The 69,954-nt window shown below is 37.1% G+C and overlaps 4 protein-coding genes across 6 annotated transcripts; all 4 read left to right on the top strand.

Annotated features, from left to right (window-relative positions):
* The first annotated feature begins 19,739 nt into the window (after window positions 1-19,739).
* Window positions 19,740-63,903, top strand: LOC126718858 (expansin-A1-like). 2 transcript variants are annotated; one of them, XR_007653118.1, is made up of 5 exons: window positions 19,740-19,906; window positions 20,064-20,197; window positions 20,295-20,607; window positions 21,170-21,788; window positions 63,677-63,903. XR_007653118.1 is itself a non-coding variant. In XM_050421218.1 (4 exons), coding segments are annotated over exons 1-4 (753 nt in total). In that variant the 5' UTR covers window positions 19,740-19,904; the 3' UTR covers window positions 21,474-22,004. The 2 variants fall into 2 exon arrangements, 1 of the variants encoding a protein (XP_050277175.1); XM_050421218.1 differs by lacking the exon at window positions 63,677-63,903 and having other exon boundaries at window positions 21,170-22,004.
* LOC126719928 (uncharacterized) lies at window positions 30,542-31,462 on the top strand. The gene has a single exon (XM_050422427.1). The coding sequence runs from the start codon at window positions 30,542-30,544 to the stop codon at window positions 31,460-31,462; it is 921 nt and encodes a 306-aa protein (XP_050278384.1).
* On the top strand, window positions 34,340-35,230 carry LOC126719927 (uncharacterized). Its single transcript, XM_050422426.1, has 2 exons — window positions 34,340-34,773; window positions 35,023-35,230. The coding sequence occupies exons 1-2, from the start codon at window positions 34,340-34,342 to the stop codon at window positions 35,228-35,230; spliced, it is 642 nt and encodes a 213-aa protein (XP_050278383.1).
* On the top strand, window positions 42,017-46,353 carry LOC126718857 (zinc finger BED domain-containing protein RICESLEEPER 2-like). Of its 2 annotated transcripts, XM_050421216.1 has the most exons (4): window positions 42,017-42,778; window positions 43,523-45,659; window positions 45,762-45,858; window positions 45,972-46,353. In XM_050421216.1, exons 2-3 carry the CDS (start codon window positions 43,526-43,528, stop codon window positions 45,845-45,847), a joined length of 2,220 nt encoding a protein of 739 aa, XP_050277173.1. In that variant the 5' UTR covers window positions 42,017-42,778; window positions 43,523-43,525; the 3' UTR covers window positions 45,848-45,858; window positions 45,972-46,353. The 2 variants fall into 2 exon arrangements, with proteins under 2 accessions (XP_050277173.1, XP_050277174.1); XM_050421217.1 differs by lacking the exon at window positions 42,017-42,778 and having other exon boundaries at window positions 42,799-45,659.
* Window positions 63,904-69,954: the final 6,051 nt, after the last annotated feature.

The following is a 69,954-nucleotide window of genomic DNA, read 5'->3' as shown; positions in this document are numbered from 1 at the left end:
TGGAGTAAAATTTTAGATTTATATATGTAGGGCTACTTTTTAGTTTCATAGAAAATATTTGGTCAAAAAGTATGTCTCTATGCTCACTTTAATTTTGATTTGAACTTACATTCCAAATGCACTCAGGCCTAAAATGAGAACTCACTTTGGCTTTGGTTTACTTGTTATGCACTCACTACTAATACTATGATGGTTATTTGTGGTCATGCCACAAAAGAAAGCATGTGACCTCCATGTGCAGATGGTCCAACAATTGCTTTTTCTCTCTCTCTCTCTCTCAAGGAAAGTCCCATTCAATTCCAAGGAATTCTTCAAACATGTTGGCTCCAACATGTGGGACTGTTTCCCAGTGACTAATAATAGTTATTTTCAAACAACCAGACTTCTCTAATAAATTGCCCTTGTGGAGGACCCTTTGGTGTGAGATGTCTCAACAATTAAGGAGGGTGAACCCTTATGAGATTGAAAAGTGTGCTGATTAGGTTGTCTAAAGAGAAGTGGGTTTGCTTTTATTTATTGTTTCATACCCTTATGACCTTGTCATTAAGGCATGGATATACAGGTTTTTTATATATATTTGAGGGCATTAGTGGAGTACCTTTTAGCTTGTGCTGCAAAGCTGTATTCAATTGCCCCCATGAAAGAGAGGTCTTTCTTTCTCTTTCTTTACTCTTAAGCCTCATCCTCTCTGTCTCTCTCACATACACACATAAAATGTCATGCTTACGCATCTTATTAACCCCTAAATTCTCTTATCAAGTTTGAGAACTTATTGTTCATTTTGATAACTATAAATCCTCCCTTTTATTTACTTATTTCACATACGATACTTATTTTACATACGAGTTTGAATGTGAGTTAAAGAGGTTTAAAATCTATACTATATCCAAGAGTTAGGTCATTTTAAATATACACCGGTTTCTTTAAGACCTCCTTCCCTCTCTGTATATGTATGTTAAAAATACTTAATATTTTCAAAAAAAGAGTTTGAGAGCAATAGCAATTGCCTTTCACCAAAGAATGATACTAACTGTTAACAAAAATGAATTGGTGTGCGATTGAATTATTTTATTTTATTTTTTGTGATTTATCATAATTAAAGCAGTCAAAAAAAATAGTACCATAAAAAGTTGTAAAAAAGGTAAATCAAATATGCACGCTTATAGAAGTGGTGTCGTTAGCAAGACACATTCCTTTTAACAAAATCAAGCCCTTTTGTGTCACTATACATGCATGCCTACTCAATATATTTCTTACATTTTTTTCTTTTGGTACATGTCACTCTTGCAATCTTTTTTTTTAATCTTTCGGTGAAAATATCATGCTATACATAATAAGGCTGGTTTTAACTTTACGTGTAACATGCACCCAAATAGCCGACCTAGCAATCCCTAGTTACTACGGAATGGGCCTTAAAGATAAGGGCTATAGCCAATGCAGTACAACATGCACATGGAGTTATATTCACCTTATGTATATCAGGGAATATTTTTGTTACTCCTAGTACAATTAAAAAACCAAAAGAACAACCAAACAAAATCCCTTCTAGAATCTAGATTCGAATATTCCTTGGCCTTTCTTTTTCTTTTTAAAATTAATTTTTTGGTAGACATGTGGATATGTTGCCCTCACCATCAAATATATCATATATGCCCCAATAAATCTTCTGAAATTTCTACAAGGTTTTTTAGAATAAATAAATAAATAAATAAAAGGAAATTTCTACAATGTTTATAGTAAAGGAAATTTGCAGTCAAATATTGCTGCATAGAAAAGGTGAATAGACTTGAAGTTGTAAAAATAGAAATGTCTTAACCCTAATTATGGACTTCTCCACCTTCCTTCAAAGAAGAAAACAAATTGATAAGGTTTAATTAACATGGGAAACCTATTGGCCCTACACCATTAGAAAAGTTTGACATTGAGATATATGGCTTGTTATATTGTTTTTAGTGTCGTGATCTTTTTTTCTTTTTTAATCAGAGTTTAGAAATTTTCCTTCTACGTGAAATGGTGCAATGTGACAACTTTCACAGGATAAAAATTAAAAATCGATTCATTTGGATGAAAATGTTTGAAGAGAAGAGTTAGTATTTCAATTTTTAGTTAATAAAAAGCATAAATATTTTTGTATGGTGGAATTCATTGATGAATTTGAACCTTATTACAAAGTGGGTTTCAAATAATTAGGCATCAAATATATAACACAATGATTTTATTAGAGTAAATTTCTCAATAATTTCAAATTTTCAACCGTTATACATTGTTTATATATATATATATATATAAAAGATAAAATATAAAAGATAAATTCAATTTAAATCTATTGCAATTCTTATTAATATTTAATAATTTTTTATTGAATAGGACTTTTGACAAATCTATCATTAGATTATATTGTCCTCTTATATGTGCATATTAAGAATGTATATAAGTATGATTTATTGGTGAAAATTTCAAAATATACTCAAATAAAAATTTTTAGATGGTTAACATTAACAAAGATTAATATCATTATATATATATATATATATATGTAAGTAAATTACAAGAACAATAATTTTCAAATCCCTTATTTTTAAACTCTCAAATCCAAATGAAGTCAAGGGAAAATTATAATATTATTGGTCAAAATAGGGATTCAAGCAAATCAAAATGATTGGTTACTTTTATCATGCTAAAAAGTCATGAACTTTTTTACATTAATATCACTGTCCAAAGAAAATTTAAATATTTAATTAACTTGGGTTATTACTTATTAGCATGTACCTTAGGGGAGAATTATTTTATATATTGGTTGCACGTTTCATATATAGGGAGGACTACTCATCCGTGAACCCTACGTGAGTATAAACAACCATTACATGATATGCTACCCCGTATTAATTAGGAAGCTTGAGAAAACAAAGTCACTATGAAGCTATTACATTTGGCATTTGGATTATTTTAATTTATGGTTTAGTAGAGGACTGACTTTCTACCCCTTCCTCTCTCTCACAAACAACAAAAAGAAGAATCATTACAAAATAATCAAAATTGGGAATTTTTAAATAAGTGAGAACAAATTGAGATTTATGTAGTTGAGACAAAGACAATTTTCACTAATTTAAACCCCATATTTTGTTTACACAGTTTAAATATTTATTCAAAATAGTAAATTTTTTTTTTTACTAAATACATTCTGATAATGTGGCGTGGTTTTAATCTTTAAAATGATAGAGTGTCAAAATTATTGTAGTGGAGAAATCTCGTAAGCCCAAAATGGATAGGCATAGGGATGGGCCCAAAGGGCCTAAGCCAAGCCCAACTAGGTCTAGCCCAAGACTGATGCTCTAGAGTGACCCTATGACATCTTACCGAACTCAAGACCAAGAGGCCGAATAGGATCCCAAACATGGTCATTTGGTCAAAACGAAAAGGCATGACCGAGCAAAGCCTCGGAGCAATCGAACCACAAGCTTAGAGTAGTCTACATTGGACCATTTCAGATGAAAGGTTACTAAGAGGTCAATAACCAACCATTGTTGCATGACGATCATCGTTTTTCACATCCAAATTTATTACACGCATAAGCTACCATTTTGCGTTTAATGCAACACAACAATGGCCTTCCCTCTGAAACATTAGGGAAAAATTGGAGAAGGTACTCTAGGATTACATTCCCTTAGTCAACCTAAGAGGATAGCGTATGTAGGGTGTTTCCCTAACTTCATCGGGAAACTTTCATCAACCCTAATCAACAAAACCCTATAACTAATCCCTTTAAATGATTATGAAGATATGCATTATGAAGAGGTTGTATTGTTGCATGACCATCATCATTTTTCACATCCAAATTATTTACACGCATAAGCTACCATTTTGCATTTAATGCAACACAACAATGGCCTTCCCTCTGAAACACTAGGGAAAATTTGAAGAAGACACTTTAATTAGGATTAAGTTTGTTAAATATTAGCAACGCGATGTGTTATACCATGTTGTGTATGTTAGAGTGGATGCGGAAGAGGAAGCATAGAAGAGGAACATTGAGAACACGAGGGTTACGTGGTTCAGCCTTACGGCCTACATCCACGGAGGAATCCCTTAAGGGCTACATCTTTATTGTATGAGAGTGTAGTAAAATAATGTCCTGTGTTACAATGAACCCTAACATGAGTATATATAGGTGACTAAACCCTAGACTAATAGACTTCTAGTACAAGTAGGAGACTTGACTTGCACACAAAGTAGAATTAGGGTTGGGCCTATTACATTGGGCTAATATGTCTAATATATATCTCTAACACCCTCCCTCAAACTCAAGGTGGAAGCTCGATGAAGGCTTGAGGTTGGATAAGCATGAGAAGATCACTTGGAGATGCCTTGAAGAATGCCTTCGAAGAAACCACAATGAAGAATGTGCCAAATGTCCAATTTCGGAGCCTCAAATGCAGAAATGGAGCCCAAAATCGGAATCTACGCGAAAAACTGAGCAAGATAGGCCCTTTTGGAAATTTTGACTTTTGGTCAAAGGTCAACGCAAAAGTCAAAGTCAACTTGTCCAGGTCAAAGTCAACAGTCAAAGTGCTCACGGGTCAGATCCGGGTGGTCCGGGTCGGGTCGGTCCGGGTCAACGACGTGGTGCTGACGAGACGACACTGCTGACGTGGCTGATGACGTGTCGCTGACGTGTACTAGGGCTGACGTGGCCGTGCTTGCGTGGCTGCTGACGTGGATCGATGACGTCAGATGACGTCAGCAAGAGTTTTCCGGCGCGTGGAATGCGCGTGACAGCGTCACCGGCGCGTGGAGGAGAAGCTAGAAATCCTGGAAGCGTGTGAGAGCGCGTGTAATCTCAGATGAGGGCCGGAATCGCAGGTTTCGTAGATCGGCGGACGGGGAGGCTGATTGGGTGGCGCGTGCACCCAGAATACGATCTAGAAGTCAGGATTCTATGGCGGCGCGTGGGAGATTTTCCAGAGGCTACGGAGGCGCGTGGAGGCGCGTGGAAAGGCTTCGGGTGACCGGATTTCTGGGTTTTGGTCGCGGGAGATCTTGGAGCATGTCTGTGGTGTTGGTTTCATCAAGCGAAGCTTGAAGTTGCATAGATCTGAGATTGATGTCACGGGTTTGCTTGAGTTTGTGGATCTTGGACACAGCACTGCGCCACGGTGGCTGCGAGATGCCGTGGAGTCTAGATCCAGGAGAGAAGCATGCGTGACTTCTGATGGTGGTATGCACGTGAGAATCTTCTTTGCTGTGTAGAGATGTTTGTTTGATGCCAAGAACGAAATTTGGCTCTGATACCATGTTAAATATTAGCAACGCGATGTGTTATACCATGTTGTGTATGCTAGAGTGGATGCGGAAGAGGAAGCATAGAAGAGGAACATTGAGAACACGAGGGTTACGTGGTTCAGCCTTACGGCCTACATCCACGGAGGAATCCCTTAAGGGCTACATCTTTATTGTATGAGAGTGTAGTACAATAATGTCCTGTGTTACAATGAACCCTAACATGAGTATATATAGGTGACTAAACCCTAGACTAATAGACTTCTAGTACAAGTAGGAGACTTGACTTGCACACAAAGTAGAATTAGGGTTGGGCCTATTACATTGGGCTAATATGTCTAATATATATCTCTAACAAAGTTCCCTAAGTCAACCTAAGAGGATGGCGCACATAGGGTATTTTTCTAACTTCATCGGGAAACTTTCATCAACCCTAATCAACAAAGCCCTATTAATAATCCCTTTAAATGAGTATGAAGATATGCACTATGAAGAGGTTGAATTGTTATCTAATTATTTATTTTACTAACTTGGTAATTGGTATTCGCAGTGCCTTGACCAACCCCATTGGTTAGTCTTTGGGCTAGTAAGAGGCTACCACTCACCCATCTATAATTGTCAATTGAATTGTAGATCAAACCACCTATTGTCAGTATTCTGAGAATGATTTAGTTTCTAAGCATGGAGTATGGTGCACGTGGATAATGGATTCATGGTATTAATGTGTGTATGTTATGGTGCTGCAAGGTTGTGGTTGTTTCTTGGGATGTACGAGTTCTTAGCACATGTAAATCATGCCATGAATGAAAGAAGCACGCACATGTAGTTGAATCTAGTTTTAGACAACCTCTTGTGCTATATAATACTGCACGTAATGGCACCTTCGTTGTTGCTTCTTGTGGATGAAACTTTGAGATACTTCCAATGGAACTCAATCATGAGTCATGATAGAGGAAAAAATTGGCTTTTACCCCTTTTAAAAAAACAATCCAACATTTTGCCCTTTTTTTCAAATTAATTAGGGAAATGCCCCTTTTTTGAAACTCGATTTTCTCAAAATCAAGTTAAGCCCTATAGTGATGTTTTTAAGGATCTTATAGTGATGTTTTAAAGACCTATAGTGGCGTTTTGTAATCCAATTTCCATGAAGTCGAGTTATAGGTAAAAAAAGGAAAAAATATTGCATGTAACTCGACTTCATGGAGATCGGATTACAAAACGCCACTATAGGGCTCTAGAATTTTTTTATTTTTTTATTTTTTTATCTCAATTTTGAGAAAATCAAGTTTCAAAAGAAGAGCATTTCCCTAATTAGTTTGGAAAATGGGGTAAAATGCTAGATTTTTTTTTTTGAAAGGGGCATTTGCCCATTTTCTCCCATGATATATATTAGTTTATTATAGTGTACATATAGTGAAATATTTCATGCCCGACTGAGAGTGTTAGATTTTTACGCAAATAGAGCAAAGGGGCAATCACAATATTACATTTGGGGTATGTTTGATTGCCCATAAGATGGAGGGATAAGAAGAACACCCTTAAGTCGCTCTCAAAATTGAAACAATTTCATGGCTTATATATGTCATGAACTGTTTGACCTAATAGTTTATGATCATGAAGCTAGATTAAGAATCATTTTGGATTGAATTACTTTTCAGAGCACATTTTCATTACTCAAAAAGTGATCAAAGAAATTCAAACTCTGAAATTCGGTTTTTGGTTATAACTAATGTGGGTAAAGAATTAAGAATAATTTTAGATCCTTTCAGAATTCATTTTAATTTTTCATTACTCAAAGAAATTTAAACTCTTGAAAATTGGTTTTGGTAATAGCTAATGTGGTTAAGGAATTAAGTAAACATTTGGATTGAATTGCTTTTCAGAACTGATTTCCTTACTTGGAAAGTGATTGAAAAGCGATCAAACTCTGAAAACTGAATATTGCTTATAACTAATGTGGTTGAAGGTCACATCGATTAGGTCCTGTTATAAAATATGAACAAGTTCTTTTCTTTTGTAGCAAACGCTTTCATGAAAATGATGGCTAATGCTACAAGATCAACGTTTCCAACTCAATGTCTATGCAAAGTACTCCAATTTTGTGATATATTTATTATGATATATGATAAAAGGAGTTGAAAAAAATCCAAATTGAACACAATACTTTATCACATTCTTTACGATATATAGAAGTACAATTGCAACATCCAAAAAATGTAGCCAGCTTCGGCAATTTCCTCTCATGTGAGCCCTAGGAGAGTGAATTGCTCAAGCAAAATTATGGGGAGAAAATGACATTTACCAATATTTATTGGTTAAAGTCTTAAGATCAATAGGGAGCCTTTAGCTAGTAGTAAATGGATAGTGAGAAATTAAATGTTACCCTAACTAAAAGCTACTCCTATTTCCTCTTCTATGCAAGTGACCCCAAAGGGAAGACACCAAAAGAAATCAATGAAACAAAATCATAATTAACCTAAAGGTTGTGTGTCATTGATGGATTCCAAAACTTTTAGTTGAATCCAATTTGAAAATTAAAAAACAAGATCCAATGCAAACTTTACACAATGGGTTCCAATTTAAAATCAAACTACCGATGATTATAGGAAATAATGAAAGAAGTAAGAATCCATGAAAATCATGTAGTAGAGCATGAGTGTCGGCAACATTACTTCTTAATTAGTACTAGTTCTTACTAACCTCCACATTCCCCTAAAGAATATGAATAATCATGACCCAAATCAAGGGTCCTCATAAAACAATCATTTTTAATCCTCAATTATGCTTTATTCTTTACCCTCTTGATGAATTAATGACAATTTATGTTCCTTTGGAAGATCCTTCACCAAATCAAAACCAAACCCTACAGGTTTTTTAAAAGCTCCTCACCAAATCCAAATAGGTAGTTGGAAGTGCTTTTAGAACATTACTTTTACTGTTTTAGTATTATTCAATTCTAGTGTAAGAAAAAGCATCCAAGAGGTAGTTGCTAGTTAGGTTAGCCACCTAAGGCAGTTAAGGCACAACAAAATCTATCTAAAGATAGAGCTTCACTCCCTTTACTAGGCAACTGTCCTTTGATCACGGGCTTGGATTATATGTTACAGCCACACTCTTTCATGGCGAGTGATACAATCTTTTTATGTATCCTAGAAACAAAAAAAACTGTCAAAATTACTTTGAATAACTTATAAATAAATTGATATGACTTAGGTGTTGAGTTAATTGGTCTAAAATGTAATATAAATTTGAAAGTCTAAGATTCAATTCACCATATTATCAGTCTATGGAATTTTAAAAGTGTCTCACTTTTTTTTTGTAAAATAGAAAGATTGAGATTTTTTTTTGGTTCTCCACAATATTTCTTTAAAACTTTCAACTAGAAACTAATTATTGTTTGTAACTGGTAGGCTCATAGTGGAGTAAATCGTTGGCTCAGAGAATTTTTTTCAAAGTATTGATGCCTGAATTTGAAATGGGGAGCACCCAATTAAACTTAAGATAGCCACTTTGATACTAAGTACCCAACCACTCAACCAACTCCACTAAGATAAAAATTTCATATTCAATTCACCGTATTATCAATCTACCAAATTTTCAAAGCGTCTTACTTTTTCTATTCTTTTTTGGGTAAAATAAGGAGATTGAGTTTCACGCATGGGGGGAAAGACTGGTGGGGGTTCAGGATTGGATTTTGAGTTAGTTCTGATACAGGAGGAGGCCAGCTTTGCCTACGCCAAAGAATTCTATGACTTTAATTCTGTGTGTAAAACTAAAAAACTCAGTTTCTGATGGGCTGAAAGGACAGCATCAAAAATCACAACTAATAATATTGTCCTGTGGGTTATTCTTTATGTTGAAAAATGTTGCATGGTGTGGTCAACTTTGTGCCATCCAATTAGGAAGATTTCATGTGTGCTTAAAAGTCATTAGAAGATATAAGCAGGCAATGATGACCACTTTTAACAAAAAAATGGCAATTCACATGGAGGAACAGAGAGAAAAGGAGATAGCTAGAGTGATGGGAAATGTGGGTATGTGACTTATTGATGTTCTAGTAGCTCGTGGGGGTCACAGTAAATTTTCCCTATAATTTCAAGGAGGCAAGGGTTGGACCACAAAATAAAGCTCATAAAACTATGTTGATAATATTGTCATTTCAGTGAGAGTGAAATATTCTTAAATCAAAGGTTAAGATGGTTAATTGAGGACAGCAAATTTTGTCATTTCTAATGTCTTTTTCTTGTCAAATAGGGTTGCAAATCTCCCACAACTCTTTTTAAAATTTCCATTATCAACTTTAAGTGCTTGATTATACCCTGCTTTTTAGAGTCATTCTTTTCTTTCTCACCTTGAATTGACATCATGATTTCTCTCCATGTTATTTTGCCAAGGGATTCAAGCCCCTGAGCCCCCCATTAATTTGGAGACTTTGTCACATAAACAAATTAGTAATAATGTTTGTTTGGGATGAATTATTTTCTTTAGTAGGTTAAAATGTTATTTGGAAAATGTAAAGTTAAAAAAAATTATATAAACTAAATAAACTAGAAATAAGCTATAATTAAGCATTTGTGTAAAAATGATTTGTTGTTTACACTAACTAAATTTGAAGAACAAAAGGAGTACCATTACCCATTAAATATGCTAAAATTAATAGTAAAATCCTATCTTTTAGATTTAGCCTTTACATTTTCAAAAAAAACTATCTAAAAGTTTAGTAAACATATAGTAAAAAAAGACCCAATTATTTGCTTAAAATCACTTTTTAATAGTTTTATCTCACTTTTACACAAATAAGTTAGACAAACAATATTTTAAGACAGATTTGATTTTGAGAGGGAAAGAGAGTCCAATGTTTTAAGAGGGAGCTAAAATAAACATGATTAACAACTAATCAAATATAGGACAAGGAGTACTGTCCAAATGAAAGTAGTAATTATTATCAATCTGATTACTACACTAATATATATATATATATATATATATTTATCAAATGTTCCAAGGGGTACAGTGTTCTTTATTCAAAAAGTTACAGTTACCCTAGTGCCTTTCCAATGAAAATTTACCACCAGGCTAAACTTGTATAGGGAGTAGGGACTAGCATTTTCAACCTTCAACTCAAGTACCCAAGAATCCGATTCTCAAAAAAAGTATATTTTTTTTTAATATTTACCCAAAGAATCCGAAGAATATATAAATAGAAATAAATTTTTTTTTAAAGAAAAGAAAAAGTTGATAATGCAGTCAACAATGGATGTGATTTATCAAAGAGAGAAAATCGACTTTTAGTTACAGAGAATCAAAATCCTGAACATGGGCAGGCCAGTGAATCCCTTGAAACAGTGAAAGGAGGAGACAGAAAAGCTAGGAAAATCAAAAACAGCAATAGCAAAAATTTGGAGAAAAAATTGGCGGTGTAGATTGAATCTTTAAAAAAGTAGGGTACTGACAAAAAAAAAAACACTAGCAAAGAGGAAAGGAACAGTCAACAAAAGCAGTTATGAACTTGGGATGTTTCAAACGACTTGATGGTTATTGGCCGTTAAAGTTGTCACTTGTCAAAGAGGATATATTTGCTAACTAAAAACCATTTCTTTTTAACGTAGAGTCGTAGACTTCATCCCGGTTCTATATTGGAGAATAATATAAAGGTTTAACAGTTAAGTAGAAAATTTTGAATCCACACGCACTTGTTAAGGATAAGGTTGATAAGATTATACATATAAAAAAGGATAAGGTTGATTAAAAAAAAAGATAAGGTCGAAATAAAATGATCTATTATAAAGATAAAGATCTCAAAAAAAAAAAAAAAAAAAAAAAAATCAATATCACGCTATACAATTTGAAAAAAAAAAAAAAATAGGACCTAGAACAACACGATTACAGATCTCAACTTTAAATGAAAAGGTTAAGACTTTGTAATTCAATAGTTACTTTTTAGTTTTTTCAATAGAACGACACGATTATAAATCTCAACTTTAACCTAGAGAGCTAGGAGTTTGGAGTTTTTTTTTTCTGCTTTTATCTGGGTTAGGAGTGCTTGTAATAGTGCTGCTCACCATGTCGCTAGATTTGTTTTAAGTTCTATGTCTTCTGTTTTCTTCAATAAGGATAATCTTTGCCCTGCTGTTTTCTTCAATAAGGATAATCTTTCCCCTGCCTTGTCGGCTCTTTGTAAGGAAGATTATCCCCTTTGCTCCACGTTTTTTTCTTAAATGACTATTTACGTATTCTTGATAAATTATTAATTCAATAGTTATAATGATAAAGAGAGATGATTCAAATTTTAATTCTTCTCATGTAAGAGCTAAAACAATATCATTAAAAAACAATACTTTTTTTGGGATACAATATAGAAATTTTACTATATGTGTGTGTGTGAAACTTTCTCCTAAAAACTTGAACTCTGGCTCTTAACGTCTCACCACACAAACACTTATACTTGTAGAGTAGTTAAGGGTCTTCTAGTTGAATTGACACCTCCTCATACATAAAGTATTTCAGGGTTTTAGGAAAAAAATTGTTCAAGCTACGAGATTAGTAGTATATTGTAATTATCTTTAAAAAAAATAAATAAATAGTCTTTGACGGCAAAGACTTCTATTATAATATAGTTAATTCATGATTTGTTTTGTACACGTTCATATTTCTTTGTTTAATGATTACACCACCTTACACGGCCCTAATTTCAGGGTTCAATCTTCATTTTAAACAAAGCCAAAAATAATATAGTAGAAATTCTACTATATATGTCTGTGTGTGTGAAACTTTCTCCTAAATACTTGAACTCCGACTCTTACCGCCACACCACACAAACACTTATATTTGTAGAATAGTCAAGAGTATTGTAGCTGAATTGACATCTCCTTATACACAAAGTGCTTCAGGATCTTGGGGGGAAAATGGTTTAAGCTGCGAAATTAGTAACATATTTAAATCATCTCTAAAAAAAAAAAAAAATAGTCTTTGACGGCAAAGACTTCTACTATAATATAGTTAATTCATGATTTGTTTTGTATACGTGCATATTTCTTTGTTTAATGATTATACCACATTACCACCTTACGCGGCCGTAATTTCAGGGTTCAATCTTCATTTTAAAATTTAAACAAAGCCAAAAAAAAATAATAATAATAAAATTGTTCGTATCCCTTATGCTAGTCAAGTCACCCCTCGTGTACTATATCAACAAACTAAGAACGACCTGTAAAATGATAATCATTCATTCATTTGGATGATAAACTCAAATCATATATGCTCATTTTCAAAGTCTTAATCAAACGCTTGAAATTCCGATTTGAGTGAGAATTTTTTTACAATATTTTTATGTGAGAATTCGCTGGCGAATTGAACTGTAATTTCTAGATGGTCAATTTTTGGAGGTCACTCTCGAGTATCAAGAACTGAATTGACCAATCAGAGAATAAATCAAACCCCGACTTGGAATGAAAGAAATAGCAAAGTATTATCCTCAATCTGATTTGCTTTTTGAAATTTTTGTTGTCTTCTTTGGCTCTGTTTCTATCTTCAGAGTTTAGCTGATGGGTATATATGTTACGAAAGAATCTGTCGCCAAAGAAAAATTCCAAAAGCAAAATCTTATGAGAAGCCAAATGGGTTTTGATTTTTTGAAGTAAAAAGAGAGAAATGCCAAATGGGTTGCATGTGCAGCTTGCTACTATAGCCGTCTCTGCCGCTGGTAAAGGGCTTTAAAATCGTTTTTAATTGGCGCACATACATTCAAATTGCTTTTCTTTTCCTTTTTTTTAATTTTTTGGTTCAAAAATATATTTGTTTTCAATAAAGTTGACATCTTTACCATAATAAGACAGACATATAGCCTTCAATTCCTGTCATTACCATTCAATTCTGCCAAGCCATTCCTTATTTGTCGACGTAGCACCAAAAATAATCCCATGTCAATTGATCAAGCAATAACCAAACGTTTGGGAGGTTGATTCATCATTCAATAGGAGTATTTATTAAGGAGAAAATATCTGCAAAAAAGAAGAAGAAGAAGATTTAAGTCTTCAATTTGCCCACGTCATTTTTTCCTTTATTTTTTTTCTTTTTTTGAGACAAAACTTAAGTATAGTTATTGGTTAATTATAATAGGATAAATTAGTTACAAAATTAGTTATAAATATTACCGTATATTTTGAAAATCTAACCGTTGAATTGAATGTTCTTTACACTCTTAATACATACGTCAAATTTCGTGTCCATCGGATATTATTTACTATATGATTTATAAACTTATATTTTATTTATAATTTTAAACTATAAAAACTTGTAATTTAAACAATTTATTAATGACATAACTATTAATCTTTAATTTTCTAAAAACTTTATAAGCATGAAAGATATAAGAAAAAAAATGTAATCCAATGTGAATTTGACAAAATTCACTTCCAATAAAAAATATGTTGTTGTAGCCTTAGTCTATAAACTAAGTTTGTTTTCAAATGTTGTTCTTATATATTTGAAAATATTGACTTGCTAATAGCATGACAATTGGCAAGTGGCAATCATAAGGAGAGAAGTAATTGCCAAGGTTTCGAACAAAGCCTATATCGAAGCAAGACAATCCATTGAAGCAAATATTAACATTTTCAACAACAATTGGAAGCAAGACAATTGGCATCAAAGTATAAGAAAAAGAATGCCACGTGAAAGTTAATTACCAAGGATCTGCGATAACCGTTAGAGGCCTTAAGTATAAATAGAATACTCAAGAAAAAAATAGGACTCTACTATCTCGAATTGCTTAGACAGAAATAGTATTGAAACACGACTCTACTGTTTGCAAATTGCTTAAATAGAAATAGTATTAAGTAGATTGTATTTCCTTTTAGTTTTTAGGATCAATATTGTAAGGCATTCATGCAAGTAGATTGTTTTTACTTTATACTTTATGATGTTTATGAATTTCCATTAGATTCATAGCAAGTTATTAGTTATGCTTTATTTGTTTTGATATAAAATATTTTTTCGGAATATATTTTTCCATTTTCAGATGTTTATTTGTAGGTAAAATATAGTAAAACTAGTAAAATATTTTCCATTGATTGAAAATTCTTTATAAAAAGTTGTAAAATATTTTATCTTTAAAAAATTGGTAAAACATTTTCCAAAAACACATAGTGGCCTACTCTCCCCATCTGCTCACTAGGTCACCGATCCAATGGCTAGAGATACCTCTATTGTGACCAATGCCTCCATTCCGCGACCGATGTCGATGGTTTGGTGTTTGGTGACTCCACTCCACAACTAGTACTGACGATCTGATGTTCGGTGACTCTGCTCTATGACTAGTGTTGATGGTTTGGTGGTCGGTGACTGCTCCGCAATTGGTGCTAGTGGTCGGAGACTCTACCCTAGCAACAAGTTCTGGAGGTTCGGTGGTAGGAGACACTGCACTGGCAATTGTTGCCAACGATTCGATGGTCGGAGATATCGCATCAGCAACCAGTGCTAGAGGTTTAGTAATTGAAGATGTCTTTTTGTCAAATAGTGTTGGCAGTCTGGTCACTGGAAAATACCGCTTTGACAATAATCATCAACAGTTTGGTTGCTAGAGCCACTGCTCTGATTGCTGGTTCTAGCAGTCTGATCAACGAATCTCTGACGCTAATAACTTCAGTGTTACGCCATCAGTTTTGGTGGTTTATTTGAAAAATTTTACTTATCATACCAAACATTTGAAAATATTTTACTAGAAATGTTTTACATGTAAAATATTTTATTTCAAAACAAATGGAGTGTTAGTAACATAATATTTTACTTTCATAGTTCCATTTACTGCTTGCATCGATCTGCTTTATTAACATCGTCTTTTTGATCTGCTCTATTAACATTGTCTTTTAATGTGGCTTTGAATCCTTTCCTACAACTTAATAATCCAGTAGTTCACTAATTAGACAATGGTCATCCATATGCTTTCCATCAATAACTATTGCTTGCATTATCTTTTCAATAATCAATGTACTACAATCTTCATTAATAGGTGAGAGTCCTCCTAACTAAGCATCACTAAACCACATCCCTCTAAAAATTGAAATCAAGTAACTAAAAGCAAGGTCTTGACACTCAGAGCATTTACATTGGGAATCACATATGTCATATGTAGGAAAAATTTAGCAAAAAAGCCCAAACCCCCCCCCCCCCCCCCCCACACATCCGAACTTGTAAAAACCAACTATTGCAAAAAAATTTGAAATAGTGCTACAGTGCAATTCTACTAAAGGTAGAATTGCACTGTAGTTCAATTCTTAAAAAAATATATATATATATATATATATTTTTTTATTTACTTACTTTATCAATTCCTCTTTCTTTGAGTTTTTGGGTTTTTGTTTTTATTTGGATTTTGAGACATATTATTTTATTGTGTAGAAATATTATTTTAATATGTTGTATTGTAAAATAAAAGTTGAGATGCTGATAATATTGTAAAATGGTATGGTATAACTGATAAAGTAGTTTTTTGGGATGGTAAAATAGAATGAAATAGAATTTTGGGATGTGAATGCTCTTATAACTTGATAACTTCATCAAATCAAACAGAGACACCTAGAACAATGGTATCAACCTTACAAAACATCTAGGATGACTTTTGGGGTTTGGTAGCAGTATAAGGGTCTGTTTGGATACTGCTTATTTTGCTTAAAATTGAAAATTTATTACTAAAAACATTATATCAAAATAATTTTTAAGTTATGAATAGTATCGTGGAACCCAGAATTTACCTAGAAATCTACGTTTTCACAAGTTTGGCTGGGTTGTTAATAATGCCCTGGGACCCCACTAAAAACTCAAAACGCAATATAATTCCTATGCAAACGCACGCTAAGCCGCATAATTTAGCTTTCTCCTAACTCAACTAAAATTAAAACTAGATAATGACTTTCTAAGTTCAAGTGAATTACAAATAATAGTGATAATGGACTAGTCAACTCGCTCTTCTTTTCCATTCAGACCGTCAATCTGCATCCAGTTCTCTGCAGCAGCAACTTGTAAGGCTTATAGAAAGGCAGAAGCCCCTTTCTAGAGATAGACGCATCGACATTAAGCTTGACCATGCATGTAGGTGGGGTTTGCCGATTTTTAGGTTCATGAACTCTATTCAGTACTTTAGAATCCTCACTAGCAAAAACCAACACATATTCCTTGCCCCTTGAAATTTAGAATGGAGATCGACACTTGAGATAGGTCATCCATATGTCTGCAGCATCCACATTGATATTTTGAAAATGAAAATCATATCAAACAACAATTCTTTTGGTCAATATATATTACTTCTTCAATTAAATTCAATGGTGTTAGTTGCATTAGTCCTTTATCAAAGTTTTGTATTGTTTGTTTGTTTTTTAAATGTTCAACTTGCCTTGTTTGATATGTGTGCTTATTTATTTATTATAGTTATTGCAAATATACTTTGCTTTTGACCTATGCTTGTTAAATTGGGTAAGCACAAGACTATTTTATTTATTTATTTGAGAAGTTAAGACTACTTTTACTAGAATTGTAAGGTTAATTCAAAGTTTTGAATTGAATTGAGTTAGACACACCGACTATTTATCAGGCAATGCTTTAGAAGCAATATTTTTTCCACTTACATAATACTTAATTTCATTAATTGAATTCGTACATCATTTATTTGAAAGGAATAAACATTACTCTTAAAATATTGAATAATTTTGCATCAAATCTCAGTCTTGTTCATCCTAATAAGCAAAAGCACAAGACAGAATAAATTACATGCTGTCAATTCAGATATATATTACTCGATATGGCCGTAAAAGTATTCTGTCTCACATATATCTCAACAAAACCTGATTAAAAGTTAAAAGTATGCTTCTAGTTTCCACCAAAATGTTACTTCCAAGTTTTCCAAGAACTTGGAAACCTTATTCAGAGGGAGAGAAAAGTACCTGCATGGAGTGTTTAAGACTGTCTTAAGCCAGAGTAGATTCCCTAAAAGTATGAGTATAGTCCAAAGTTTACAAAACCAAAAAAAATTCAACTATTGTGTTCTTAATTTTTGTGTTTTGTTCTTAAGTATTTGGCTGTTAATTAATACGATTGGAACACTAATGCCGAGAATCGCGGTAGTCTCATCTCGTCAGTCAATTTTTAGAATCCAGGGTTGTCGTTTTCCATGCAGATCTTATCTTTATTCATTATTAATTCTGATTATCCATCAGTGTTTGTCACTATAATGTGCTTAACCATTAATCACCCATTAAACAACTTACGTAATTAAAGATGTCGTCAGACACAAAATCCAGCTAAGGTACTAGTACAAATTATTGCTTGATGAATCACACGTAGAACCCACACATGGCTTTGGTTCTTTTTTTCATTTTTTATTTGGCCGATCTTAACGCGTAAGAAGTACTTGAAGCTATGAGATTGCTGTGCAAACGCTTCACATGATGTTTAGCAAGAGTTGAACGGTTTGAATGATAACTCTGTAACGAATGTATTTTGCTCGCGATAATAGCTCCACTATTTAGTGACTTGAGGTTAACGAGTCCACCGAAACTCTTTTTTTATTCAACAAAAAAAAAGGTACTTGAAGCTTGGGGGGAAATTTCCGAATAAATAAAGGGTTTCATTTCAATGAGATTAAAATTTTAATAGAAATAAGAACATAGATAAAAATGTCATCACCCACGTGAAGCAACCTCAACTTTCTCTGTGATTCACTTTCATAGTGTCATTTCCCTAATAAGTGAACGTGTTCAGTTGCATTTGGACCGTTCATGATAAGAAAATGGACCCACAGAAACAGAGAAGGTTGAGGCTGCCTTGTAGGGTAGGCTGAGAGTTTAAGTTTTGGAACCACGCACATATGGCATTTAATGGGAGATTTTGAAGAAAGAACAACGAAAATTCTTTCTTTTTATGCAAGTCAGAAAATACTACTACCTATTTAATTTGTTTACCAGAAAAGATTCGGATATTAACTATGACCTCTATACCCACCGTCCTTCCCCAAAGTCCTATCAGACGGCTGTATCATTTTCTCATTTATCACACAAGGTACTATAATGTGAAAATATTGTGCCTCTATAGTCAAATATTTATAGCTTATTCAAATGCTAAACAATTATGCAGAAAATAATTATGTTTCAGAAGCTCAATTATATAAAAGGATTGATAGAGAAATAAAAAATAAAAAAAAATCTCAAACTCATTTCAAAATTTCGAAGAATAACACTAGAAACTAAAAAGAGTTTCATTCAGCATTTTTGTACACTGGATATGATAATAGATTGATGCATTTTATGTACTTATTTTATTATATTAGACACTATGCTCGACCGACACGTAGTCAATTTAAGAACCGTCAATGTCTAACATTCGATTCGAGCCATGCTAAGCCCGTTAAAAAGTCTTCAAAATTCTTTAAATAAAATAATGAAAAAGAAAAAAAAGTTAAAGGGGAGATAGAACAAAACTACAAGAGAGGGAAAAGGGTATTTGCGGCAAATGGGGGATGCTTGCATGTGCGTATGGAAGTATATTAGCCATCAGAGCCAAAAACCACTATACCCCACTTGGATTTTTTGGATTAAAAAAAAAAAAAAATTCCCACAGTGAAAGCTACAAATCCACGCGTTTTCGAGCCAGAAAAACTGCCTTTCAAGTGCAACCCCCCAACAAAACCCAAAAGTCACTTGAAAATTTCACTATTACAAAACGGATAATAGCTTAAGACTTAAGAGTATTCACAACATCTCTTTGTTTGTTTGTGTATAATAGGAAAAAAAGAAAAAAAAGAAGAAGAATGGTCGATTGGAATTGATTCAGTTGGTATGGCTCGAACGTTTCGTCCAAAATGTTTAGATTCGAGTCTAATTGTCAATAGTCCTTCTTACCAAGCGATCTATAAGTCCAATGTAAATTCTCTTTGAAGCCTATGGTAACTGTATAAATTTACATTGAACTTATTCATTTTACAATTAGTTATTTATGAAGATGATAATTATTTTTTGACTGAATGAAGATGATAATTATTATTTGTGAAGAAAAAAACAATTAAAAAAATTTAAGAAAATTAGGTGGTGTTTGGTAAAGGAGTTTGAGTAATATTGTTTGAGTGTTTTTTATATACGTGTGGATGAAAAAAATGTATGAAAAATTGGAAATATGTATAAGTGTGTTTAAAATGCTCAAAAAGTTACTCAAAATAGGCTACCAAATAAGCCCTTAATATCTTAATAAAATAATGTAAAATAAACAAAATATATATAAATGTGTTTGAAATATTTAAAAAGTTGCTCAAAATAAACTAGTAAATAGGCCCTTAATATCTTTATAAAATAATACTATAAAATAAATAATCGCATTTTGAAAAAAAAAATGGAAAAAGATTATTATGTTAAAAGTGACAAATTTCTTAAATTTTTTTTTTATGCAAATGCTTTAATATCAAGCGGTTTTTGGTCCCAACACTCTTAAAAGTTGGAGTTAGTTGTGATAGGGGCAAAAATGGCCCCTAGCTAGCTCCATCCCAAAGTTCTATAAATTGGCTGCTACCCATATCTAATTTCCTTCACTCAACTGTCTAGCATTTCCTCTCTCGCTTGTCTTTCCTCTCAAAGATTCAATTTTTAATGTAATCATCTTGACTCTCTTTAGTCCATTTCATTTCTAGCTAAAAGGCTCACTTGAGCTAAAACAACAAACAAAAGCAATGTTGCAGTTTTTTTATAATATGTTGTTACAAAGAAAGTTAGTACTAAATGGTTCACTTATTATTACTTTGTTTGTAGGAAAATGGCTTTCACTGGGTTTTTCTTGGTGGGTTTTCTAGCAATGGTCTCATCTGTTCATGGGTATAGTGGTGGAGGTTGGACTAATGCTCATGCTACCTTCTATGGGGGTGGTGATGCTTCTGGGACAATGGGTATGCACTATGTAACCAATAAAGTTCATTTTTTTTAGTACTTAAAAATTTGTGAGGCCAAGTTTTGCTGATGCATTTGTTGGTGAAATTTGTGCAGGTGGAGCTTGTGGCTATGGGAACTTGTATAGCCAAGGGTATGGGACAAACACTGCAGCTTTGAGCACAGCTCTGTTCAACAATGGGTTGAGCTGTGGGTCTTGCTATGAGATCAAGTGTGTGAGTGACCCCAGGTGGTGTTTGCCTGGCTCCATTATGGTTACAGCCACCAATTTCTGCCCACCAAACAATGCTCTTCCTAACAACAATGGGGGTTGGTGCAACCCTCCCCAGCACCACTTTGATCTCTCTCAGCCTGTCTTCCAGCACATTGCCCAATACAAAGCTGGAATAGTGCCTGTGGCTTACAAAAGGTAAGGCTTTTGTGATGATTTTAAGCTTAAAAACTTTACCTTTTTCTAAGGAAATGGCAGATCTCTGTCTCTCTGTGGTTTTCAATTGAAAATGACTTTCACACCTCATAGTTATTCCTAGTTTTATGGTCAAGGTTCTGCCTTTGTTTGATTTTGAAAGGGTTTTGCGCCCTTCATAATTTAAACTCAGAAAATACTGTAGTGTTTTTTGTTTTGCTTTGGTTTTTGGAATAAGACTCAGAAAAGAAAGAGTGTAGCAGTATTTTCCTTGATTTTTTAAGGCAGTAAAAGTTATTTTTACCCCCCTTGACACAAGTAAAAGTTCAATTTTGGGCACCTCGATGGCCCTAGGGGTTTTGGTAATTTTGTATTTCCAAAGCAACAAACTATTTTTTTTAATTGAAGATATAAGTATAGAACTCAAAGCAACAAGATTTATTTATTTTTTTTACTTTTTGAGTTTTGGCCTTTTGTGCTTTCATTTTATCATTTATGTAGGTACTGTAATTCTGTAAAATGTTACCTAACAACATTTTTTCTGGTTGGGTTTTTATTTTTGTAGGGTACCCTGTAGTAGAAAGGGAGGCATAAGGTTCACCATCAATGGCCACTCTTACTTCAACCTTGTCCTGGTCACAAACGTTGGTGGTGCTGGTGATGTCCATGCTGTTTCCATCAAAGGGTCCAGAACTGGTTGGCAAGCAATGTCAAGGAACTGGGGTCAGAACTGGCAGAGCAACACTTACCTCAATGGCCAAGCCCTCTCATTCAAGGTCACCACCAGTGATGGCCGTACTGTGGTCTCTAACAATGTTGCTCCAGGTGGTTGGTCCTTTGGGCAGACCTACAGTGGTGCACAATTCTAGACACAACAAACCCATTTGTGTCTTTCCCCTTAAGTTTTAGCCTAATAGTTTGCTAAGGATTATATTTATGATTATATAATATTTTACTAAGTACTACCAAATTAGTATACTAGGATATTAGATTTAGTATACTAAATTTGTGGGGTCAGTATATATTGGCCTCTCTTTGAGTCAGAAATGTGAAGGGCTAATTTTAAATGGCTTTTCATCATTTTAATTGGACCAAATTGTTCTTAAGGGTACCCATGGGGGACCCTTTTTGTTCTTGGGGTCTTTGTTTTTTGCTTCTGTTATATGTATCAGAAGATGGCAGAGGTGGTCTTTACCACCCGCCAGTACCAGTAGTATTTGAAATAGTTCTATATCTTTAGGATCAATTTTTGCTTTTTTTTTTTCGAAGGTCATTGTAACAGCTTCTGCTGACTAAAAATGTTGTCCTGTGGTTGTTATGTTTGAACCGTATTGGAGATTATTATAAGTGTAAATTTCCATTTTCTACTAGTAATGAGAAGGGTTGCTAGTTTATTTTAATTGATATCTACCATTCTACTCTTTCTTCTTTGCTTTATTACTTTGAGAAAAATAATTATCTGAAAGTGAATTCAATTTTATAATGCTCTCTCAAGCCACCTAACTAATAATAATAATAAATGATTATTGGTAGAAGTTCACTTTAATTTTGGGGTACTGTGTCTTCTCAAAAAAAAAAAAAAAGGTACTGTACCCCAAGGTAGAAAATCACTTTAAAATTGGGGTATTTGTAAACTTAACCCATTCTACTAAAAAATTCACAATTGTGACCCCAATTGTAACAAACTTTGTAATTTAACTCATGCAAGTAACATGAGCATAAAATTTTAGTTTATTAATTTTAATAGTTAATTGGGTTATGGAATGTAATTTACAAACCTTGTTACACGTATGATGCCAAGTCCAAGTAGAAAAGAGAGAGAATAGTATTAGGCTAATATTGTGGAAGGCAAGGAGTTTCTGCAAGTTTTCTATTGGGCCAGCCAAAGCCCACAGGCCGAATTTTTCATTTTCTGAGATCCAAATTTAGTGAAGCCTCCCTTCAAAAAATGTATTGAGGCCTACTTCAATTTGATTTATACTCTACATAATAACTCATGAACAGATTAAGCAAAGTGAAAATGTCCTTCTTTCATGTTTCTGCTTAAGCATATAACCCAATTATGAGTCCTTAATTCAAATAAAAACAAATTATAGCTTCTTAATTAGTGGGAAAAATTAGTGGATTAGGAAATGTTGGGCTGGCATATAAAACCAATTTTTTTGTCTATTGGGCCAGCCAAGAAAAGCTTGAGGAAAAGCTCATGGGTTGGAGAAGCAAATGTCTATCCTAGGCTAGTAGAAGCACCCTTATTAAATCAGGAGCTCAAGCTATTCCAAATTATATCATGTATTCTTTTAGCATGTTAAACAAAGTTTTTGTGACAAGCTTGATGCTCTGTCTAGAAGATTCTGGTTGAAGTCTAAGGAACCAGATGGCAAAATTCTTGCCTAGAGAATAGAGATCATGGGAAAAACTAAAGTCTGTGACAAGCTTGATTTTCTGTTTAGAACTAAAAGATTCTGGTGGAAGTCTAAGGAACCAGAAGGCAAAATTCTTGCCTAGAGAATAGAGATCATGGGAAAAACTAAAGTCTGACAAGCTTGATTTTCTGTTTAGAACTAAAAGATTCTGGTGGAAGAATAAGGAAACAAAAGGCAGATTTCTTGCCTAGAGAATAGAGATTATGGGAAAAATTGTGTCATCCCAAATGCACTGGAGGTATAGGCTCTAGAAAAGCTGAAGGTTTCAATAACACTCTGTTAGCCAAGCTTGCTTGGATGATTGCTTCCAAGAGAGATAGCTTATGCTTTAAGTTGCTGAGGGCCAAAATACAAAATTATGCATGAATGGTTTCACAAAGATCCACCCAAGTCATTGGGTTGGGTTGCATGTTTGAAAAAACCAATCTTGATAGTGAATTGGGCTTTGCTGGGTTGGTCTTGGGCTCATATTTTAAACAAAATGACTTGAGATTTGAGAGTTTTTGGGCCTTCCTTTTGTTTCAGCTATGGGCCCTATTTGGGAGCTTTTTAAGTTTCTTTTTGGATTAGTAATGTTTTCATTTTTTTAAAGCACATCAGAAAAATATGAAAATACAAATAAAAACAATAAAACAAACCTTATAAAACCAAAATCTAAATCCTTGATCATCAAACATTGCAATCAACCATCTATGGTAAAAAAAAAAAACCATCAATCGTCTCAAACATACACAAATTGAAAAGGACAAAAGCCATCGGATAAAGTGGAATAAGGTAATTTCAGTGGTCAATAGAAAGTACTTAGGTGTAAAAAAGTGTCACGTGTAATAAACAAGAGTTAGATTAGGTATTTTTTTCCAGGTGAGATTTTCTCACATCTAACACTTCACCAACCTGAATTTTTTAATTTAGAACGTCAAAATTGATCAACCTCGACTTGGGGTGGTTTTTTTTACTCATTTTGAATAGCCCTTGAACCTGCATGGTTCATAATTGATTCAAGTTTGGATGGTGTTCAAAATTATGTTCCATTGAAATGCACTATTTAGGTGGTTTTTTTACCACAAAATTACTTAAGGGTTTTTTGTTTTTATATTTTTCATAATAGTTAAGTTGGAAAGTTTTTATTAATTTTTATTTGGACTTACTGTTGACGTAATTTTTTTACTTATCTATTAACAATTTGCTATGTTAACAAGTGCGAAAAGTTTAGTAAATTTTTTTGTAATAAACTTAAATTTTTTGTATTTATAAACTTTCTATTAGGTTGGGTGGTCTCAAGAGGTGCGGGTGATTATCTGAAGAGGAGAGCATCTAAGATAATTTCTCCAAGAAAACAAGAGAAAGTCTAAGTACACAAAGAATTTGACAAAAAAATTTACATTTGCCGAGGTAGCCATCTGTAATTGGTGTACCATAAAGTGAAAATGATGTTGACACCGATTATATTTTGCTAACTCAACAAATTGTGAAAAAAAATTCTAGATTTGCTGTGTTTGTGGCAATGATGGGAAAACAAAAGAGAGAGCCAAAGTATCATCTCGTTGGTAGTATTTGAATAGTTCTGTAGCAGAAGATGGTAGAGGTGGATTTTTACCCGTAGTTTTTGAATTGTTCTTCATTTTTAGGATCATTTTTACTTTTTTTTCAGGCCATTGATTCATTGTAACAGCTTCTGCTGTCAAGGAAAGCCTTTTTTTTCCCCCAAATCTTGTGCTTTCTGCCTTTCTTCTTACACTGATTTTATTTGTTTCTAATTTTCTATGCAACACAAACACACGAATATATTCTGTTGTCTGTATATATTCTTTCTGATGTACAATGAATTCATAATCGGAGAGTACATAAATCTCCTCTCTAAGATTACTGGAATTAATGAACAGTGTCACTGGCAACCTGCCATCAATCGCATCTCTATAAATTTTAACCTTCTGTGATTCATGTTTGTTCTCTTTGTTGTCCAATTCTATCAGCTGGAATTGTTTCTAATCACTTAGTGCCCCTTAAATACTCATTAAGAACATATGATGCAAAATAAGGCAGCCTTTTCTTTATATGCTCCCAAACTCACATAATTAAAACAGTGCACTAATCTTGAGTAATCCAATTTGTTTATATGACACATAATGAGTCTCAATTTAGTTTGTTCTAAGTTCTCTTTCTTCTTTGCTGATCTTTGACCAGTGCCAGCTCAGCTTTTTATTGAATTGTCTTTGCATGTTTTCAGATTTTTGTTTCCAACAAGTGGTTTGGTGCTATTATTTTCAGTGTAGTAATATTAGTGACATATAAAATGACACAATTTTTAGGTAGGATCTTATTTAGAAATCATCATAGTGGTATGGTTACCTTTTCTATAAAAGACGATGCCTGATATAAAGGTCAAATCTAAAGTACTCTTTGCTCATATCACCTTGATTACATTCTGATTGATGAATATCCCATTTGGGCATTATTTGTATACGCATCTTTGTTTTTTTGCCTCATCCAAGACACGTGTGTGCACACACCACACACACATGAATATCAAGGTTGTCAAAATCGGGATCCTATGTAGAATTGTGGGAGGTAGGTGGGATCATGGATCGTAGAATCGGATCGTGGGTCGTAAGATCCTATATTATTTGAGAAAAAAACAAAAAATACACATTGATATGTTAAATAATCACATAAATTATACATTTATTGATATAATTACCATACATTACTACATCCATTTGTAAACATCATTTAAAGAGGCCAAAAACCTCAAAACATGACACTCTATTGGGATATTTTTTATTTGGGTCCAACTGACACTCTCTCTACATTAGATTGGAAAAACTTGGTCTATTAGGATTTTATTTTTCATTTGGGTCCAACTGAGCCTTCTGTCAAGTTAAAGAAGATTACAAGAAACCAAGGTTGTTTGGGATTGTTAGAATCGTACAATCCTACTAATCTTGAACGATCGCAAAGATTTTTGAAATATCCAGATCATTTTAGGCATGTGGGATCGTAAAATCGTAGGATCGTAGGATCTAGATCGGGATTTTGACAACTATAATGAATATACATTGAATTGATAGTTTTGAGTGAGTGTACATGGGTGAATTTAAGGGGATCTCATATTAACTTGCGGGTTTGGCTTACCTTTAATACTTTTTTAATTGAAATCTCTTCCATATCACTTACTAACTAATTAAAATGGGAGATTAAAACCCATTACTACTTGTCATTATATACTTAAAACAAAAAGAGATATCTAGTTAAAAAAAAATACTCAGTTATCAAAAAAAAAAAAAAATTACTTGAGATAAGACGAACTCTTAACCTGCCATTGAACCTGGAATTGACCGACGGTATAGTGAAACCTCCCACCTAATGGGATATTGGGTTGGGTTGCAGGTTTAGAAAAAACTAATCTTATAGTGAATTGGGTTTGCTGGGTTGGTTTGGGCCCATTATTTTAAAACAAAATTACTGGCATTTGAGAGTTTTTGGGCCTTTTGTTGACTATGGGCACTGATTTGAGAGCCTTTTAAGTTTCCTGGGCTTAGTAATGTTTTCATTTTTTAAATCACAAGATAGAATATGAAAATACAAATTATTCTATTAACCAGTATCTTTAGACAACTGTTGTTAGACTATCTTAGAAAATTTTTAGTACTATATTTATGGGAAATATAATAAATTTTCAAAAAAGTTAGTTTCTATTTTTGAGTAGTTAGTTGCTTTTTAATTTTTTCCAAATTAAAAAAAAAAAAAAATTCCAGCCTTGGAAATCAGGGGAGATTATGAAGTGGTGGGCTTTTAAAACTTCCAGCCTTGGAAATTTTGTGGTCGTAGACTTGTAGGTTGAGAGACAGCATTTGATTCACAGGCTTAAGTATAGGATCAATCTTTGTAATATCCTCTATTTTAAATTATTTTTTAGAGAGTTGGATGGATACTGTTGTAAGATTTATTTCTTCTCTTTTTCTCCTTTTATTTATTTATTATTTTTAATTTTTGGGAGAGAGAGAGAGAGAGAGAGAGAGAGAGCTGTATGGACTATGGAAACTGTTGTAAGATTCATTTTATGGAGAAATATAGATGGGATGAAAATGATATACGTACCTTTAACATTATTTTTTCTAATATATGGTATGTGACTTGCCTTTAAACAAGCTGAAATTGTGCATATGTTTAGACTTTAGACTGTGTCACAAATGTAGTAGCAGTTTTTAAGGACAAAAATTATGTGAGGCCGGGTTTGGTAGTCATCTTTTTCTTCAAAATTCCCATAAGCATTGAAAAATTGAGGAAATTTTATCACCGGATTGAAGATGTGGACTTCCAATACTAAGATCTGGCTCTATTTCTCTCGTGCTAGAAATAAATGTGGACATGCAATTGCCGGTATTTGAGTTTACATTTTCATAATAATTGTGTCCTATTTGTAAAAAATTAGGGTTCATTGGATGGTAATTAGATTTTGGAGGGATTTTTGTGCCACATTGTCCTGGTTGGCGTCTCAACAATGGGAGTTGAGCCACATAGGTAGAGGGAAAATGACTACAATCTAATACAGTATTGTTTTTAGTTTTGATGCAGCTCAAATAGTCCCAGAGATGATTCAAGCCAGCAACTTTTCTCTTCCTTCATGTGATAGAACAAGGGTTGCGAGTCCTCAAAGAACATCCTGAAGTCTCCCAACTCTTGGTTGAAACTAAGTGTTGATGCAACACGGCAAGATGGTAGAACTTGTGTATTTGTTATCGCGAGGATGAGAGAGATGAAGTCTTGACAGCTTGGGTCCAACATACGGCTGCCAATTCCGTAGAAGTTGCTGAGACTTTTTGTTAGTTTTGTTAGACCACACACTTCACTATAACTTTTGTCACAATTTGATGAGTTGATTGACTGTGAATAGTGAATTATTACTTTCGCATAAATCTATAACTTTTTCTCTAGCATTCACAATTGACTATATCAAAGTTATAGCACAAAAATCAGTTGTTCTAGTACAAAAATCAGTTATTCTAGTATCACAAACTTATCACAACTTTTGCTACAAATTTCATACGTGGCTGATTGTGATTAGTTGTATATCATTTTTGCATGGGCTTACCACTCTTTTTTCATCACTCATGGTCAACCAAGTAGAAGAGTTGTGGCTAAGTTTGTGGTACTAGATTTTTTTGTACAAGAATTGCGTGTCCACTTTCTTGGTTTTTACAATTCGTCTTGCGATAGAATGGTCCATTGAAGGGAAATGGAGATCAGAACCTTAATTCAAGAGTTACAAGGGGCAGTGGGATTTGGACCTTTGATGCCTTTGTTAAAAATGCTAAGAGATGCCAACTAGTTGAATTACATGCCATGTGTTTTTCTTAGCGGTAGAGATTCCTACTTCCAGAGATTGGGGATGATGTTCAATAGTTATTAAAAGCCAACCCAAATGTTTCCTGTGAGTTCAATTGGATCCCAAGGTTGTCTTTTAGAGTAAATTATTTATTGGCCTAATGGGGTTTTTTATTTTGCTGGGAGTCTCACCGTTTTGCCCCGGGCTCTTGAGCGTAATTTGCTCAATCTTCAATAGTGCTTTTGTGCCCTGTGTGGACTCTTAGATGTGATCTTTTATGTTCCTACTATTTAATTGAGATATACATTTTTTTTTTTTTGATAGGAAGATATTCATATTCTTTGAGCGAAGAAAAGAGAGGTAAGTATGGAGTTACTTTAAGGGTTGTTTTTTTTTTGTTTCTTTGGTAAAATGTAATTGATTGAAGAGAAGCTCAAAGAGTGATCGAAGAAAACGTATGAGAAAAATCAAAAGTTGCAAACTAGAAACTACATCAGGAGTATCTACAAACATCGAAAAAACAATTTTTTTTTTAGTATAATTAATTTTTTTTCCAAATCATCTAAACAACGATCGTGACGTTTTTGTTCAATAATGCATTTTTTTTCTTCAAATTATTTGACCAATAGCACTATATCAAACTTAAATCTACAAAAAGCCTGCAGCATATGTCTGCTGCATCCACATTGATATTTTGAAAATGAAAATCATATCAAACAACAATTCTTTGGTCAATATATATTACTTCTTCAATTAAATTCAATGGTGTTAGTTGCTTTAGTCCTTTGTCAAAGTTTTGTATTGTTTGTTTGTTTTTTAAATGTTCAACTTGCCTTGTTTGATGTATGTGCTTATTTATTTACTATAGTTATTGCAAATATACTTTGCTTTTGACCTATGTTTGTTAAATTGGGTAAGCACAAGACTATTTTATTTATTTATTTGAGAAGTTAAGACTACTTTTACTAGAATTGTAAGGTTAATTCAAAGTTTTGAATTGAATTGAGTTAGACACCGACTATTTATCAGGCAATGCTTTAGAAGCAATATTTTTTCCACTTACATAATACTTAATTTCATTAATTGAATTCGTACATCATTTATTTGAAAGGAATAAACATTACTCTTAAAATATTGAATATTTTTGCATCAAATCTCAGTCTTGTTCATCCTAATAAGCAAAAGCACAAGACAGAATAAATTACATTCTGTCAATTCAGATATATATTACTCGATATGGCTGTAAAAGTATTCTGTCTCACATTTATCTAAACAAAACCTGATTAAAAGTTAAAAGTATGCTTCTAGTTTCTACCAAAATGTTACTTCCAAGTTTTCCAACAACTTGGAAACCTTATTCAGTGGGAAACCTTATTCAGAGGGAGAGAAAAGTACCTGCATGGAGTGTTTAAGACTGTCTTAAGCCAGAGTAGATTCCCTAAAAGTATAAGTATAGTCCAAAGTTTACAAAACCAAAAAAAATTCAACTTGAGTGTTCTTAATTTGTGTGTTTTGTTCTTAGGTATTTGGCTGTTAATTAATACCATTGGAACACTAATGCCGAGAATCGCGGTAGTATCATATCGTCAGTCAATTTTTAGAATCCAGGGTTGTCGTTTTCCATGCAGATCTTATCTTTATTCATTATTGATGGGAATGACGAGAGCACATTACCTTGACGAAGTCAACACTAGTGACGAGGTCACCCTTGACGACAAACGAGCAATCACCGACGAGGAAAAGAAAGTCATTCAATGGCGCCAGCAAATAACCTGGGCAGTTACGAAGCCAGCAAAACAGTCCGTTGGAGCCTAATAAAAGCCCCATAATTGGGCTGAAGGCGTTACAAAAGAGAGGCATTAACACCCCAACGGCTAGCAGTCAAGCTCACATATATAAAGTCCCCACATTGGCAGCATAAGGTACATAGGTACTGAGACTCTAAGAAAATGCCTATTACTTTCTAGTTCTGTGAATTGCTTTATTGTTCTAACTTTGGCATCGAAGGTGTTGTGGCAGGCACCACACCGGTTACCCCTTTTTTGAAGATAACCAAGTGTTGACGGGGAGTTCCATCTGCCTACTGCGACTAACGAGTTTGCACCTCATCAGTTTGGCGCCGTCTGTGGGGACGACATTTTCAAATTCATATTTGAAAACGTAGTTTCCGTCAACCCTCTACGTTCAGATGGAATCCAACCCAGATTCAGCAGCCTTGGCCCAGCAAGTCCAGGCCCTTGCAGCCACCATTAAAGAACTCACCAAACAGAACCAGGAAATGAAGCTACGGCTCCAGCAGGTTCAACAGGCTCAACAGGAAGAGAATCGGTCCAAGGGTAACCTGGAGGAAGAAGGAGATAGTCAACGGAGAGGAACCCCTCAGAGACCAACTACTCTGGACGAGCAGAACTCGGACATCCTTCAAGAAATGAGGAAGGAAATGGACGAGCTGAGGAGCGCCATTAAGGAGAAGACGGACCGAAGCGTAGACAAAATGGTAAGGGCTACGGATTCACCTTTCACCGCCGCAGTACTTGAATGCCCTGTGCCGTCAAAGTTTCGCTTACCTCAGCTTGAGCCATTTGACGGACTAAAAGACCCCCAGGATCACCTTAATACCTTCAAGACGACTTTGGGACTTCAACAACCACCTGACGAAATACTGTACCATTCCTTCCCAACGACTCTCAAAGGAGCTGCAAGAGACTGGTTTACTAAGTTGCCAAACTCGTCCATAGACAACTTCGATCAGCTGAGTAGTGCCTTCTTGCGCCACTTCATAGGGGGGCAACGCCCAAGGAGGCCAGTAGACTACTTACTCACCATAAGACAGGGAGAGAAGGAAACTCTAAGATCATATGTCAAACGATTCACCCGGGAAACTCTGGAGGTAGACGAAGCTGATGACAAGGTGCAACTGACAACCTTCAAAGCAGGGTTGAGGTCCAAAGACCTCGTGGCCTCTCTCGCAAAGAACCCCCCAAAGACGGTGGCGGAGATGCTTCTGAAGGCACAAAAGTACATGAATGCGGAAGATGCTCTAGCTGCCATAAATGATACCGAGAAGCCAAGAGACAAGGCCAAGAGGGAAGACGACCGTAGGGGGTAAAAGAAAGATCAACCAGACTGTCGGAACAATGACGGGAACAGGAGGAAGGATGATAAAAATCCTCGGACGGTAAGATTTACTCCCCTGGTTATGCCTGTTGACAAAATTTTCACGCAGATCAAGGACGAGCATTATCTCAAATGGCCCAGGCCATTACACTCATCCCCCAATATTCGTGACAAGAACAAGTATTGCCGGTTCCACAGAGACCACGGCCACCACATAGAGGATTGCAGAGATCTAAAGGAGCAAATAGAGGAGTTAATACGGAAAGGGAAATTACAGAAGTATGTAAAGAAAGGAGAATATAGCAAGTTCAAGGACGACAATAAAATCCAGCATGAAGCCTTCTCCTGGGATGACGACCGTCCGTCCCAGCCTCCACACAAGGTGATCGGGGAGATAAACACGATCACATGAGGACCATTCTCAGGAGGATCGTTCAGATCACTCAAAAAGGCATACCAAAGACAGGTGAACGGCGTCCACGCTGTACCTCCGTCCAAGCACTGACGAACATACCAGGACATGTCTTTCAGCGAAGGAGACGCCATGGGAGTGAAGCAGCCCCACAATGATCCCCTGGTCATAATGCTGAATATAGAAGGGTTCAATACCAAAAGAATCCTCGTTGATTACGGACGCTCCGCGGACATCATTTACATCCCAGCCTTCCAGCCACTGAGATTAGATCCAAAAAGACTTCGCTCTTTTGACTCTCCACTCGTCGGTTTTAGTGGAGATAGGGTCTACCCTAGAGGCATAGTGACGTTAACGGTGACGGCAGGGACCTATCCAGTACAGTTGACCAAACAAGTAGACTTCCTGGTGGTAGATTGTCCCTCATCCTACAATGTCATAATTGGGAGGCCCACCCTCAACAAGTGGAAGGCGACGACGTCAACCTACTGTTTGAAGGTGAAATTCCCAACAGATAATGGCATTGGTGAAGTGAAGGGTGATCAAGTCCTGGTAAGAGAATGCTATCAAGCTGTCCTAGATGGAAAAGAGAACCACACGTGGATGATTGAAGAAAAAGAGGAAGACGGGATAGAGGCCCTGGAAACAGTGGAATTGGTAGAAGGAAATGCGAACAAGACGACCAAGATAGGGACGACGTTGAGCCCAGAGATGAGAACAAGACTCATAAGGTTCCTAAAAGAGAATCTAGATATCTTTGCATGGAGTCACGAGGACATGCCGGGCATATCTCCAGAAGTCATCTAGCACAGGCTGAATGTGGACCCAGAATGGAAGCCCGTTCAGCAACGACGAAGAACCTTCGCTCCAGAACGAGATCAGGCAGTTGCAGAGGAAGTTACCAAACTCTTGACGGCTAGATTCATCCAGGAAGTGTATTATCTTGAATGGCTCACCAACGTCGTCCTGGTCAAGAAAGCAAACGGGAAATGGAGGATGTGCGTAGACTTCACCGACCTAAACAAGGCATGCCCAAAGGACAGCTTCCCTCTACCAAGAATAGACCAGCTCATGGACTCCACAGCCGGGCACAAGTTACTGACGTTCATGGATGCCTTCTCAGGGTACAACCAGATAAAAATGGCTGAAGAAGACCAGGAGAAGACCGCCTTCATCACAAGTCAAGGACTCTACTGTTACAAGGTAATGCCTTTTGGGTTGAAAAATGCTGGAACTACGTATCAGAGGCTTGTGAACAAAATGTTCAGTCAACAGATTGGCAAGAACATAGAGGTGTACGTGGACGATATGCTCGTCAAGATCAAGGAAGAGCTTGCACATCTGGACGACTTGAAGGAAACTTTTGCAACCCTCAAAAAACACCAGATGAGGTTGAATCCAAGTAAGTGTGTTTTTGGGATAGCCTCGGGGAAGTTCCTGGGATTCATGGTGTCCCAGAGAGGAATAGAAGCAAACCTAGAGAAAGTACGAGCTATCATCGACATGGCCTCACCCAAAACCGTCAAGGATGTTCAAAAACTCATAGAAAGGATAGCGGCTTTACGTCTCTAGGGCTACAGACAAATGCCTGCCCTTTTTCAAAACCTTGAAGCAGGCTTTTGCCTGGACCGACGAGTGCGAAGTGGCGTTCTAAGAGCTAAAGCACTACCTGAGCAGTCCACCTCTCCTAAGCCCGTCCAAAGAAGGAGAAAACCTATACTTATACCTGGCAGTGTCAGCCTCGGCAGTAAGTGCAGCTTTGATTAGAGAAGAAGGCAAAAAGCAGCTCCCGGTTTACTACGTCAGCCAAGCTTTCCAAGGAGCTGAGTCCAGATACCCAATGATCGAAAAGATTGCGTTTGCACTAATAGTAGCCTCGCGCAAGCTCAAGCAATATTTCCAATCCAATCCCATTCTTGTAATGACGGACCAACCAATCAATAAATCAATGAACAAGCCAGAAGCAGCAGGGAGAATGGTCCAGTGGGCAATTGAACTTAGTCAATTTGACATCGAGTACCATCCAAGAACAGTGATCAAGGCACAAGCTCTGGCGGACTTCATCGCAGAATTCACTCTCCTAGACGAAGATAGGATTACTGACGAAGTAGATAAATGGACAATACAGACTGATGGTTCGTCAGCCCAAAAGAAGGGGGGAGTAGGGGTCGTCGTAACCACCCCTGACGGAGAAGTGCTGAAATATGGGGCTAACTAAAGTTCCTAGCCACCAACAACGAAGTTGAATACGAAGGAATACTAACGGGACTGAGGCTTGAGAAAGCTCTTGGTGCCAAAATTTTTTTGATCCAGAGTGATTCAAAGCTAGTGATCGGACAGATCAAGGGAGAGTACGAGGCAAAGGAAGAAAGGATGCAGAAATATCTCAAGCTGACGAGACAACTAACTTAGGAATTCGATACAGTGGAGTTCGTGCAAATCCCAAGAAGTCAGAATATGGGGGCTGACGAAGTATCAAAGCTAGCGTCATCAGAAGAAGGGGGGATTAGCACGGACCTGGCGATGGAGGTCCAGAAACACCCTAGTATCGAAGAGGTTGCTACGTTCACCATCCAGAGCATAGATACTTGGATGACGCCCATAATATCCTTTCTCCAGGACGGGCGCCTCCCTCAAAACACAGAAGAAGCTAAAAAGATCAAGAAGAGAGCAGCCAGGTTCACGATCCTAAATGACGCCTTGTACAGGAGAAGCTTCTCTATGCCTTACTTGAAGTGCGTCGACGAGGAAGAGGCCAGATACATCCTGGAGGAAGTACACGGAGGAATTTGTGGCGATCACGTCGGCTCCAGATCCCTGGTGAACAAGGTGGTAAGAGCAGGGTATTTTTGGCCAACCATGCAGGTGGATGCTGCTGAGATCGTCAAGAGGTGCGACAAATGCCAGCGATACGGGAATGTGCAATAGCTACCAGCAGAGAAAATGACGACTATAGCTTCCCCATGGCCATTCGCACAGTGGGGAATCGATATCGTCGGTCCTCTGCCCCAAGGTAAAGGTTAGGTAAAATTCCTACTTGTTGCTATTGACTATTTCACAAAATGGGTTGAAGCAGAGGCCCTAGCAACGATCACTGTGGCTTGGATCCAGAGCTTTGTGTGGAAGAATATAATCTGCAGGTTTGGGATTCCCTTAACGATCATATCAGATAATGGGAGGCAGTTCGACAACCAAGGCTTCAAGGAATTCTGCTCAAACCTTGGGATCAAGAATCAGTTCTCATCCCCAGGGCATCCTCAGGCAAACGGGCAGACGGAAGTGACGAACCGGACGCTGCTCAAGATTATCAAGACCAGACTGGACGATGTGAAAGGTGCTTGGCCATAAGAACAACCAAATGTCCTATGGGCCTACAGAAGCACCGCCAGAACGCCAACAGGAGAAACCCCCATTAGGCTTACCTATGGCACAGAAGCAGTAATCCCAGTCGAAGTAGGGGTCACGAGCATCAGGCGAGAAACTTTCAACGAAGGGATCAACGACGACGAACTGCGACTCACCCTGGATTGTCTGGATGAAGTAAGAGACAACGCATCCAGCAAGATGACGAAGTATCAAAAAAAGATGGCCGAATACTACGATAAGAGGGTCAAACTCAGACGACTGGACATAGGAGACCTTGTCCTATGCAGGACCACCACGGCAACTAGAGACCCTACACAGGGAAAGCTGGGCCCTAAGTGGGAAGGTCCCTACCGAGTCATTCACTACTCAAGACAAGGAAGTTATTACCTGGAAACCATGGACGGACAGAGGCTCCCTCGACCATGGAACATTGAGCATTTAAAAAAGTACCACCAGTAGATGTAATAGACAAATGCAGTTACTCTTGAATTCAATAAAAATTTTATCCTTTGATGCCTTTATGCAGACAGGTCCAGTCAATTGTAAGTCAAACTAACGTAACAAGAGTCCGCCTTGACGGATGTAAGTTACCGACGACAACGCCAACGAGTATGAGATAAATTAAAGTAACAAGATTCCACCTTGACGGATGTAAGTTACTAACGACCTCATAACGAGTGCAAAATAAAAATAGCTAAGTGATAAGATTCCGCCAAGACGGATGTAAATCACTGACGAAGCCCTAAGTGATTAGATTCCTTAACCGGATATAAGTCACCAAAATAAAAATAACTAAGTGATAAGATTCCGCCAAGACGGATGTAAATCACTGACGAAGCCCGAAGTGACGAGATTCCTTAATCGGATGTAAGTAACCAAAATAAAAATGGCTAAGTGATAAGATTCCGCCGAGACGGATGTAAATCACTGACGAAGCCCTAAGTGACGAGATTCCTTAACCGGATGTAAGTCACCAAAAAAAAAAAAAAAAAAAGGCCAAGTGATAAGATTCCGCCAAGACGGATGTAAATCATTGACGAAGGCACACAAAACGTGGTGGTGATATAGACGTAATCCTAAAGTCTACACGAATGGCAAAGTCCCACTCAACGAACTAAGGATACTGACGAACCCGAAAGGAAAAGAAAAAGGAGAAAAAGAAGAAGGACAGAAACTCACATCAAGGATAAAGAATGACGAGCAAATCACAGGTAAAGAAATTTGCGCTAAGTACCAGCTAAGTACAAGGTACGATAAGAAGTTTATGCTAAATCACAAACATGTGCATAGTCATAGATAGTAGCATAGCCACAAAAGCATTAAATCATAGAAAAGCCCAAAAACATAGGGCAATTATCCTTGTTCTTCCTACAGACCCATAAAACGGAGGGCCAAAAGATATTATTCTGAAAATAGAAATAAAAACAAAAAATATATGTACATCTCCAAAAAGGCCCAAAACACAACGGGCAAATATAAATGATAAAATTTCCTAAGTATCAGGTTCGGGAGTCTGGAGCGTCAGTAACGGGATCATCAACAGCAGGAACATTCTCAGCAATAGGGGCATCATCAGCAGCAGGGGCGTCACCTTCAAGAATAGAAGACTGTGCAGCCTCGTCAGCAGCCATCTCTTGATCTACCACTTCTAAATCCAGATTTGGCAAATCAACCCCTGTAGGGTGCTTGACGAGGTACCTGCGAAGGAGTTCGAAGCCTTTGAAGTACCAACTGAAGAGTACTGTGGAATACTCCTCAATTTGCTAAAAGGCCTCGATGGACCTAGCAGCGATCGTCTTCAACTTCTCCCTTGCCGCCTGAAGCTGGTCGTCCTTCTCCAGATTCAGCTGACGCTCGACCCTTAGGTCAGAATTCAGAGCCTTGACTTTCTCCTTCAAGGTGGCAGCCTTGTCCATCGACTGTATGAGGTCCTTTTTCAGAGTCGAGTTCTCCTTTTCCAGAGCCTCCATCCTAGACGTCAAAGAAGCCACCTTAGCCTCTTGAGTGAGACACTCAGAAGCAAGGTGAAGGCTCTCCCCCAACACCTGACGAAGCAAGATAAGTGCATCAGTAAATATAAAAAAAAAATTTGATGAAAGAAGAAACCAAGGAAAAATGCATGAACAGCCTTACCTGCACAATCTTATGGACGTGTTGACTCGCAACCACATTGATAGGCACTCCAGAAAAGACCTTAAGGTCCTCAGCCCTCATCACATTATGTGCCCGCTCCACAACCACACCTTCCTCATCAAAGACGGACGAGCCAGCTCTCTCATTCTCTTTGTCTTTGGCTGACAATCTCGGCCTCTTTGATGACGGGGTAGGGATCTCCTCAACGGAAGTAGCCGGTAAAGCCACCCGGGTACCCTCTACTCCCGAGATGATGGGAGTAGCATCCACGGAGGGGACGACGGAAGGACCCTTCCCCGTCACACGAACCACTTTCTTGCCAATACTAGCCAAGGGTTCGTCTTTCTTGGCCCTCATCTTGGCGTACATATCCTTATTGAACTTGGTCGTCATCTCTTAAAAAAAAAAAAAAAGACTAAGAAATCCAAAGTACGCAAGTGAAGGTCAGTACTAACGAGGTAGACACTTACTCTTCTTCTCCTCGATGCTAATGCTGCGCAAAACGTAGGGAGATGGATCCGGGCCTAAGCAGTAGAAAGCAAGTGTTCGTGGGTCAAGGAGATCGTCCCAACTCTTAATCGACTTAGCGTATTCGATTGCCTTCTGAACACGACCCTGGTATTTGCTCTTCAACTTGGGGCATTTTTTAACTGCAAAAGAAAGTGAACAAGTGGTTAGTGACGACCAAACATGCAAGACAAAAATAAAACAGACGAGAAGAAACATAGACGCACCTAAATTTGGGGTTCCCCACCGACGAAGTAACCTTGGGATATCACCCCAAGCCTCGCTAGAAGGGGTCTCAAAGTCATCCCTGGACACGAAAATGAAACGTGACTTCCAGTACCTGAATGACGAGGCTAGACCCTTAATGATTCTAGTCCTCCTCGTCCAAGGGACTAGTTCATAGTACCCATACTCTTTTGATTCCTTTAAACGGTAGATATGGACGAGCTCACTCACTTTGATCATATCCTCGTTGGCAGCCAGCCAAATCTCCATACAATTAATGACTATCCTCCAGGAGTTAGGCATGAGTTGCTCGGGGGCAATGCCAAAATGATCCAAGAGCTCCATCACCAAAGGATGGACAGGTAGCCTAAGTCCAGAAGTGAAAGCAGCCTCGTAGAAGCACACTTCACTTGGAAAGAAGTAGCAGGCCCGATCCTCAGGACTAGGCCGACGAACACGGACCCGCGCAGGAAACTGGAACCTGTCCTTAAACCTAGCCACTGTGTCAACGTCCAGCCCACACTCCTCGTTGAGAGCGTAAAAAGCCCTAACCTGACGAGGGGTGGAAACAGTTGTATCACCCTCGACCGGGCCGCCGCTAGACGACAACCCAGTGTCTAATTCACTAGATCTCACCTCAGACATCCTCCTCGTCTCTCTCTCAAACCAAGCCAATGACCGACCTAAAATTGGAGATAGCTCCCCTAAAACCACACTCAACCTACTACCTTCAAAAAGATAGTCCCCAATCAAAGGAAAAAAGTCCCCGGAAACACCTGTTAAGCCTGTTGAACCTGCTGGAGTCGTAGCTTCATTTCCTGGTTTTGTTTGGTGAGTTCTTCAATGGTGGCTGCAAGGGCTTGAACTTGTTGGGCCAAGGCTACTGAATCTGGGTTGGATTCCATCTGGATGTAGAGAGTTAATGGAAACTGCGTTTTCAAATATGAGTCTGAAAATTTCGTTCCCCACAGACGGCGCCAAACTGATGAAGCACAAGCTCATCAGTAAGAGTGGTCAGATGGAATCCCTTGTGATGTGTGAGGGTATGCTCGATGAGGGTCACCGGTGTGGTGCCTGCCACAACGACTCCGATGCCAAAGTTAGAATAATGATTAAACAAGATAAAGAATCAGAATGTGCTCTCAAAGTGTCAGTGTATGTGTGTACCTTCTGTTGACTGTATGAGGGCTTTATACCTGCGGCCTTAGGGGCTAGCCGTTGTGGTTGTTAATGCTTTCTCAAGTAACGCCTCAGGTCCAATAATGGGACTTTTAAGAGGTTCCCAACGGTCTGCCTGGTTGATTTCGTAACTGTCCAGGTCATTGATTGACTGCATTGAATGACTCTCCTACCTTCGTCAGTGATGACTGCTTTCCTCGTTGTTTCGGATGACTTCGTCAAGGATGCTTCATTCGTCATTAATGTTATCTTCGTTTGTGGGATGTAATCTCGTCATTCCCATCAGTTGCCCTCCAGGTTCTGGGGTTGTCTGTGACGTGTCATGACGATCATGGAAGATGAAAAGTTTTCTTGTGACTCTTGGGGTTTTGTTCTGCATTTAATGCTTAGTGGCGGCGCTACACGCGACGTGGCCACGTGGCGCGTGCTGATCCGTGGAATTAATGGTATGACCCTTGGGTTTCCCGCTGGTTTTTCAATCGTTTTTTGGCCTAAGTTTAAAACTTCTCCTCTTTTAATTTTCTTTTACTTTTCAGAGAGCAAAACAGAAAAAGTACCCCAGTGATACTCTGAGCGTTTTTTCTTGAGACTTCCTTCTTCTTCAAATCATCTGTGTTGTGCTTTTGGTGTTCCGCCATTGGAGGTATGTTTCTCCTTACTGGTCTTTCCTTTATTTTTCCTTTTTTCTTTACTGCAGTGTAGTTTTTGATTCTCTGTTTCCTTTTCTTTCTCTTCTTTTGTTGGTCTTTGATTTTCTGGGGATTTAGCTTGTATCGTTTTTCTCTACCCTCCGATTTCTAGATTTCCATGGTTGATAGTTTGGAGGTTAGGATAGCTTGCCTGTCGATCTCATTTCTTTTTGCGCGTCTAGGAGGGTCTTTGGGTACTTACCCGTTTTTAGAAAATTTTGTGTTCGAGGGCAATTGTCTGAGCGTGGTTTTGGGCGACTTGTTGCCTTTGCTCCGTCAATCGCTTAATTGGTTCGAGAGTTTAGCAAGGAGAGAGTTGATGTTTGAGGTTAGGTCTAGTGATCTCGAGACTGGGTTGTCGTCTAGTGGCGACCCAGCGGAAGGGGATACAGCCGTCTCTGGTCCTCGGGAGGTTAGGGCTTTTTACGCCCTCAGGGAGGTGTGTGGTTTGGACGCCGAAACTGTAAATAGGTTCAAGGATAGGTTCCAATTTCCGGCTAGGGTTCGTGTCCGTCTACCTAGGGACGAAGATAGAGCCTGCCACTTTTTTCCAAGTGAAGTATGCTTTTACGAGTCAACCTTCTCCTGCGAGCTTAGATTCCCCGTCCACCCGTTCCGGATGGAATTTTTGGCTCACTTTGGTATTGCTCCCGGGCAGCTCATGCCTAACTCGTGGAGGATTGTGATCAACTGTATGCAAATATGGTTGGCCTCCAATGGGGATATGATCAGGATGGGTGAGCTCACCTATCTATACCGTTTGAAAGAGTCCAAGGAGTGGGGGTATTATGAGTTAGTCCCTTGGGAGAGAAAGACAAGGATTGTCAAGGGCTTACCCTCGTCCTTCAGGTATTGGAAGTCGCGCTTTTTCTTTGTGTCTGGGGACGACTTCGAGACTCAATCCAGCAGTGATTGGGGTGATATCCCGAGGTTGCTCCGTCGGTGGGGAACCTCGACCTTAGGTGCGTCAGTATTTCTCCCCGTCGTTTTAATTTTGCCACTTTTGAGGCTTTAGTATTGCTAACTCCTTTGTTTCTTGTTTGGTACAGTTAAGAGATGGCCTAAACTTAAGAGCCGGCACAAGGAACGCATCGAAACTGCGATCGGGTACGCTGAGACGATTGAGAACTGGGATGACCTGGTTGACCCCCGGACCCTCGCTTTCTACAACCTCGGTCTTGACCCGTCTCCTTACGTTCTTCGTCAAGTCGGTATTGAGGGCAAAAAAAGTAAGTATTATCCTCGTCAGTGCTGATTCTTCTTATGTATACTTAGGAATTCCTGATAAACGTTTTCTTCTTGCAGAGATGACGACAAAATTTAACAAAGACATGTACTTGAAAATGAGATCCAAAAAGGATGAACCGCTGTCCAACCTGGGGAAGAAAACTGTGCGTGTGACCGGGAAGGGCCCCGCTCCCATTCCCCTTAGTACCATTAATCCCATAGCTTCTGAGACGACGAGGACGGCCTCTCCAACCACGTCAATAGAGGAGATCCCTACTCCTGGCTCTAAAAGGCTGCGCGTGACTGGCAAAGAGAAGGAGAAGGAGAAGGCTGATACTCGTTCGTCCACAAAATGGGATGACGAAAGGTTGGCCATGGACAGGGCTCACGAGGTTGTCACTCCAGCGGATTTGAGGGCTCTTTCCGACATGTCTTTGAACGAGGTCGCCTCTTATCATGTTCACAAGCTCGTCCAGGTATGGTGTTCTCCAGGTGTTGGAAGTAGGGCTGTCCAGCGGTTCTTTGACCCGCCCAAACCGACCGGGTCCGACCGACCCGCATCCCAACGGGTGAACCCGATAGCTGTAGTGAGTCGGATTCGGGTGTGTTTCTTTCAAAACCCGAATAATCGGGTCGGGTAGCGGTTTAAGGAAGAAAAAACCCGCATTACCCGACCCGACCGATATTTAAAAAAAAAAAAAAAAAAAAGATAATTCAGCACTCAGTTCAGTTTACCCGTGAAGACTGAGTTGCTGTACAGGACTGAAATGAGGAGACAGAGACTGATTGGACTTAAAGCACTCAGTTTTTTTTTGTTGTTTTACACGCTAAGTTCAAATCAGCCTACTTGCACCTAAGATTTTTACACACCAAGAAATCATGGCCGTCCGATTTGAACGTGATCAACGGTTAAAGGAGCACTCAGTTTTTTTTTGTTTTACACGCTAAGTTCAAACTTCAAATCAGCCTACTTGCTCAGTTGCTCCTAATATTTTTACACACAAAGAAATCATGGCCGTTGATTTGAGCGTGATCAACGGTCTTGATCCTTCTGAAAGACCAACAAAATCATTCCAACTTCCAAGTTCCCAACGCAAAAGAAAATCCCACAAATCTCTCTTCAGAAAATCCCACAAATCTCTCTTCATCTTCACTCTCAGAGGTGCAGAACGGCTAACCCTCACCTCACCTCAAATCATAGCCAAAAATTTCCACTTCCCCAAGCCATGGCCGGTTACCCTCTCTCAGCCTCAAGAGACCCTCAACCCTCATCTCTTTCTCTTTTAAATAGATCTGATTTTTCTCTCTGTTCCACTTTTCTCTGCTCTCTAGTCTCAAGGGCTGATTCAAAATCCCTCTTTTATTTTGGAACCCTTGACTTCAATCCAACTCTCCAAGTCTCCAACGGACCAAACACCAAACCTTGCTGCCTTGCTGGTTCATCTTCACACGTATCCTGCGCTGAGCAGAGGATCGGAGTGTTGTCGCTGGTCTGTCGCACCAAGGGCACCGTCCGCCGCCTCTCAGCCTTCAAGCACGGCGACGGCGGTTTTGCTTTCCTCGTCAACAGGTTCGTGTCACTCAAACAAATCTGTTCTTTCTCTTTTTTATTAGTTATTTAGATTCTTCAGTTCTGATTGTTTTTTAAAGCTTTTAAGATTATTTGATTGCCTTATTGTATAAAGAATGGTGAGGATTTAACGAATAATACAGACACCAAACAAAGTTTGTAACTTTTTGAAGTAAAAAAATATTTGAGGTGACGGATTGTGATTAGTGCTCAAGCACCTCCTTTCCATCCATGTAAGAACACTGTGATGTTGAGGAAGTTTGTTCAAAAACCATTGGCTATGTGTAACTAAGCAAAGTAAAAAAAAAAAAAAAGAGAGAGAGAACTAAAGACAATGAGAGTCTCAGATCACTTCAACTGAAGTTGTGTCTATGATCTGGTTTTATAAAAAAAAAAAAAAAAAAGATTTGGGAAAATGTATTGGGCCTCTGTGTTTTGAACAAGGACAATTTCTTTCACATGCTTATAGTTATATCAGTTCTTAGTTTTGTCTTGACTCTTAAACAATGCAAACTTGCAATTTAAATGAAATCATGAAGTGCCATGTAATTTACCTTGATACAGAACACTGAGTGTTAAATGAAATCAGTACTAGTGAAGTAAATTCTTATGCATAATGATATTTCTTATTTTACAAAGCTCCAATGTATGTGATTTTGCCCTTTAAGAGGTCAACTACAATGATCTCTCTTAGTATTAGTTTTTTTATGGTTGTTTGTTTATGCTTAAATTTGATGTCTTTAGGTCATGGAACCCTCTACTGATGCCCCCCCTTCCCAAACAACACCCGCTGCCCAAGCTGGACCTGCTGTCCAAGCTGAACCTGTTCCCACTCCAACAAATGCTGAGGCACTTCCACCTAGACCTAGTGATAAAACCAAAGTGAGTGAGATAGCTGCTGATTGTGGTAATAATAGGAAAAAGTCTAGTGCCTGGGATCATTTTGAAAAAATAAAAATGAGTGAGGGTCAATTTAAGGCTGTTTGCCATTATTGCCAAAAAACTTACCGTGCTAATAGTAAGGGTCATGGTACTACTAATTTATTGAATCATACACCAAACTGTGTTAAGAACCCTAATAGAGCTTCACTTAAAGGGCAACAAACCTTAGCATTTGAACCCAAAATGAATGGGGAGGAAGGGTTTAAGCTTGTACCAACAGCCTTTACTGTTGAGGCTTCTAGGAAGGCACTCGCAGAAATGATTATAATAGACGAGTTGCCTTTTAGGTTTGTTGAAGGGTATGGGTTTCAAAAATATTCAACAACCTTACAACCTAAGTTGCAAATCAGGGATATCCCATCTCGTCAAACTGTGGCTAGAGATGTGATTAGCATTTATGGTGTTGAGAGAGAGAAACTAAGGGAAGCCTTGAAAGGTCGTAGGGTGTGCCTTACTACGGACACATGGACTAGTATTCAAAATCTGAATTATATGTCCCTCACAGGTCATTTTATTGATGATGATTGGAACTTACATAAAAGAATTTTGAATTTTTGTCAAGTGGAAGACCATAGGGGGGAGACTATAGGTAGAAAGATTGAGATGTGTCTCCGTGAGTGGGGTGTTGATGGCATATTCACCTTGACAGTGGATAATGCTTCCTCTAATGGTGCTACCATTAAATTTTTACAAACAGTAACTAAAGATTGGAAGGGGACTATTTTAGAACATGAGTTCTTGCACATGAGGTGTTGTGCACATATCTTAAATCTGATTGTGGGAGATGGTATGAAAGAAATTGATCCGTCCATTGCTAGGGTGCGTGAGGCAGTGAGGTATGTGAAGTCCTCACCAAATAGAAATCAAACTTTTAGGAGTATTATGGAGAGATTAGGTATTGAATCCAAATGTTTACTAAGTCTTGATGTACCAACTAGGTGGAACTCTACCTATCTCATGTTAGATACTGCTGAAAAATTTGAGAAAGTGTTCCTAAGAATGGACTTTGAGGATGATAGCTATTCTTCATACTTTTTGAACAAGGAAAATAGTGGTGGTTTGGGATCTCCTTGTGGGGTTGATTTTCAAAATTGTAGGACATTTGTGGGTTTCTTGAAACTTTTTTACAATGCAACTAAAAAGTTCTCCGGTTCTTTGTATGTGACTTCAAATACTTTCTTTGATGAGATGTTTGTGATTCAAGAAAATATTGCTCATTTAATTAAATCTCAAAATCATCTCTTGAAAAACATGGCAACTAAAATGGAAGCTAAGTTTGAAAAGTACTGGGGGAAAGGGGATAAAATTAATAAGCTTTTGTATGTGGCTGTGGTGCTGGATCCAAGGAAGAAAATGAGGTTTTTGAAGTTTTCTTTTTTTGAAATTTATGGGGATGAAGTGGCTAATGAGATGGTTGACTTGGTGGGGAGTTTTATGGCTAGGTTGTATGATGATTACTCTAGGGTTGATTCACCAAATGTGGTGCTACCAAGTGAGAATGAGAGGACACACATGGAAGGTGATACAGTTGGTTGTAGTGATCCGTATGCAATGGTTAATTCACGATATGAGCGGTTTTTAGAGGTTGAGAAGTCTATAGGGTGTAGCAATGAGATGGAAAAATATTTGGCTGAAAATTGTGAGAGTAGAAGGGATGTGAAATTTGAGATTTTGGGGTGGTGGAAAGCCAATTCGGATAGGTACCCAGTTCTGTCCAAAATGGCTAGGGATGTGCTGGCTGTACCTGTTTCTACGGTTGCTTCCGAATCGGCTTTTAGTACCGGAGGGCGCATACTTGATCCATTTCGAAGTTCACTCTCCCCTCTCATGGTTCAAAATCTTATTTGTGCTCAAAACTGGCTGCAAGCCCGTGTCCCAATTTCTTTTCGCAAGTCAAAGGATGAGATGGAGGCCTTGGAGGATGAATTTCATGAATTAGGTAATATGTTTAACTTCCAATCTTCTTGTTTACTAAGTGTTATTAAATGAGTCATATACTTGAGCAAAATTTAATCTATTGTCTCAATTTTTTCTTTTCTAGTTTTAAATCAAACAACAACAGCAGCAAATTCTAGTTCCTGTTCAAACAAAGGTGGTACTCGTACCACAGTCAATATTGATGAATGATCACTGATTGGGTATGTTTCTGCCTTTATAATTTTTGTTCATATTGGTGTCCCTTTTAGTTATTCTGTATTGGTTATTCTGTCTTTATATAGTATTGATAAATATTTTTCCCCTTGTATTGTAGGAGGATGGAAGGTCGCCTTTTGTATAGGAGGCAGTTTTTTTGGATATATTTTGAAGCTTTTTTGGACAGATGTGTAGCTTTTCTAATTATAATTATACATGAACTCTTGTCTTGCTTAGAGGAAGGAAAACTTAGCATCTGTGTAGGCTTTCCTCTCTATAAGTTATGGACATGTTAACTATAGAAAATAGAGTAGTTCTTTACTGCCTTAGGAAAGCTATTTTTTGGAAATACTTAATAGTATTTCATAGTTGTAACTTATTATATATACTGCTGGGAACTGCCTACTGATTTGGTAGTTTATTGCCTTGTGCAGTAACTGCCTTCTCTGCTGCCTCTATGGCTTTATATATCAAATTATGAAGATGATGTATTTTTAGTAGTGCTTGTAGCCTATGTGGTTCTGGAAATTTGTTTGATGTGTGGAATGGTTGGTAGGTACTAGGTATGTTTTCACCTTGACAGATTGATGAATGTGGAAACAAAATGGTACTGCCTAGGCCTTAAGGCTTAGGCAGTTTGGAAAATATTTGTTATAAATTTATAATGTGTGGATGATGAAAAGGTGGTAACAAAAATGGTAATTGTGTTTTATTGATGAATGTGGAAACAAAATGGTACTGCCCAGGCCTCAAGGCTTAGGCAATTTGGAAAATATTTGTTATAATGTGTGGAATGTGGATGATGAACAGGTGGTAACAAAATGATAATTGTGTATTTGTGTTTTTATCTATTTGATTAATGCTTAGGTTTTACATTCTATTGATATTTAACATGTATCCAGATTTTACTTTGACTTCATACTCAATGAAGGCCCATTTTACATACTTTGAATTCATACTTTCAAATTTGAATTGATAATGTATTGGTATTTTACATTCTGGGAAGTATGAATTTGGAGTTTTGGACAAATTATAGGAGAGTTGAAGGCCCATTTTAAAAGAAATTTAGTAAAAAACAGGCCCAATCTGATATGTTAAGATTCAAAAACTCTTAATTCGTAGAAAAGTCCAATAATTTCGGCCAAAAGGCCCAAAAAAATTAATTTCAATAAAATTTACAGAAAAGGCCCAATAAGAGGTCCAACCCGTTCAAACCGATGATCCGACCCGTTCAAACCGATGATCAGACCCGGCGGGTTTAACCCATATTACAGATGATTGCGGGTCCGTTTTTCAGTGACCCGACCCAATCGGGTCGAGTGCGGGTTGGGCCCAAACCCGGGCTGACTCGACCCGTGGACAGCCCTAGTTGGAAGAGAGCCTCTATATTACCACCGAATACCTCACTCAAGAGGCCAAGGTGGCATCTCTAACAACCCGGATGGAGGCTTTGGAGAAAGAGAACTCTGACCTGAAGAAGAACTTGATTGCCTCTATGGACGAGACAACCTCATTGAAGGAGAAGGTCAAGGTACTGGATGACGACCTCAGGGTTGAGCGCAAGTTGACTCAAGAGAAGGATGAGCAGCTTCTTTCAGCCAAAGAGAAACTCGTAACCATTGCTGCCAGATCCGTGGAGGCTTTCCAGACCACTGACGAGTACAATACTGTACTCTTCAGTTGGTATTTTAAAGGTTTCGAGCTTCTCAGGAGGTATCTGGTCAAGCATCCTTCTGGGGTCAACATGGAGAGCCTGGATCTGGAGGAGGTGGATAAGGAGATGGCTCTGGACGAAGCTGCTCAATCTTCTGCCCCTGATGGTGATGCTCCTGAGCCCGCTACTGACGCACCTGCCGGTGAAGATGTTGCTACTGATGCCTGACTTCAACACTTAGAAAAAAAAATTTCTTTTGTTTTATTTTTGGTGGATGCCCGTCCTGTTTTGGGCCTTTTTCTTTTTTGTAAATCTAATTCCAGAACAATCAATTTTATTTTGAAAACAATGTTAGTTGCCCAGTGGTTATGGGTTTAAATGAAGCATACTTACTTTTCAGCAGATGTTTTGGTTGATTTATACTCGTCCACATTTTTGTACCTTGCGATCTGTTTATTCGTCAACAATCTGTTAACTGATTGTTTTGACGATCTTGAACGCATTCTGAGTGTTGTTTTGATTTGATGTATGGTTCTTCCCTTTTTCCCTTTCTCTTTGTGTGAACCCGTCAAACGGGCTCTTGTCACTTGCACTTGCTAGGGGGTTGTACCTGTGGTGACTTATGTCTGTCAAAGCGGAATCTTGTCACTTAGTCGTTTTATCGCTTTTCTAGCTTTTGTATCCGCTACAATGGTCGTCAGTAACTTACATCCGTCAAAACGGAATCTTGTTACTTTAGTTTTTTATACCCGTGGGGTTATCGTCAGTAACTTACATTCGTCAAGGCGGAATCTTGTTACTTTAGTTTTTAATACCCTTCAGAGTGGTCATCAGTAACTTACATCCGTCAAGGCGGAATCTTGTTACTTAGTGATTTACACCTGTTACGGTGGTCGTCAGTAACTTACATCCGTCCAGGCGGAATCTTGTTACTTAGTGATTCATGGGCTTTATGATTGACTAGAATTGCCTGCACAAAGACATTAGAGGAATAATTCTTTCATTAATTTCAAGAACGAATGCATTCGTCTATTACATTTATTCGTGGTACTTCTTTAAATGCTCAATGTTCCATGGTCGAGGGAGCCTTTGTCCGTCCATGGTTTCCAGGTGGTAACTTCCTTGTCTTGAGTAGTGAATGACGCGGTAAGGCCCTTCCCATGTAGGACCCAGTTTTCCTTAAGTAGGGTCTTTAGTTGCTGTAGTGGTCTTGCGCAGGATGAGGTCTCCTATGTCCAATCGCCTGATTTTAACCCTCTTGTTGTAGTACTTGGCCATCTTTTTCTGATACTTTGTCATCTTGCTAGATGCGTTATCTCTTACTTCGTCCAGACAGTCCAGGTTGAGTCGCAGTTCATCATCATTGAGTCCTTTGCTGAAAGTTTCTCGTCTAATGCTTGTTACCCTAACTTCTATTGGGATTACTGCTTCTGTGCCATAGGTAAGCCTGAAGGGTGTCTCTCTTGTCGGAGTTCTGGCTGTGGTTCTGTAAGCCCACAAGACACTAGGTAGTTCTTCTGGCCAAGCACCTTTCGCCTCATCCAGCCTGGTTTTGATAATCTTGAGTAGCGTCATGTTCGTCACTTTCGTCTGTCTGTTTGCCTGGGAATGCCCCGGGGATGAGAACTGATTCTTGATTCCAAGGTTTGAACAGAATTCTCTGAAGCCTTGGCTGTCGAACTACCTCCCATTATCAGATATGATCATCAAGGGAATCCCGAACCTGCAGATTATGTTCTTCCACACAAAGTTCCGAATTCGAGCCTCAGTAATCGTTGCAAGAGCCTCTGCTTCAACCCACTTAGTGAAATAATCAATAGCAACAAGCAGGAATTTTACCTGGCCTTTACCTTGGGGTAACGGGCCAACGATGTCCACTCCCCATTGTGCGAACGGCCATGGAGAAGCTATAGTTGTCAGTCTCTCTACTGGAAGCCGTTGCACATTCCCGTATCGCTGGCACTTGTCGCACCTCTTGACGATCTCAGCTGCATCTACCTGCATGGTTGGCCAAAAGTATCCTGTTCGAATTACCTTGTTTACCTGGGATCTGGGGCCAGCGTGGTCGCCGTAAATTCCTCCATGGATTTCTTCTAGGATGTATCTGGCTTCTTCTTCGTCGACACACTTCAAGTAAGGCATAGAGAAGCCTCTCTTGTATAAGGCGTCATTAAGAATCGTGAACCTAGCTGCCCTCTTCTTGATCTTTTTAGCTTCCTCCGTGCTCAGAGGGAGGTGCCCATCCTGGAGGTAGGATATTATGGGCGTCATCTAGCTGTCTGTGCCCTGGATGGTGAATGTTGCAATTTCTTCAATGCTGGGGTGTTTTTGGACCTCCATTGCCAGATCTGTGCCAATTTTCCCTTCTTCTGATGAAGCTAGTTTTGAGACTTTGTCAGCCCCTATGTTCTAACTCCTTGGGATCTGCATGAACTCCACTACATCGAACTCCTGAGTCAGATGTTTCGTCAGCTTGAGGTATCTCTGCATCCTTTCTTTCTTTGCTTCGTATTCTCCCCTAATCTGTCCGACTACTAGCTTTAAGTCACTTTGAATCAACAAGTTTTTAGCACCAAGTGCCCTTCCAAGCCTCAATCCCGTCAATATCCCCTCGTATTCAGCTTCGTTGTTGGTGGCCGGGAATCTTAGTTGGACCCCGTATTTCAGCACTTCTCCGTCGGGGGTGGTTATGATGACCCCTACTCCCCCCTTCCTCTGAGCTGACGAACCATCAGTTTGTATTGTCCATCTGTCTACCTCGTTGGTAATCCTGTCTTCGTCTGGAAGAGTGAACTCTGCGATGAAGTCCGCCAATGCTTGCGCCTTGATCGCCGTTCTGGGATGGTACTCAATGTCAAACTGACTAAGTTCAATTGCCTACTGGACCATTCTTCCTGTAGCTTCGGGCTTGTTCATTGATTTCTTGATTGGTTGGTCCGTCATTACGAGAATGGGATTTGCCTGGAAGTATTGCCTTAGTTTGCGCGAAGCCACTATCAGCGCAAACGCGATCTTCTCGATCTTTGGGTACTTGGACTCAGCTCCTTGGAAGGCTTGGCTGACATAGAAAATCGATAGCTGTTTCTTGCCCTCTTCTCTAATCAGGGCTGCACTTACTGCCGAGGCTGAGACTGCCAGGTATAAGTATAGGTTTTCCCCTTCCTGGGATGGGCTTAGAAGGGGTGGGCTGCTCAGATAATGCTTTAGTTCCTGGAACGCAGCTTCGCATTCGTCGGTCCAGACAAAGGCCTGCTTCAAAGTCTTGAAAAAGGGCAGGCATTTGTGTAGCCCTAAAAACAAACCTGTTCAAAGCTGCAATTCTTCCTGTGAGTTTTTGAACTTCCTTGACGGTCCTGGGGGACGTCATGTCAATGATGGCTCGCACTTTTTCTGGGTTTACTTCTATTCCTCTTTGGGACACCAAGAATCCCAGGAATTTTCCCGAAGCAACCCCGAAGACACACTTACTTGGATTCAATCTCATCTGGTGTGCTTTGAGGGTTGTAAATGTCTCCTTCAGGTCGTCCAGGTTGTAAATGTCTTCTTTGCTCTTGACGAGCATATCGTCCACGTACACTTCCATGTTCCTGCCAATTTGTCGGCTAAACATTTTGTTCACCAACCTCTGGTACGTTGCCCCGGCATTCTTCAACCCGAATGACATTACCTTGTAACAGTAGAGTTCTTGACTTGTTATGAAGGCGGTTTTCTCCTGGTCTTCCTCAGCCATCCTTATCTGGTTGTATCCTGAGAAGGCGTCCATGAATGTCAGTAACTTATGTCCGGCTGTGGAGTCCACGAGTTGGTCTATTCTAAGTAGGGGGAAGCTGCCCTTTGGGCATGCCTTGTTCAAGTCGGTGAAGTCTACGCACATCCTCTATTTCCCGTTTGCTTTCTTCACCAGGACTACATTTGCTAGCCATTCAGGATAATACACCTCCCGGATGAACCCTGCCGTCAGGAGTTTGGTAACTTCTTCTACAACTGCCTGGTCTCGTTCGGGAGCAAAGGTTCTTCGTCGTTGCTGGACAGGTTTCCGTTCTGGGTCCACATTCAACTTATGCTGGATGACTTCTGGAGATATGCCCGGCATGTTCTCGTGACTCCATGCGAAGACGTCTAGATTCTCTTTGAGGAACCTTATAATTTTTGTTCTCATCTCGGGGCTCAACGTCGTTCCTATCTTGGTCGTCTTGTTTGCCTCTCCTTCTACCAACTCCATCGTCTTCAGGGCCTCTATCCTGTCCTCTTCCTTTTCCTCAATCATCCACGTGTGGTTCTCCTTTCCAACCAGGACAGCTTGGTAGCATTCTCTTGCTAGGACTTGATCTCCTTTCACTTCACCGACACCATTATTTGTTGGGAATTTTACCTTCAAACAGTAAGTTGACGTTGCCGCCTTCCACTTGTTGAGCGTGGGTCTTCCAACGATGACATTGTAAGATGAGGGACAATCCACCACTAGGAAGTCTACTTGCCGGGTCAACTGCACTGGGTAGGTCCCCGTCGTCACCGTCAATGTCACTATACCCCTGGGGTAGACCCTGTCTCCGCTGAAACTGACCAGTGGAGAGTCAAAAGAGCGCAGTCTTTTTAGATCCAGTCTCAGCTGCTAGAAAGCTGGGAGGTAGATGATGTCCGCGGAGCTGCTATTATCGACGAGGATCCTCTTGGTATTAAACCCTTCTATATTTAGCATTATGACCAAGGGATCGTTGTGGGGCTGCTTCACTCCCATGGCGTCTCCTTCACTGAAGGACATGTCTTGGTATGTTCGTCGGTGCTTGGACGGGGGTACGGTGTGAACGCTATTAACCTGTCTCTGGTATGCCTTTTTGAGTGATTTAAACGACCCTCCTGAAAACAGCCCTCCTGTAATCGTGTTGATCTCCCCGATTACCTTGTGTGGAGGTTGGGACGGACGGTCGTCATCCCGGGAGAAGGATTCATGCTGGGTTTTATTGTCGTCTCTAAACTTGCTATATTCTCCTTTCTTCACATATTTCTGTAACTCCTTTTCCGTATTAACTCCTCTATTTGCTCCTTTAGGTCCCTGCAATCTTTCGTGTTGTGGCCGTGATCTTTGTGGAACCGGCAGTACTTGTTCTTGTCGCGGACATTAGGGGATGAGTGCAATGGTCTGGGCCATTTGAGATAATGCTCGTCCTTGATCTGCGTGAAAATTTTGTCAACAGGAATGACCAAAGGAGTAAATCTTACCGTCCGAGGACTTTTATCATCTTTCCTCCTGTTCCCGTCGTTGTTCCGACGATCTGGTCGATCTCTCTTCTGCCCCCTGCGATCATCTTCCCTCTTGGCCTTGTCGCCTGGCTTTTCGGCATCCTTTATGGCAGCTAAAGCATCTTCAGCATTCATATACTTCTGTGCCTTCAGGAGCATTTCCGCCATCGTCTTTGGTGGATTCTTTGCGAGAGAGGCCACAAGATCTCTAGACCTCAGCCCCGTTTTGAAGGTCGTCAGCTGCACCTTGTCATCGGCTTCGTCCACCTCCAGAGTCTCCCGGATGAATCGTTTGAAATATGACCTCAGAGTTTCCTTCTCTCCCTACTTTACGGTGAGTAAGTAGTCTACCGGCCTTTTTGGACGTTGCCCCCCTATGAAATGGCGCAAGAAGGCACTACTTAATTGGTCGAAGTTGTCTATGGACGAGGTCTACAACTTCGTGAACCATTCTCTTACAGCTCCTTTAAGAGTGGTTGGGAAGGAACGGCACAGTATCTCGTCAGGTGGTTGTTGAAGACCCAGAGTCGTCTTAAAGGTATTAAGATGATCCTGAGGGTCCTTGAGTCCGTCGAATGGCTCCAGTTGAGGTAAGCGAAACTTTGACGGTACAGGGCATTCAAGTACCGCTGCGGTGAAAGGCGAATCCGTAGCCCTTACCATCTTGTCTACGCTCCGGTTCGTCTTCTCTTTGATGACGCTCCTTAGTTCGTCCATCTCTTTCCTCATTTCTCGAAGAAGATCTGAGTTCTGTTCATCCGGAGTAGCTGGCCTTTGAGGAGTACCCCTCCTGTGGCTATCTCCTTCTCCTTCCAGGTTACCCTTGGACCGGCTTTCGTCCTGTTGAGCCTGTTGAACCTGCTGGAGTCATAGCTTCATTTCCTGGTTTTGTTTGGTGAGTTCTTCAATGGTGGTTGCAAGGGCTTGAACTTGTTAGGCCAAGGCTGCTGAATCTAGGTTGGATTCCATCTGGATGTAGAGAGTTAATGGAAACTACGTTTTCAAATATGAGTCTGAAAATTTCGTTCCCCACAGACGGCTCCAAACTGATGAAGCACAAGCTCGTCAGTAAGAGTGGTCAGATGGAATCCCTTGTGATGTGTGAGGGTATGCTCGATGAGGGTCACCGGTGTGGTGCCTGCCACAACGTCTCCGATGCCAAAGTTAGAATAATGATTAAACAAGATAAAGAATCAGAATGTGCTCTCAAAGTGTCAGTGTATGTGTGTACCTTCTGTTGACTGTATGAGGGCTTTATACCTGCGGCCTTAGGGGCTAGCCGTTGTGGTTGTTAATGCTTTCTCAAGTAACGCCTCAGGTCCAATAATGGGACTTTTAAGAGGTTCCCAACGGTCTGCCTGGTTGATTTCGTAACTGTCCAGGTCATTGATTGACTGCATTGAATGACTCTCCTACCTTCGTCAGTGATGACTGCTTTCCTCGTTGTTCCGGATGACTTCGTCAAGGATGCTTCATTCGTCATTAATGTTATCTTCGTCTGTGGGATGTAATCTCGTCATTCCCATCAGTTTGAATAATAACTCTGTAACGAATGTATTTTGCTCACGATAATAGATACACTATTTAGTGACTTGAGGTTAACGAGTCCACCGAAACTCTTTTTTTATTCAACAAAAAAAAGGTACTTGAAGCTTGGGGGGAAATTTCCGAATAAATAAAGGGTTTCATTTCGATGAGATTAAAGTTTTAAAAGAAATAAGAACATAGATAAAAATGTCATCACCCACGTGAAGCAACCTCAACTTTCTCTGTGATTCACTTTCATAGTGTCATTTCCCTGATAAGTGAACGTGTTCAGTTGCATTTGGAGCGTTCATGATAAGAAAATGGACCCACAGAAACAGAGAAGGTTGAGGCTGCCTTGTAGGGTAGGCTGAGAGTTTAAGTTTTGGAACCATGCACATATGGCATTTAATGGGAGATTTTGAAGAAAGAACAACGAAAATTCTTTCTTTTTATGCAAGTCAGAAAATACTACTACCTATTTAATTTGTTTACCAGAAAAGATTCCGATATTAACTATGAACTCTACCCACCGTCCTTCCCCAAAGTCCTATCAGACGGCTGTATCATTTTCTCATTTATCACACAAGGTACTATAATGTGAAAATATTGTGCCTCTATAGTCAAATATTTAATAGCTTATTCAAATGCTAAACAATTATGCAGAAAATAATTATGTTTCGGAAGCTCAATTATATAAAAGGATTGATAGAGAAAAAAAAAAAAAAAAAAATCTCAAACTCATTTCAAAGAATAACACTAGAAACTAAAAAGAGTTTCATTCAGTATTCCTGTAAACTAAAAGGAGTTTCATTTTATGTACTTATTTTATTACATTAGACAGGGCCGGCCCAAGGCTTAGGCAACTTAGGCCTAGACCTAAGGCCCCACAACCAAAATAAAATTTTTCTACTAAAAAAAGACCCATTTTCCTCTGTAAAAGGTCTTAAAGTTTTTAAAAATATAACATTTTTTTAAATAATGGGTACTTTTTTATAAGAGTAATGCTAAAAATACCACAAATTTTATTATAGGTTTTGTAGGGCCCGATAATCTGTGGCCCTGGCCCAATTATTCATTGGGGCCCAAGGCCCGAGCCGAGGAAGGTTATAGCCAAGGATAGGTAATACAAGTACAAAATAGTCTTGGGACACAGCCGAGGACGATTCAGTCCTCGGCATGTCCAAGGTCCCCCTGGAAGGAAGGACAAAAACGGAACAGAAACAGTCTGGAAAAAATCTAAAAATATCTATGTTAATAGGGAAGGACACCCTAGATAGTTTAACGACCAAGGACAAAGGGAAAGCTGCACTTACTGTCATTCAATACTCTGCACCTGACAGAGCCATACCCTTCAGCTTTTACAACCACCCCCAACCACTCTGGGTATAGGCTGATGGGACAAGTATCAGTCTTGGAAAATCGAACTCCACACGTGGACGTTGGATAAGGAAGACAGGCTAGTATAAAAGGAAAAATAAGCAATCCAGGGAGAGGGGCTGGGAAAAATGGCCAAAAACTAGAGCCTCCCAGCCTGCCTCCAGGAGAAAGACTCCTAGGGCGAAAATGACTTAACCATGTATGTATACCACGAAAAACCCACCGTCTGGTGATTGGGGCCTAGCCTTTCAAACCCACGCTCTATAAATGATATTGTTTGGGCCTTTTTACGTACGACCCCAACACTGTTACGGGTCGTTACGGATCGTGTCCTTACAGGTTTAATTGACATGTCACCAATCACATAAAAAAGTAATTCAAATACAAAAATTTAAGTAGTTGAAATTCATGAATTACAGTCATTATCACATTATATTGTGAACATTTTATAATATCTTTAGTATTTTTCTTTTTCATTTTTCTTTGTCATTCACCTGTAACGTAGTTAAAAAGAAAGCCACATCTTTGATAAGTTGTAATTATTTAGTCAACAAAAATATAATTAAAACCAAGGACCATATTAGAAATATCAATATAAAGATTAAAAAAAAAAAATTGTGATAGATAAACTTATTATAAAAGTTAAAAACTAAAAAACTAACTTAAAAACACCACATCTGAATATATTGTAAACTAACTAACATGAAAAACTTGATCAAATTTTAGAGATTCACTAATTTAATTAAATAATTATATACAAATAAAATGATCAGCTTCAACAAATTGCTAAAGTTTAGTAAAAAAAAAAAACAAAAAAAAAATGCTAAAGTTACTTTTTACGGTACACTTATATTATTATATACTACAAACAAATTCTATTATTATAATATTATTATTATACAATTGTCACAGCTTCAACAAATATATATTATTGAAAAGTGGTCAATGGGATTCTAGTCCCCTTGCAGTTTTGCAGACAAAGAAATATTCAACCGTACACTAATATTATATTATATTATTATATATCCACAACAAACACCAACCATTCATTCAAATATATTTTTTTAATCAAAAAAAATTCCAGCCATTCATTCATTAGCTTTTTGGCTCTGCACCCAACCATCCACTATCACTGTATATTTATTCAGTGGATTCATTGAACCAGAACGTGCAGTATAATTTAAAACTGTACAAAAAACTAAAGTGCAGACAAAGAGAGTGAGATAGAGTAAGTGATACGAGTGGCTTAGCAAGATGATTGGATTCTGGTAAGTATGGAGAACGATGGTGTAGAGACAAGCAAAGATACTGACGGCGCAAGAGAGTAATAAGACAGAGTTGTGTTTTTTTTTTTCTTTTCTTTTTTTCTTTTTTATGTTTCTATTTTTTGGTTTTTGCATTGAGAATTAGGGATTTGTTGAGGAAGACAGTTTTGGGCTTTTTTTTGTTTTGTTTTGTAATTAGGGATATGTTTACCTGAAAGGAATTTCCTATATTTTTGGGTTTTTTAAAATTTTATTTTTTGAATTATTTTCAACAAATTTATAAGGGTCAATTATAAAATTTTAAAGTATAAATTAAAAAAAAAATTTTGGATGATTTGAATTTTAAATTTTTAGCTGCCAAATTCTAAATTTTGAGAAGGGTGGGAGTAGGAGGGAGGGGGTGGCGGTAAAGAAAATTTTAACCTATGTTGCAATTTTATTCCATCTCAAATAAGAAGTTTCAAAATTTAGTGAAATATAACCTGTGTAGGTGGATTTTTTTGAAAGAAAATATAACCTCAATATTTAAAAAAAAAAAAAAAAAATTTGTGTATTTTATTTGGCAAAACCTCCCAAGGGAAAAAAACATTTTTCACTTGAAATCTCATTAACCAATTTTTTTTAATTAATATTAAAAATGTTGTATACTAATATGCTCTCAATTTTCCAAAATTATTTCATTATTGATTTGAAATTTTAATTAAAGTTTTCTAAAAAAAAATTAATTAAAGAGTATTTAAAAAATTCTTCCAATCCAATTAATGGTCAGATTTTGGATTTGGACTTGTATTATTTTAAATTACTTAACCTTAAATCTAGACAATTGATTGTTGACATGACAATTCATAATTGATCACCTTGAAATTTTATAAGCATGAAAAATATATGAAGATAATGCAATCTAATGGTAGATTTGTTAAAATTCACATCGAATTAAGAAATATAGAGTTGGATTCAAATTACATGTGTTGTAACTCTAAAAAATGTTATATCACCTAATAACTTATAATTGAATTAATATTTTGAAAATCCAACCATTGGATTACATGTTCTATATGTTCTTAACATGCATGTCAATTTTCATGCTAATCGGATGTAATTTACCATTTGATCTATGAACTCATCTTTTATGCATTATTTTAAACTACTAAAACTTGAATTTAGACAATTGATTGATGACATGGCTATTAATTTTTGATCACCTTGAAATTTTGTAAGCATGAAAAATATATGAAAATAATGTAATCTAACGGTAGATTTGTCAAAATTCACATTGAATTAAGAAATATAGAGTTGAGTTCAAGTTACACATGTTGTAACTCTAAAAAATGTTACATCACCTAATAACTTATTATTGAATTAATATTTTGAAAATCCAACCATTGGATTATATGTTCTATATGTTCTTAACATGCATGCCAATCGGATGTAATTTACCATTTGATCTATGAACTCATCTTTTATGCATTATTTTAAACCACTAAAACTTGAATCTAGACAATTGATTGATGACATAGCTATTAATCTTTGATCACCTTGAAAATTTGTAAGCATGAAAAATATATGAAAATAATGTAATCTAACGGTAGATTTGTCTAAATTCACATCTAATTTAGAAATATAGGGTTGGGTTCGAGTTACACCTTACATAACTCTAAAAAATGTTACACCACTCAATAACTTATTAGTGAATTCATATTTTGAAAATCTAACCATTAGATTGCATGTTATATATGGTCTTAGCATGCTTGCCAATTTTCATGCCAATCGGATGTAATTTACCGTTTGATCTATAAACTTATCTTTTATGCATTATTTTAAATTATAAAAATCTGAATTTAAACAATTGATTAATGACATGACAATTAATAATTGATCACCTTGAAAATTTATAAAAATGAAAAATATATGAAAATAATGTAATGTAACGATAGATTTGTCAAAATTCACATCGAATTAAGAAATATAGAGTTGGGTTCAAGTTACATGTGTTGTAACTCTAAAAAATGTTACATCACCCAATAACTTATTATTGAATTAATATTTTGAAAATCCAACCATTGGATTACATGTTCTATATGTTCTTAACATGCATGCTAATTTTCATGTCAATCGGATGTAATTTACCATTTGATCTATGAACCCATCTTTTATGCATTATTTTAAACTACTTAAACTTGAATCTAGACAATTGATTGATGACATGACTATTAATCTTTGATCACCTTGAAATTTTGTAAGCATGAAAAATATATGATGATAATGTAATCTAACGGTAGATTTGTTTAAATTCACATCTAATTAAGAAATATAGGGTTGGGTTCGAGTTACACCTAACATAACTCTAAAAAATGTTACACCACCCAATAACTTATTATTAAATTCATATTTTGAAAATCCAACCATTGGATTACATTTTCTATATGGTCTTAACATGCATTCCAATTTTCCTACTAATCGGATGTAATTTACCATTAGATCTATAAACTCATCTTTTATGCATTATTTTAAACTACTAAAAGTTGAATCTAAACAATTGATTGATAACATGATTATTGATCTTTAATCACCTTGAAATTTTGTAAGCATGAAAAATATACGAAGATAATGTGATCTAACAGTAGATTTGTCAAAATTCACATCAAATTAAAAAATATAGGTTTGGGTTCAAATTACACCTGACGTAATTCTAACAAATATTACACCATCTAATAACTTATTTTTGAATTCATATTTTGAAAATTGAACCGTTGGATTATATGCTCTATATGTTTTTAACATGAATGCCAATTTTCATACCAATCAGATGTAATTTACTATTTGATCTATTAACTTATCTTTTATGCATTATTTTAAACTACAAAAACTTGAATTTAAACAATTATGTGTTTATGCGTTTCTTTTTATTTTTCTTTGAATTTTAGAATAAATTTTATCTCAAAAAAAATTAATATTTTAATGATTTTTTGCGAAGGTCAATCATAGCCCTCACAAATAATTTAGTATTAGTAAGGGCATATTTTTAACCCACACAAAAAATAAACTTTTTGTGGCAATTGGATTCTGGCAAGTATGGAGAACGATGGTGTAGAGATAAGCAAAGATACTGACGGCACAAGAGAGTAACTGTAAGACAACGTTGTGTTTTTTTTTTTTTTTTCTACTTTTTTTTTGGTTTTTGTACTGGGAATTAGGGATTTGTTGAGGAAGATAGATTTGGGCTTTTTTTGTTTTGTTTTGTAATTAGGGATATGTTTACCTGAAAGGAATTTCCTATATTTTTGGGTTTTTTAACCTTTTATTTTTTATTTTTTTGGGTTGAGAAGATGGGTTTGTTCACATTGTTGTACCAACTTTATTTTATTTTTTGAATTTTTTTCGACAAATTTATAAGGGTCAATTATAAAATTTTAAAGTATAAATTAATTTTTTTTGGATGATCTGAATTTTAAATTTTTTGCTGCCAAATTCTAAATTTTGAGAGGGGTGGGGGTAGGAGGGAGGGAGTGGCAATAAAGAAAAAAAAATTTGCTGCCAAATTTTAAAGTATACATTCTTTCTTTTAAAGCAAATTAGCTATTTACGACAGTTAGCATGTTTGTCGCAAATACAAACTCAATTAGAAAAAAAAAAAATTAATTGCGATGGATAAATGTTGTCACAAATGTGAAAAGTAAGGGGGGAATTTTCCCTCCAAAATATTTTACCAATTTCGATGGCTTCATGTCTGTCGCTAATACCCTTTTTTATATTTACGATGGAATCATGTTTGTCACAAATAATAACACCAAAAAAAATATATATTTTGTATTTTCGATGCACAAAGGCCGTCACAAGTGTTAATAGTGCCGACGGTGTTTCTTCTGTCGTCGTAAATAATACCCTCTGTTATATTTACGATGGAAGATTGTTTGTTGCAAATACTAATACCATAAAAAATATATATTTTGTATTTTCGATGTACCAAAGCCGTCACAAGTGTTAATAGTTCCGACGGTTTTTCTTTAGTTGTCATAAATAATACCTTACTAGCGACGAACATTTTTATGCCGTCGTAAAAAGTAAGGCGGGGACATTTCCCTCCAAAAAAAATCACATTTTCGACAAAAATAATAAGCATTTTTGATAGACTCATTTTGCCGTCACAAATGTGTTGATATTTGATGAGTCATTGTGGATGGAAGAGACTTGCCGTCGAAAAAGCTAGTTTTTACGATGGTTTTTTGTAATCGTCGAAAAAGTTTCGTCGCAAATAGCAATCTTTTTTGTAGTGTAAAAATTTTAACCAATTGAAACCCAAAAATGGTTCAAAAAAAAAAAGCTGCAAATGTGATAAATCATTAATGATGACTGATCTCCTCTAATAGTTTGGGAGCTTAATTTTTGTAAACTAATCTCCTACTAAGCCACACACCAAATAATATCTATCTATCTATCTCTTTCTCTTAAAAGGTATATACAAAATTAAAATTTAGATTACAACTTTACTTAACTATGCATAGTCATATATTCAAGTTAAAGTAAGTTTCTTTTTTTTTAAAAATAATATATATTTTTAGTTCTTTTTGTTTAAATTTATGGTTCAACAATGATATTCAATCTTTTATATGAAATTAACCTTAGTTTAATTAGTATTATTCAACAATTTCTGTATTTACATCAAATTAGTCTTAATTTAATTATTATTATTATATAATTTTATTTAATTAATGTTTACATATAAAAAGGTCTCATATAAATTTTTCGCCTCATATCCCAAATTTTGTTGGGCCAGCCCTGATTAGACACTATACTCGATCGACACGTAGTCAATTTAAGAACCGTCAATGTCCTAACATTCAATTCGAGCCATGCTAAGCCCTTTAAAAAGTCTTCAAAATTATTTAAATAAAATAATGAAAAAGAAAAAAAAGTTAAAGGGGGAGATAGAACAAAACTACAAGAGAGGGAGAAGGGTATTTGCGGCAAATGGGGGATGCTTGCATGTGCGTATGGAAGTATATTAGCCATCAGAGCCAAAAACCACTATACCCCCACTTGGATTTTTTGGAGTTAAAAAAAAAAAAAAAAAAAAAAAAAAAAAAAAAAAAAATTCCCACAGTTAAAGCTACAAATCCACGCGTCTTCGATAAACTTATCTTACTTAAAAACCGTGAATAAATATTTTATAAAGAGACTTGTTATCTCTGCACTTTGCGCGTCCGATTAGACCCAGACTAAACTTTTCTAGATTTACTTTGCCCACATCGCTCCTCAACCATGGTTTTGGCAGGGATTGGCACTGCCGGCGTCATTTCTGCTTATTTCTTTTGGCATATGACTTCCGGTTATAGTTTAAATGTATCAGATCCAATCGAGGGGCAACCGGTACAACTTTCGTATTATCTGTGCGCTTTCGGGTGTGCCCTTTTCTTTTGGCTTTTAGTACTGTTATGGCTCCATGATTCTGGTGATTGTCAAGCAGATATCCGTGAAGTAGCAGAACTAGCAAAACTGATTGCTCCGATCACGACACTCAACGTGTGTGGTTGTTTGCTAGCGCCCTTCATGAAGCTACCTTTGCTGGTTCGTTTTCTCGTGCTCTTTCAGGTGAGTAGTAACCTGGCACTACTACTCATCTGGGCATTTTTGTCACTAAAAAAATGTATGATTTTACTGGATGCGCACACCCAACAACAACAAAAATCGTCACACAGAGTGCTTCAAGAAATATTTTGGCCCAGAATGTTGTCATCAGGAAAACGAGTAATACCCCCAAAAGGGAGCAGGAAAAGCCACGCTAAAAGTCGTGTACCTAGATTTGGAGTGAAGCGAGAGGCTGTTCACAATGATGATGGTGTAGGTGGCAAGGTTGATGAGACCGGGGGAAGTGGAAGCGGGCACGGCAGTGGAGCTAGTGGAAGAGACGAAAATAGAGGCAGGTATGGGGGTAGTGATGGAGGGGGAGGCCCGGGCGGGGGTGGGGACAGAGGAGCAAGTGAAAGCGGACATGGCAGTGGAGCTAGTGGAAGTGGAGGCGGGAGCGAAGGCGGAGACAGAGGCAGGGACGGGGGTGGGGACAGAGGGGCAAGTGGAAGCGGACATGGCAGTGGAGCTAGTGGAAGTGGAGGCGGGAGCGAGGGTGGAGACAGAGGCAGGGACGGGGGTGGGGCCGACCTCGAATGTGGAGGAAGAGGAACGAGCACGCAACAGGCTTTCGAAAGTTCTAAGATAATTAAGATGTCCCTTATGCTCACTGCCCAGACAACTGGCACTCTCATGGGCTTCCATACTACACCCACTCCATCTTCCTCTTCTAAGGTTCTGCTGGCTGTTGCGTTGATGGATCAGTTGGTGGCTTACCTTTGTGCCGTGACTGGCATATTGCTTAGTTCAAATAATTCAAAGGCTGCCAAGATTTTCGCACGCATTGGATTTGTTTGTTATACGTTGGGTTACATACTAATGATAGCTATGTACGTAGCTATGTACGTGCCATGGTATTCTGTTTTGATTGTCGTACTTCCTTTTGGTGTTGTCTGGCTTATCTTATGTTGGAACGGATTGAAAACCCGTGCAACAGAGGTATGGAATTACCTAAAGAATAGTACGCAATCTATAAAGAATTGCATCGGGACGCTATTTGAGAGTGGGAGTTGAAAATTTTTCTGATTCAATAATGGAAATTGAAAGTAAATTTGAACTCTCAATTCAGTGACCCTTTTTGTTCTTGGAGTCTTTGTTTTTTGCTTCTGTTATGTGTATCAAAAGATGGCAGAGGTGATCTTTTACCACCCGCCAGTACCAGTAGTATTTGAAATAGTTCTATATCTCTAGGATCAATTTTTGCTTTTTTTTTTTTTTTTTTTTCGAAGGTCATTGTAACGGCTTCTGCTGACTAAAAATGTGTCATGTGGTTGTTATGTTTGAACCGTATTGGAGATTATTATATAAGCCTAAATTTCTATTTTCTACTAGTAATGAGAAGGGTTGCTAGTTTATTTTAATTGATATCTACCATTCTACGCCTTTTTTGCTTATTACTTTGAGAAAAATAATTATCTGAAAGTGAATTCATTTCATAAAGCTTTCTCATGCCACCGAACTCTAATAATAATAATAATAAATGATTATTCGTAGAAGTTCACTTTAAATTTGGGGTACTGTAACTTTTCAACCAAAAAAAAGGGTACTGTACCCCATGGTAGAAAATCAATTTAAAATTGGGGTATTGAAAAGTAACCCATTCTACTAAAATTCACAATTATGATTTCAATTGTAACAAATTTTGTAATTTAACTCATGCAAGTAACATGAGCATAAAATTTTAGTTTATTAATTTTAACAGTCAATTGGGTTATGGAATGTAATTTACGAACTTTGTTACACATATGGGGGGATGCCAAGTCCAAGTAGAAAAGAGAGAAAATAGTATTAGGCTAATATTGTGGAAGCCTCCCTTCAAAAACTGTATTGAGGCCTACTTCAATGTGATTTATACTCGACATAATACTCATGAACAGATTAAGCAAAGTGAAAATGTCCTTCTTTTAAATGTTGCTGCTTAAGCATATAACCCAATTATGATTCCTTAATTCAAATAAAAAAAAATTATAGCTTCTTAATTAGTGGGAAAAATTAGTAGATTAGGAAATGTTGGGCTAGCATATAAAACCAATTTTTTTGTCTATTGGGCCAGCCAGGAAAAGCTTGAGGTAAAGTTTATGGGTTGGAGAAGCAAATGTCTATCGGCTAGTAGAAGCACCCTTATTAACTCAGTAGCTATTCCAAATTATATAATGTATTCTTTTAGCATGTTAAACAAAGTTTGTGACAAGCTTGATGCTCTGTCTAGAAGATTCTAGTTGAAGTCTAAGGAACCAGAAGGCAAATTTCTTGCCTAGAGAATAGAGATCATGGGAAAAACTAAAGTCTGTGACAAGCTTGATGCTCTGTCTAGGAGATTCTAGTGGAAGCCTAAGGAACCAGAAGGTAGATTTCTTGCCTAGAGAATAGAGATCATGGGAAAAACTATGTCATCCCAAATGCACAGGAGGTATAGGCTCTAGAAATGCTGAAGGTTTCAATAACACTCTGTTAGCCAAGCTTGCTTGGATGATTGCTTCCAAGAGATATAGCTTTTTTTTTTTTTTTTTTTTCGATTGACCAAGAGAGATAGCTTATGCTTTAAGTTGCTGAGGGCCTAATACAAAATTAGGCATGAATGGTTTCACAAAGATCCACCCAAGTCATTGGGTTGGGTTGCATGCTTAGAAAAACCAATCTTGATAGTGAATTGGGCTCATATTTTAAACAAAATGACTTGCATTTGAGAGTTTTTGGGCCTTCCTTTTGTTTTAAGTTTCTTTTTAGGCTTAGTAATGTTTTCATTTTTTAAATCACATCAAATAAAATATGAAATTACAAATGAAAACAATTAAAAAAAAAACCTTATAAAACCAAAACCTATCCTTGATCAACAAACAATGCAATCAAACACCAATTGTCTCAAACATACAAATTGAATGGAACAGAAGCCATCAGATAGGGTGAGATAAGGTAATCTCAGTGGTCAATAGAAAGCACCTAGATGTAAAAAAGTGCCATGTTTATTATACAATGGATGGATTCGGTTTTGTCAGGTGAGATTTTCTCACATCCAACACTTCACCAACCTGCATTTGTTTATTTGGTTTTTTTTTTTTTTTAATTATAATTTAGAACGTCAAAATTGATCAAACTTGACCTGGGGTGGTTTAGTTGTTTGAATAGCCTTTGAATGAGCTGATATGAATGCTCTGAAATGCACAGTTTTGGTGAACTGTTTACTGCAAATTACTTAAGGGTTTCTTGTCATTTTTTTATGAGATTTCAAAGTAGTAAGTTTACGAGAAATTTGAAAATTCCAAACATTGCGAAATATTTGGACCATTTAGCTATATCAAAGATGGAAGACAGTGCTGCAATATGTACCTTCTGTTACTAAAAGTGATTGGTTCTGAGTCCATTGTTTTTCAGATTTTTATTTATTTATTTATTTATTAATTATATGTTTGTTATTTGAATCAAGTGTGGGCTGCATTTTCAGACAATTGGTGTTGATGATAAATGGTTGGAAATGGATCTTTGGGAAAGTTTGGAGGAAAATTGGGAGAAAAAAGAAGGGGACGGGGTATGAATGTAAGCTGAATTGATTCTAAAATGGACTTTTTAAAAGTCCAGCTTTGGAAATTTTGGGTCGTAGGTTGAGAGACAGCCTTTGATTTACGGGCTTGAGTAGAGTTGTATGGATACTGTTGTAAGATTCTTTTTTTTTTTTTTTTTTTTTTTTTTCTTAAACGATTTTTAAGAGAACAGGTATGTATTCTGTTGTAAGATTCATTTTTATGAATACCGTATTTGTGTGTGTGTGTTTTAATTATTAATTTTTGGAGAGTTGTATAGATACTGATGTAAGATTCATTTTTATGGAGAAATGTAGATGGGATGAAAATGTGTGAAATTATTGCGTACTCCCTCTTCTTACATGAATGGTAGATCCCACTAATTAAATTATGATGGGACCCACCATTCATGTGAGTATAGAGAGTATGTATTTATGGTACTCTGGGAGTACTTAATAATTTTCCTAAAAATGTTATACTTTAAAATTATTTTTTCTAATATTTGGGAGTCCATAAGGGAATAAAATGGAATGAAAATGAGCGGAATTAAATTGAATGTATTTAAATAAGGGAATTGAATGAAAAAACAATGAATGAAATGAAATTAAGTAACCTTGTTTGGAATTTTTTTTTTTTTTAGATGTAATTTTTATAGAATTTTAACTTATGGCGTTCGCTTTTGATAATTCTGTTTTTTATCATCAGATCAAGATAACAATTGGTTTTTTTTTTTTTTTTTTTATAGGTAGGGATGGAAGGCAAGTAACATTGTTTGGGAGTAATGTAGATGAAAATGAATGAAATCAATTTTTGATAATATTACTGTTAGACCCCTATTTTAAAATAAATGATTATATATATGGGTATTTTGGGAGTTTTAGTAAAAAAATTCATTAAATCTAATTTCATTCCCTTCAATTTTTCCTAATTTTTGGAGAAATGAAAATTTGAAGTTTTGAGAGAATAAAAAGGAATGAATGTTCCCTCCTATTCATTTCATTCCCTCCCACTTAAACATTCTAAAATGATATTTTTATTCCTTTCCATTCCATTCATTTTCTTCCTAAACTAGTTATTAGGAAGGTTATCCCCATTCAACAAGCCGGGATTTAGTTATTTTACTCTCAAAAGTGCATATGTTTAAATTGTATCACTATGATATAAAAAAATTTATTAAAAAAGAAGAAGATTGAATCAGTATAGGGATTAGGGTTTAGAGATTTAGTTATTTTACTCTCAAAAGTGCATATGTTTAAATTGTATATCACTATAATTAAAAAAAAAAAAAAAATTTGAATCACGAATGCATTAGCAGTTGTTAAGGACACACAATTATGTGAGGCAAGTTTGGTAGTCATCTCTTTTCTTTAAGGTCACATTTCAATGTGTATTGAAAAATCGTAGACACCAGATTGAAGATTGTGAACTCAAATTTACAATATTAAGAGCCGACTCTATTTCTCTGGTACAAAAAAAAAAATGTGGACATGCAATTACCAGCATTCAAGAAACCAATATTATTTAAGTGTTAAAATGCATTTCAAGAAACCAAGGTTCTTAGTTTGACACTTCAAAACTCGAAAATGAGTGCCAAAAGCAATATTATTTTAAGTATCAACGCTAATTTAGTAATTTTCTGTTTTGTAGGATGTTCTATACAATAGTCCAATGGTTTTCTTTTCTTAATAGTTTTATTTAAGTTTACTTATTTAGTTTGGGCTTAATAGTAAACCCTAAGAGGTCCAAGTCCAAGTCTTACTAGGTTTTAAAAAATCCTATTTCAACTAGAAATAGGTATTAAATTTCTATTTAAAGGGTTGTAATGCTTTTTATTGAATATTAAAATTTCAGATTTTGAGGAAATTTTGAAGGTAGAAAACATTTCCGAGGTATGATTCCAATTAACCTAAATGTGATACTTGGAAAGTTGTATTTTTCTTCGTTGTATTATTAACTTTGTTTCATTCTCAACCCTTATTACTGTTTATCCCTTTAAGAAACCTTATAATTTCTATTATTTTCTAGCATTTTCTCCACCAAAACCTAATCCTAAACCCTCAAAACCCAAGTGCTACTAGATCTCCATAGAAGTTTTAAATATGATTTTGTAGTCCCCTTGTCTACGTCAGTCCACAAATAAGTCAAAAGCTAAAAAACGGATGATTGCTGTTAATTCCTCATTTCAGCATCATTTCTTATTTTACTTCCTATTTTAAGATTATTCCCTCTTTGGTGCAACACAAGGCAACTACTCAATAATTCAAACAAAGCACCAACATAGGAGATACAAACTTTCCCCACCATTACAGTGCAGGGTTTAAAATCATGCACATAATGGGTTTTGATTAGAGCTGGCTCAACACATTTTGTCACCTAAGGCGGCAATTTAAAGTGAGGCCTTTAATAAGGAGTTATTAATTTCTTCTAATATCTCAACGGTGATACTCATTGAACATTTCTTTGCAAAACTATCAATTTGATATTTGTTTTTCTTTTTAACAACTTTAGCCTCAATTGAATTAGTTTATTTTTACTAATACCACTATGATCATGCCAAAATCATTAAATATTAACTATGATTTTGACATGTTAAATAAAATTCATGCAAAATATGGTCATATTGCTATGAAATTTTTTCATATGTTTAGAATATTTTAAATATAAAATAAAAAGTTTTAAAATTTTGTAAATTTTAAATGGTGTTATTTCTATTGAAATTCAATTTTAAGCAGATTTTTTTCAAACCTCACTCTGTCCTATAAAATAAAGCTTAGTCTAGGGCCAACTCGACACATTTTGGGGCCAGATGCAAATATAAAATGTCTTATTACTAGGGCTATACAAAAAATTGCTCTAACCGCACCTAAACCCATTGCAAAATTTGCACCGCAACTGCAAGTGCGGTGTAGTTTGTGGTTATGTTTTCAGAAAATCACAAAAAACTACACCGCATCGCACCTAGTAGTTGCAATTGCAGTTGCAGCAAGGAGTGGAGGATCAAGAGGAAGATTGAGAGTTTGTTGAGTGGTGCGGTTATACGTGAGAATAGGGGGTTTGATAGTTAGGGCCGTGAAAGCAAAACAAGGGGTTGAGATATTGGGAAAAAGTGAGATGCATGGGATGGGAATGGAGCGTGAAGAGTGGGGTGGGGGATCCTAGAGAGAATGAATCATGGATGATTGTGATGGTGAAAAAGTGTTGGTGGGTGTTTTTGTTGAGGGCAGACAAAAGGAGGTGGGTGCAAATACTGTCAAGCTCTTCTGAAAGTCACCAAGGACACGGATGCTACTGCTGCTCTCTCTCTCTCTGAGATTTGAGTGAGTTGCGAACTAATCTCATGTTCTATCAATTTTGTATTATTGAATCTATCAGTAACTACAATGGGAAGAAAGATCCAAACCTTGGAGGTCTTGAAAACACCAAGAGGTTCTTGGTTGAACCCATCTATCTAATTTTGTTAACTATAATATAACTAACATAAAATGTTCACATAGTATGCATGTGACTATTTTATTATTAAATTTGTTCTAATATAATATGTGCTTAACACATGACCATTATATGTCAAATATATATTTATGAAAAAATTTTAAAAAAAAATGTCAAATATATATAGTTAACAAAATTGAGGTCGAGGGCTGAATTTGGACAATTCTCAAACCTCAAGCTCTTCAAAATTGATAGCATAAGGGTTAGTTGCAAACTAACCCAAATGAGTGGGAGTCTTTTCCCAATGGGGATGGGATGGGAGATACCAAATATGAGTATGAGTTGGATTGAGTCAAAGTTTGAGGTATCTTCATTCAACCTAATGCAAACTCCTAGGTTGCTTACCAAAGTCAACCCATAAGTGTGATTATTTCGCCGGGTTTTTATTTAGCATAACTGCTATAA

This window comes from Quercus robur, chromosome 3 (genome assembly GCF_932294415.1).
Source record: "Quercus robur chromosome 3, dhQueRobu3.1, whole genome shotgun sequence".
Lineage (NCBI taxonomy): Eukaryota > Viridiplantae > Streptophyta > Magnoliopsida > Fagales > Fagaceae > Quercus > Quercus robur.
The sequence above is the reverse complement of the archived record's forward strand: the minus strand, read 5'-3'. Positions and strand labels throughout refer to the sequence as shown.

Excerpts from the sequence above, each read along its gene's own strand:
- LOC126718857 (XM_050421216.1), top strand. The coding sequence starts at position 43,526 with ATGGAACCCTCTACTGATGCCCCCCCTTCCCAAACAACACCCGCTGCC. Across the intron at positions 45,660-45,761 it reads GGATGAATTTCATGAATTAG|TTTTAAATCAAACAACAACA; the intron begins GTAATATGTTTA and ends TTTCTTTTCTAG.
- LOC126719928 (XM_050422427.1), top strand. The coding sequence starts at position 30,542 with ATGGAATCCAACCCAGATTCAGCAGCCTTGGCCCAGCAAGTCCAGGCC.
- LOC126718858 (XM_050421218.1), top strand. Across the intron at positions 20,198-20,294 it reads TGATGCTTCTGGGACAATGG|GTGGAGCTTGTGGCTATGGG; the intron begins GTATGCACTATG and ends AAATTTGTGCAG. Across the intron at positions 20,608-21,169 it reads GTGCCTGTGGCTTACAAAAG|GGTACCCTGTAGTAGAAAGG; the intron begins GTAAGGCTTTTG and ends TTATTTTTGTAG.
- LOC126719927 (XM_050422426.1), top strand. The coding sequence starts at position 34,340 with ATGGGGGCTGACGAAGTATCAAAGCTAGCGTCATCAGAAGAAGGGGGG. Across the intron at positions 34,774-35,022 it reads GCTGCTGAGATCGTCAAGAG|GTTTGGGATTCCCTTAACGA; the intron begins GTGCGACAAATG and ends TATAATCTGCAG.